Consider the following 72,089-nt stretch of genomic DNA (forward strand, 5'->3'; position numbering starts at 1 on the left):
GCAGCTGCTACATGCAGCAACACACACACACTGAGGAGATGGCAGAGAGAACGCGCTCCGAGGTGTGGTTAAACTTTACCCGTCTCGATGCTCGTTACCAAAAGTGCAATAAGAGTTTAGCATGTAAGGGCGGTAACACAAGCAGTTTGTCTAAACATTTAGCAAAAGTGCTCCACATCCAGACCGAGGAATGCACCGGGTTCGACTGTCTTTCTGGTAGCGCTGTAGCCCCGTCCACGAGTAACTTTTCCACGTCAGGTGTTATGAATGCTAGCAGCAACACACGGAGTTAACTACATTATACAAACATGGGTTAATGATTAGAGGTAACTGAGTTATTTATTTTGTTAAAGTTTCAGCTATTCTTTTTAAAGTTCAATCCGATGATTTAATACAATGTATATGATTGTTGTTTCTTTTGATGTGAAATATTATGTATTTAATTTAAATAAAAAGCAATGTTAGTTTTGTTCACAATTTGTTTAGTTAGTTTACCTTCTTTTTTTCTCCAAAAAACCCGACAAAAGTACCGTTAAAGCACCGGATCGATAAGCGGTATCGATAAAAGTAGTAGTAGGCCTACCGTTAAAACCTTAACGATACCCATCCCTAGTCATGTGGATGTCAGTATAACACACATTCTGAGACCGCCATGCCTATGTTTTTGTTTTCACTGCTAGTTTATGCTTATGTTCAATTAGTGCATTAAAAAAATCATTAAAATCATTAATGAAGTTTCAGCTCAGACCCCACGCTTAATAAATCTCCCCCTGGCCCACCTACATTTCTCCAGGCCCATCCACACAATAATTCCTGGCTACGCCACTGCCCCCCACCCCCCCTTGACGTTCGCGATACAGAGGGCTTCCTCAAATAACTTTGAGTGGAAACCAAACCAAACACGGACTCCAAGTTATGTGCACCCCTGTCTATATCTACGCCTGGATCCTGAGTCGAGGCTGATCCTGTTGCTGCGGTCCTGCCTGACTCATCATACTACTTCCCTGATGGCTCCCACAGGATTGCTGACATCCCCGTGGATTCATCTTCTTATTATAGACACATGCATTTCCAAACATTTGGTCTACCTACGCTGTAAAATGTATTATCTCTTCGATTTAGACACGGCATCTATTGCACGTCTGTCCGTCCTGGGAGAGGGATCTCTCGTCTGTTGCTCTCCCTGAGGTTTCTCCCATGTTCCCCTTTAAACTGTGGGTTTCTCTGGAAGTTTTTCCTTGTGCGATGTGAGGGTCTAAGGATAGAGGGCGTCGTTTTCTCATACTGATATTCTGCACAAACTGTGCTGTTGTATTTGTTGTAAAGTGTCTTTATTGGAGGGTATTTTTATTATATGTACAGCACTTTGGCTCGACCAAAAATCGTTGCCATATGTGCTATATAAATAAAACTTGATTTGATAAATGCATTTGTTTTTAAATACATTATTTAAATTGGCCGCGTCATCTTTATAGATTAAGAATGTAAAATTGTAATTAAGAAATAAACGTATGACACATATTGTATCGAGTGGTAAATAAATTAGACATAAATCACAGAAACGCTGAAATGAAGGTGAGTAGATCAGGTGGGTCCACTAAAGGTATGTGAACTACCGGAAACAAAGTAGCATTCCATTGAAAAATAGGAGTTATTTTACAATTAACTGACTTATTAAAGACACACAAAAACATAGACTGAAAGTATGAGTTTTGGGGACGCTTATAAACCTGAACATGGACTCTTTAACTAGGGGCAAAGCTAGTTAGCTTCACTCGACCTGAAACTCAGGCGACGCAGTTATTAATTATTTATAGTTGACAACATCCAATAAAATGCATCTGAACTAATGTAAGAACATATTCATGTATAAGAGAGATGTCAAACAATTCGCTGTATCCATTGTGTATTAAACAAAAAACTTTAGCTAGGGCCTAAGCTAGGGCCTAAGCTAGTTAGCTAACGTTAGCTTCACTTGATTTAAATCAAAGCGTTGTGTTGGAGTTAGCATTAGTGTTAGCATAACAGCAGTTGTGAGCATTAATTTCTTACCTATGGTTATTCCAAAGCATGTAGGCAGGAAATAGAAGATGAAAAATAGAAATTGAAGACCCTCAGCGAGCATGTTTACAGGCAGAATCAAAGCTAGTTTGCAGAGAGTAAAGTCGAGCTCTCCTGCTCGTTTGCTAGCCGGTCGCGTTAACACTAAACGTATTTAGTCCGGTTGACAGGAACCCTGGAGCTTTTACCCCTCGGTGCAGTTCGTTTGGGTTGATGTGAACACAGTCTGAGACCTCTGATGTGAACTAAACAGCACGCGGTTTGATTGGCTGAGCTTGCACTGCCGGGATTTGCATAAGCGGAATTTGATGCCAAGCATATTCAACTTTTGATGCCGATAGATGCTCGTGAAGCCGAAGACCACGCACCAAAACACGTACGCGTCATTTCCTGTTTTGGCAGTTCACTTGAGGACATTAACACGGATTCCGTCCGTGTGTAAATGTTTAATTTGCAAATTTAAAACACCTTCTACAAATGCATTACGAAGATTTGCAAACTCACAAAAAATGTGCCAGTGTAAAAAATGATCTGCAAATCTATGAATACTATAATACAATTTACAAATAAACAAAAAGCATTTGTGGATATGTTTCCAATGTTTGAGAATTGAGACCCACAAATAAACACTGGTTTAACAAATGGCTGATGGAAAGTTGTAAATTACTATACTAGGAATATGTTAAGGATACTTTACGACAAACTATGATGTGACATGTTTCACGTGTATTGATATATTAAGTAACTTTTTTATGAAATATAATATGTAGACGACTTTTCCTCTTCATTCATATAATTTAAAATGCAATAAACTCATATTTAAAAAAAAAGACCAACTTGTTATATCTATTGACAAACAATATTATGACTATTGTATATTTAATGATATGCTAAATTACTATTTTATGAGATATAATAGTTAGCCATGCTATACTGACTTTTTTTTATTGATGCCGTCTCTCAATTAGTCATTTAACAAATCTTTGTCTTACATTTCCAAAAGCTTAAATCTTTACACACTGATGGCGCAAGGATGAATTTCGGGTTATTTATTTTAACTATATAACTTATAAACACTAAATTACTTCAATGGCAATGTTTTTAGTGATGTAACGTATTTTACCAAACTAAATAAAATTCAATATAAATTAGATTCATTATATTTTTCCGTAGAGTCGTTAGTGAGACAGGTGTTGCATCAGAACAAAGCAGTACAATAAAAAACATTAACATCACATCCAGTTGTATAATACAGGCACAAGGTTTATTTACATATCCTTCATTTGTAATACAGTTGTAACAAAAAGAGCAGAAGTGGTTTTCTTAAATGTGCATCAGGCATTACAAACAGCATTTTTTGGCAGATAATACGGTCAGCATGTTGACCTCATAACATGTTCAGTAGCATTAGTTTGCACAAAGTGTGAGAGCAAAGACAACTCAAGACAAACTGAGAATATTAAAAAGGCACATATTGCATCTGAACACTTTAAATATTCACCTCAGTAATTCCCACAATGAGGAATGGAGAGAAACATCAATGGAATATAACCGTCTTCTTTCACAATAAAACTCCAGGGCACTGCGGTGTAAAGACATGATGTACAGTTAAATAACCCGTAGAAATGTAAACGTATATTTGCTTCATTCATAAGGACATCAGTCAAACAACTAATTCAGAATGACAAAACAATTATGAATTGAAAAAGAGTTCAAGTTAAAAAAACAGATAAACTTTAAACATTTGCTCTCTTTCTCTTCGCTTGTGATTGATATTCCCTGAGTAGCACACACATAAAGATGATTCAAGAAAAATAAAAACTGAATCTGTTTAGACACGACCCGTGTACCAGGCTGGTCATTCAACTTCACTTCAACATTTCTGACAGATTCAATCTCTGTTTTATCATAGAAAGTGATGCATGTCTTTTTAAAAACACGTCACCAAACAGTACCTGAGTTTCATGAAAATATATTAGACAAAAAGGCGGAAACCTTCACGTCTCTCTAAAATAATCAAACTCTAACAAGACAAAATAATACTCATTATTTACAAGACACATCTTTGACAAGGAAAATGTAAGAGGTAATTACGAGGAGATGTTAAACTGGAACAATAAGAGAGTTTAAATTAAATCTACTTTCCCCTAAATGTCAGTGCTTGGGGAAACTCGATACTAACCCACAGAGAAGACCCTTAACTTCATTCATGTTTACAACAAACTCAGATCTGATCAAGTGCTTCTTCTCATCTGAAGTCACTCAAGGCTCAGATTGATGTCAAACCATCGACACGAGTATTCATTCAAACTGATTGAGTTCCAGTCAGCTCATTCAGACCGGTAATTCAAACATTTCATTTGTTATTTGAACAGCTGCAGCCTGATGGATATAACAAATATTTTTGTTTTTAAAAAACAGCACCTGTTCAATCTTTGCTGGTTGGCCAGATGACAAGCTGGTCCTTCAGATGTGAACTCATTCTGTAAAATCTATTAAGTTTGATCGATTAAAAACCCTTCCTCTTTACCTTCATGTTATTTTTTCATTGAAATCTTTCTTGTTTTTAACCATTTTTCAAAACACATATTACATTTTTTTAAAAATAGATTCCCTTTAAGATTATCCCTTAAATTCCGGTGCTGTCAAAATACCTTTAACTCATTTTAACTTAATTATCTTCTTTTTAATATCTTGTTTCAGGATATTTTTCAGCTTTGTGTTTGAATGTGATCAAACTGAAGTGTATTCGTTCCTCTGGGAACATCCGTCTAGAACGAGCTTCAAGTATTTAGTCGTTTCTTAACTTCAGCAGCATGTTTCAGACCCATGAGGGAACTGAACGCATCAGGAAGGCAGCACCATATGCTAAATTAGTGAATAAGCTAACATGCTATTTCATTCCATTCATTTGCTCGACTATGTTGAAAATAAAACTGTGTCATTTAATAAGTACCCTGCACTTAAGTGTAAAAGCTGCAGGCTTCATAATAGTGTGATTACTTCTTGTGTCGGTAATGCTCTCAAACACTTGATGGCTAAACTACATTACATTACATTACATTACATTGCATTTAGCTGACGCTTTTATCCAAAGCCACTTACAATAAGTGCATTCGACCAGGAAGATACAACCTTTAAGAAAACAGAATCATATAAGTACATCAGGTTTCATAGAGGCAAACATTTCAAGTGCTACTCAACTGGCATTTAGATAAGCCAGTCCTTTATTAGTATATAAGTGCTTTGTTAGTAATTCTATCGCTCGAAGTGGAGTCTAAAGAGATGAGTTTTCAGTCTGCGCCGGAAGATGTGTAAGCTTTCTGCTGTCCTGATTTCAATGGGGAGCTCATTCCACCATTTTGGAGCCAGGATAGCAAACCCACGTGTTTCTGCTGATGGGAACTTGGGTCCCCCTCGCAGTGCGGGGGCAGCGAGCTGTTTGGCCGATGCAGAGCTGAGTGCACGTTCTGGGGTGTACGGTTTAACCATGTCCTGGATGTAGGAAGGGCCAGATCCATTCACAGCATGGTACGCAAGTACCAGTGTCTTGAAGTGGATTCTAGCAGTTACTGGAAGCCAGTGAAGGGAGCGGAGGAGCGGTGTGGTGTGGGAGAATTTGGGAAGGTTGAAGACCAGACGAGCCGCTGCATTCTGGATGAGCTGCAGAGGTCGGATGGCACATGCAGGTAGACCAGCCAGGAGGGAGTTGCAGTAGTCTAGGCGTGAGATGACGAGAGCCTGGACCAGAACCTGCGTCTCTTTCTGGGTCAGCTGGGGACGTATCCTCCTGATGTTGTAAAGCGTGTATCTGCAGCAGCGGGTTGTAGCAGAGATGTTTGCAGTGAAGGACAGTTTGTTATCTAGGGTCACACCCAGATTCCTTGCAGTCTGAGTCGGGGAAACAACAGAGGTGCCGATGTTGATTGTTAGGTCAAGAGTGGGACAATCTTTTCCCTGAAGGAAGAGCAGTTCAGTCTTGTCAAGGTTGAGCTTGAGGTGATGAGCAGACATCCACCGAGAGATGTCTGCTAGGCAAGCAGAGATGCGTGCGACGACCTGGGTCTCTGAGCGGGGAAAGGACAGAATTAGTTGGGTGTCGTCAGCGTAGCAGTGGTATGAAAAACCATGCGGGCTAATGACTAACTACATTTCATAGCTTTGATCACTCGGGATACAAAACCAAGCTGTGTGGAGAAGAGGTTTCGGTTTTTCATCTTTGGGGCAGTTTTACAGCAGGAGCCACAGATGTGGAGTACCTCTTGTTTAACAGAAACCTCATTCTAGCTGGCCCCTCAGAAAGGCTGAAGGTCTGCACCAGGTGAGGACCTGAATGTCCTCTCACTCAGGAAACTCAGGTTGTTCACACACCTTTTCATCAGATGTAACGCTATCACTCGACTGGCCTCAGTGGCTCCTCTAAAGGAACTCCAACATGGCCGTTTCCCAGGTTGATCTCCTCTCTTCCCTGCGGAGCAGAACCTGCAGCAGAGAGAATAAAAACATATATTACATAAAGTCAACACAGAAATATTATTTATAACCCGAACCAAACATGTCCATGTTGGCAGTGTGTGTTAGTTACTGACTGAATGTGTGATTGACAGATGAACCCTGAGGACCATCAGACTCTCATCAGCAGTCTGACTGATACTTTTATTTATACTAGATTCACTTCTCATTCAGCTAGTTCTCTATTTTCACTGCTGTAGATTAATCACATTCAGTCGTATGGTATTTAGTAAAAGAAACTTGTTGAGTATTTTAGCACATGGTGAATAATTGCACTTTGCTAAAGTATCTGTTAGCAGCCTGCACCTCATAAAGCAGTGGTCACCAACCTTTTTAAGCCCAAGATCACCGACCTCGGCCTAGGTGAAAGGCGAGATCTACCTATTGCAGAATTGAGTGAAAAAGACGGCCCAGACAGTGCTTCCAATTTGAGGCCTTTTATATCTGGCTAATTGCATCTGAATTACTGTTACAATGAAGGCTCCATAATCAGCTCACGGCATATAGGCAGGGGTAAAGTGCTATTTGTTTATGAGTGGGGGGCGGACCTCACCTCCTCTAGGGGGGTCCTCACCTCCTCTAGGTCCTCACCTCCTCTAGGGGGGTCTGGGGGGATGCTCCCCCGGGAATTTTTTTTAAAATATTGAAGTTGAAAGCATCAATCTGGTGCACTTTGAGAGCAACATGAAGAGATCTATGGATTCATCTCTCAGCACCCAGATGAAACAGAACTGTAAACAGATTTTTGTTTTTCTTTATGGATATTTTACAAATCACTCCCCTTTCAAACTGTATTCTTGTTTTACTGCCATAGTATTTCATACCTGTTATTCTCTTATTGTTTGTATAACTATAATGATCATATGAAGGTGTGCCGCGGAAATAATCTTTTAAATAATTTGTGACAAAACCGTTCTAAACACTTTGAGAGTCCTTTAGCTCACCTGAGCCCCTCAGTCTGACAGGGGAGGACTCTCCTCCAGCTTGTTGTGGAAACAGCTCCTTATATCCGATAGTGCAGCTAGCTAACCAGATGCTAACATCACGGTCCCCGCTAGCACCGGTCCCTCTCTCTCGCTCTCTCGCTCTCTCCCTCTCTCTATCACACTAAATGCGCTATCGACACACGCACACAGAGCCGAGCTTGAATGACACAAGCACAAATGTATTTCCATTCAACTCTCTGATTGTGTCTTGCCTCTGTTGCATTCACTGAACACGGGAAATTACAGGCCTGCCGTCCTCTCTAGTGTCTTGATGAGGTTCACGTAAAGCACGGTTAATGTATTATATTATTGAGGTGTCTCAAATATACGTCAATCAAGTGGCACCTGCTAACGGGGTGGTGGATGATAGGTTTACATCTAAAAACGTATTTTTCAAACATTATTATTTTAAATTTGATTTCTTTCTTTTGTTACTTTTTTTTTTAACGGTCCGCGATCTACCCGCACCACACTCGCGATCGACTGGTTGGCGACCACTGTCATAAAGCAACGTTTAATAACAGCAAGCTTTCATGTACATGTAATGATTCTATTGTTCTGATCTTCTGGTCCTGTGTTTGTCTCTGCAACGCTTCAGGTTCCTTGCCTTGAACACTACGGGCTCTCTCTGTATACTTTACAGAATTACAATCACAGAACAAAGCTGTGTGGAAACAAAGGGTTAACGTTGGGTTTATAAAGAGAGTTTAATATTAAATATCTGATCCAATGCACCGGAGAGCAACCAAACCTAATTCTAACCTGACTCCTCAGAAAGGTTTCTGAAGGTCTGCACCCAGGTGAGGAGCAGCCTCAATGTCCTCTCACTCAGGAAACTCAGACACACACCTTTACTTCAGAAGTTAAGCTAACAAACCTTCGACTGACTGCGGTCGCTGCTTTGAAACATCTATAATCAAACCGTCGTCCATGTTGATCATATATTCTCCCTGCAGAGCAGAACCTGCAGCAGAGAAAATAAAAACATAGATTACATAAAGTCAACGCAGAAATATTATTTAAGGCCAAACCAAACATGTCCATGTTGGCAGTGTGTGTTAGTTACTGACTGAACGTTCTTCAGCAGGAATGAATGTGTGATTGACAGATGAACCCTGAGGACCATCAGACTCTCATCAGCAGTCTGACTGATACTTTTATTTATACTAGATTCACTTCTCATTCAGCTAGTTCTCTATTTTCACTGCTGTAGATTAATCACAGTCAGTCGTATGGTATCATCGTTTATATATTGATGTTTGTGGGGTCAATAAATCAACCTGATGTAAACACTAACTCAATGAAGCACACCTGAGAAGAGACAGAGACAACACTCTGTTGTCTGCAAATTAGAAATAAATACAATAGAATGATATAAACGTACCTTTATTGTGGAGTATTTTGAAGCACTTCCTACGTTCAAGCAAAGCAACCACTGCCACAATAATGACAGCCGATGAAACCACTAAAGTGATGGCAACAATAGCCACGGTGTTGGTGCTCTCTTTCTCTGAAAAACATCACAAAGAAAATGAAAGCACACTGACAGCGTGGAAAAAGGCCCCAAAGGAATAAGTTAGTGTTGTATGTTTCTGTTATATAGGTGTAGGAGCCATATGTTCAAATGTATAGTTTGATATAGGTGAATATTATAATCCTTTGTTGTTAGTGTTATCATATCATTCATTTGAACCAGCCGTGTGAAATTGACGGCATAGGCGACGGCAGCTGCTGGTGATTGTGTGTGTGAGAAGGAGAGAGACGCACAGAGCAACATCGGTTTTGACCTGCGAAAATATGTGTTTGTATTTGATACCTTTTTGCTGAAGTAACGAGTCAAACAAACTATCCTGAGACGTATCTTGTCCGAGTCAAGCTTATCTGCTATCTGTCAATCGAACTTTGGATTACTGGAACTACAATAGGGTTCAAATCTGTTTATCAAGTGATGGTTATCACAGTGGGGAGGGGCTAACACACGTCTCATAGTTCACATCACAATTAGGACCATGGCGGGAAGGAGGACCATTTTGCTTTCAAGGAATCACTTTCCATTAGAATTTGGTTCATATTTTAATATTTCTCCATACAATATACATTTCAAATATTATTTGCCATAATGGTAATGGCTGTGCTCTCAAAATACCTTTTAATTGTCCTCTTATTAATATCTTGTTTCAGGTTATTTTACTCCTATCAACAACTACGAGTATTTCCTAAATAAAGCACCGAGAAACTCATCTCACCGTTGATGAACACATAGATCTGAGCAGAGGCCCGATGCTTGATGTCCTCCTGAGAGACCACACAGAGGTAGTGGTCTGTCCTGGTCACATTAACGCTGAGAGAGATGAAGACGTGGTCTTCCTCTGGGACTCGTTCCTCCTCAGCTTCCAGTCTGTTTCCATCTCTGCTCTGCCACTCTGCTTTAGTGTTTAGAGAAGCACCAGGAACCTCACACTGCAGAAGAGACCAGTCTGCTGTGGCAGTGAGAATAGTGACGGACGGCTTTGGAGTGGCAGCTGTGAACAGGTAGAACATGTCAAATCGTGTAACATGATTTTGAGTTGAACCATAATTTTAATTGGGTTTAAAAATGAGTCTTTGTTGGTGCAAGTCATTCTTTAATTAAAGGCAAGTGTATTTATATCACACCTTTCAACACAAGGCAATTCAAAAATGTGCTATTCTTGGACCCCATCTGTAGTCACTACGGTCAACAACAAAGGCCTTTCAGTATTTCTACCTTCACGTTAAACTATAGTGACTTTTAACTACTTCGTCAAGACATGAGCGTCCTCCTGCCTTCGGTTAGTTTAGTTCACCGGCACACCCTCTGAAAAAGACTGATTCACGAAGGGGACTCTACCCTGAAAGACAGATCAGGAGAAATCACCCTGGATGGATGATGTCACTGATTACAGCTGCAATGTGTGCTACAACTCTGTCTCCAATATTATTATAATTCATAGATTTAGAAACAATACCTTCACTTCAAAACACTGTCCTTAGAACATACCTGCTGCAATGTGAGGATAATAATCAACATGAAGGTCGTGCATCTAAATATTTGAATGACTGAGGTCTTAAGAGCTGCAGCACACACATCATGGTTCACCTGAGATGTATCCTGATCTAAAAGACAAATAAGATATATTCATCTTTGGTCAAATATTCATGTGACGAAGCAGCGATTACAATGTTGGCCATAATGGTGCAGTTCTATAAACCAGTAACCAAATGGAAGTCAGCATTGGGGTTGATTAGGCAGCAATTCAAACATTTCAAAGTTACTGTAATGTTGGAAATATCCTTTATTATGTTGTTTTTGTTTGTGCTTGTCTAATATGCATGTGGATCCAATAGCAACAAAGTTAGAATAAAGAAATATACAGCAGGTGACCATATGTTCAGCTCAATGTCCTGGATATGTACTTTTCAAGGTGTTGACGAAGGTACTCACCAACAGCAAGATTAAAGTAGAATGTTGGAGATGGTTTAAGCTTTGGAAAATAACAGGTGTAGTTTCCAGCGTCTGCAGCCGTCGTCTTCCTGATGACGATGGAGGCGTTGCCGTGCATCAGTTCAGATGGAAAATGTGAGACTCGTCCTTTGAACTGCTCACTCTGACCTGGTTGACCGTTGTTGTAGTGGTCGCCGGCATCATACTTGAAAACCTCCTGCAGAGTTCCTCCTCCAGGACCGACTCTCCTCCATTCAAAGTAATCTCTTTCAGCGTCCCTGCCGATGGATACAGGGAATACAGCATCTCCACCTTCTGGAACAACCACTCTGACAGCACCTGGAAGATAAAGAACATTTTCATCATTATGTATAAATACATAAATCAGATCAAGGCAGAAAAGTGTATAAAATATTACCATGCCACCTCAGTTTAAAATGCAAAACATTTCCCTTTGATTGAGGTAGAGAAAATATTCACTTGTTTCTTGGGTTCAACCCCTCAGGATTACAAACGTGCATTAATCATGCAACTGAGAGGCGTTTTTGCTTTTTGACTTACTAAATGGTCTAATGGTCCTTGGAGCGAGGGGCGGGGCGAGACTCTCGGAAGTGATTTCAAAACAAAAGCACTCGTTTGCTAAAATCACATTTGAATCACGGCAGTATCCTGCTGAAGGAACGGTGATTATTATAAACAAGGGGAATTTAGCGATCACAACGGAAACGGCTAAGACACATATTGAGCCCAGAGAATGGATGTTACTAAGGGCTGTAAATATAATAAGCCTGTGTCTAAAATGGACAACATTGTTAGGAGATTTAAACTATCCAGCGATTCTGCACTGCGGTCACTCAGCCGTCTCTCCACTTTGTTTTTTCAAATCAGCGGCTCTTCATTTTTTGTCCTGCTTTATACAGTTGCAAGAAAAAGTGAACCCTTTGGAACTTCCTGGATTTCTGCATCAATTGGTCATAAAATGTGTTCTGATCTTCATCTAAGTCACAACAATAGACAAACACAGTCTGCTTAAGCTAAAACCACACAAACAATGATATGTTTTTATGTTTTTATTGAACACACCATGTAAACATTCACAGTGCAGGGTGGAACAAGTATGTGAACCCCCAGGCTAAAGACTTCTTCAAGAGCTAATTGGAGTCAGGAGTCAGCCAACCCGGAGTCCAATCACTGAGACCAGATTGGAGGTGTTGGTTAAAGCTGCCCCGCCCTATAAAACATACACACCAGTATTGAATTTTCTATTCTTAAGATTCATTGCCAGATGTGAACCATGCCTCGCACAAAACAGCTCTCAGAAGACCTACGATTAAGAATTGTTGACTTGCATAAAGCTGGAAAGGGTTACAAAAGTATCTCTAAAAGCCTTGATGTTCATCAGTCAGACAAATTGTCTATAAATGGAGAAAGTTCAGCACTGTTGCTACTCCCCCTCGGAGTGGCTGTCCTGTAAAGATGACTGCAAGAGCACAGCGCAGAATGCTCAATGAGGTGAAGAAGAATCCTAGAGTGTCAGCTAGAGACTTAAAGAAATCTCTGGCACATGCTACCATCTCTGTTGACGAACTACGATACGTAAAACACTGAACCAGAATGGAGTTCCTGGGAGGACACCACGGAGGAAGCCACTGCTGTCCAGAAAAAACATTGCTGCACGTTTGAAGTTTGCAAAAGAGCACCTGGAGGTTCCACAGCACTACTGGCAAAATATTGTGTGGACAGATGAAACCAAAGTTGAGTTGTTTGTTAGGAACACACAACGCTATGTGTGGAGAACAAAAGGCACAGCACACCAACATCAAAACCTCATCCCAACTGTGAAGTATGGTGGAGGGAGCCTCATGGTTTGGGGCTGCTTTGCTGCCTCAGGGCCTGGACAGATTGCCATCATCCACGGAAAAATGAATTCTCAAGTTGATCAAGACATTTAGCTGGAGAACTTAAGACCATCTGTCCACCAAGTGAAGCTCAACAGAAGATGGGTGATGCAACAGGACAACGCCCCAAAGCACAGAAGTAGATCAACAACAGAATGGCTTCAACAGAAGAAAATAGGCCTTCTGGAGTGGCCCAGTCAGAGTCCTGACCTCAACCCAATTGAGATGCTGTGGCATGACCTCAAGAGAGCGATTCACACCAGACATCCCAAGAATATTGCTGAACTGAAACAGGTTTGTAAAGAGGAATGGTCCAAAGTTCCTCCTGACCGTTGAGCAGGTCTGATATGCAACTATAGGAAACGTTTGGTTGAGGTTATTGCTGCCAAAGGAGGGTCAACCAGTTATTCAATCCAAGGGTTCACATACTTGTTCCACCCTGCACTGTGAATGTTTACATCAGGGTATATGCAGGAATCCTGAAGTCAAATTTAATCCCTTTTAAGACCTTTTTTAAGACCCTTTCCAAACATTTTAAGACCTCATCGCAACTTTGAGTTCTAACCGGTTACACACTTTACCTCACATTTACTGTATTGATTGTAAGACAGCACAACTAAACAGAGTGCAGACAGACTACTGAAGCCTTCTCTCCACATGAACTTCAACCTCTCTGTGAAGGTCAGGTTTAATGCAGTATGCTGCTTTGTTGCTTCTGTACTCTGTGCTCTTTCATTCCAGTAAAACTCCTCAGAAAACATTAGAAACCAGTATTTGACCAATAAACAAAACACTTGACAAAACTTTGAACTATGAAATATATTAAACGTTGGTGAGCTTCAGCGGGGTAATGCCATATAGGAGCTCCCTCTCAAATACCCAGGGGTTAAATTGGGCTGGGGCTGTCCGGGGCTAAGCCCTGGCACATAAGACGATGCTCTGACGTCATCACCCTCACACATTTGTCATATGTTTACAAAAAACGATATATATGTTAAGACTTTTCTCGTTCTTAATATAGACTATATTTAGGGTCTATATGTGTTGACTTTACTTTAAAATAGCAGATCTCTGTGACCGGATATAGTTTGGCTTAGACCCCGGCCCCACGAGGACGCATACGGTAAAACGCATGCGCAAACGCAAAAAAGTCTTCCGTTCACACGCATTCGATTCATTAACGTGTCCGTTCACACTAGACCGCTGGAATTGTGGAAACGATGTAGTACATATGTCAGGCCTGTAAGTGGCGCTGCTGCCCCCCGAAATACACCAAAAGCAGCGAAGAAGACCCCGGAGCATGGTTGCCATGGTTGCCCTTCTGTTTATTCTCCGCGGTGGACGGCGTGTTCTCCTGCTGTATCTCTCAGGTAGTCCACCAGCAGATGAAAAACACCCACCTCTCCGCCTCTTCCAAGGAACGAGGGGACCGTGCGGCAGTTTCCGTAAAAAAAATGTTCCGCCGGTCAACATGTCCGTTAAAGTTTAAATCTTCCGTACAAAATTAGGAAAGTGCCGGTCAGAGGTCTTCTTTGTTATTTATTGAGCTTTAAAACAAATTGATAACGACTCTGTTCTCTGTATAATAATATAATAATATTTAATAAACGGTGACTGACTCTCTTTTCCTCCCCCTCTTCTGACAGCCCAGCAGCAGCAGGAGACGTGGGGAGATGGAGGCGGGCTCTTTCATCGTTATCAGAAAATGATCATATCGGGCACACACGGAGCCGTTGGACCCCCAGAGCGTTGCGTATGCCGGTCTACCCACCTTGGGACCCGTTACCGTAGTCGTTTATTCTCCCCCCCCCCCCCCCCCCACACACAGAGCGCGCGCTATGCATGAGGCCGCCTTGTGGGGTTTCCCGACATGTCGTTTCAGTAAATTAAAGGGTGTTTCATGTTGTCGTTGCTGTGAACCTTCTTAATACCTTGGAAAATGCCGTTTAATACTTTTTAATACTTTTTAATAGCCTTAATTTTTTCGCTAAATTGATTTATCAACTTTTAATACTTTTTAAGACCCCGCGGACACCCTCTACATGGTGTGTTCAATAAAAACATAAAAACAGATCATTGTTTGTGTGGTTTTAGCTTAAGCAGACTGTGTTTGTCTATTGTTGTGACTTAGATGAAGATCAGAACACATTTTATGACCAACTTATGCAGAAATCCAGGAAGTTCCAAAGGGTTCACATACTTTTTCTTGCAACTGTATATTTGATGATCGATACAAATATGTGTTACCATAAGTTCTTAATAAAACTGACACTGTTGGACTCGGTTCAAGTTTGACTTCTACCAGAAATAAAATGATCACTTTTGCTGTGTACTTTGTGAGTAATGCTCTGCCAGAGTCTCCTCCGTAATGCATGTTTTCTGCTATCTTTGAGGAATGATACAAATAAAATGTTACCATTAGTTCTTAATGATATTCTTGCTGTTTATTAGTTAGCCTGCTATTAACAATACAAATAGGGATCGACCGATATTCTTTTTTCAAGGCCGATACTGATACCGATTATTAGTAATCAAGGAGACCGAAAACCGATATGTGGAACTGATATACATTTGCAGTAAAATCAGAAAATCCTGGTGTCAGAATGTAGAATAACAAACTCCAACACAACTTCTTTGAAATGCATTTAAGCATATATTATGTTCAATGAACTTTTAAACATCTTACAACTGGTTTCCTCTCTGTGCCCTTTTTTTTTAGTGCAGCCATCTGCAATGAGTTAGAGAGAGATAAGAAGTGGGGCTGCAGGCTGACATGCTTAACTAACAATAATGCTTCATTTATTATATCAAAACAATGCCTGTCTATCTAGCATCAAATCCCAATAAGCTGCTAGCAAGCCAGCCAGAGAAACGGCCGCATCAGAGCCAAAGTTTTATCGGCAATTTGATAAAAAAAAGGCCGATACCGATAATCGGTCAAATGCGGAATATCGGCCTGAATAAATTGAAGTACTTTTACTTTGTGCTATCTTTGATAGCACACATGAAGTACATTGAAGTACTTCTAGTGTGTTGTTTAAAAAATCCTCTGTCAATGTCGCCTCCTGAGAACAAGAATGTATGTTTCTCTGCTATTTTTTAATAAGCGTTAAAAAAAACTTTCTTCATGAGACTGATATTGTTGGACTGAGTATTTTAAGAGGATGGTAGACTTGATATCAGCTCTACTTCCAGTCAGTACTCCGGCAGCAGCATTTTTACACCTTGGCAAGTCTTTAGAGTCTGGCCTGTAGCTGGTCTATCTTTCAGCACACTGACGCACTCTGTCACTCTTGTTGGCCTCTTATGATGATGCTGCTGTCTTTTAAAATGTGATTATTTCTCTGCTCCAAGTTCATTCCTCGCAGATTCTTCCATCAGTCCCAGTCATCGCATGTCAGTCAATAGAGCTTCGAAAAATGTGTCCAATTCAACAAAAGGTTTTTTTGTGAGTGAAAGCCAGAGCTAAATTATAGATTGTTTGATTGCGTAATTACAAGGTGAGAGAAAATAAATCCAAATCCTCCTATGAAACGTATTTTATTTCCTTTTCCATGTTATACTTATACTTACTTGTATTACATGTTGAACCACATACTGGATATGTTCCGCAGCCTCAAGGAAATACAATAAATGGATTCATAATTTTAAAAAATGATAAAAATGTATAAATTAATAATGTTGTGGGCAAATATTTCAAATTTAAATATAAAATGAAAGATAAGTTTACTTTTGAAATAATTTCTCACAAAAATCTTTCTAAATGATAGTAAATTATTAAAAAGGTTTAGTCAATATGCACTTTTCTGCCTAAAATAGTTGAAATTGAACATAAACTATATGAAACACCACATGCATGGCAATTAACCCACTTTTGCCCGCTATTTAAAATTGACTTTGGTTAGTTAATACAAATATTGAAATTATATATATAGCATATCATTGATGCAGTCTTTCTGAACACTTTTTTTTTTTTTTTTTAATACTGCAAATGAAGAATATTTTTACTTTTGTGGAGGGATAAATTCTTCATGGTCTTCAATGGCTCTCTAGTAAAGGGTGTTTTATGGTTGCTTGTATCCTCAGATAGTGGTTTGTTTAAATAACTACTGACATTTTAATAAATATTGCAAAAAAGGGCTCCAAAAAAGGCATATATAACCTGGCCGGCTTAACAAGTGAGTATTTCTTCAAGCACCACAAGATTCAGAGTTTATAAAGTACATTTCTGGGCCATTGATTGTGTCATTTCTCCAAACATATTCAAAATGCCTGTTTTGAAGCCTTAAAATGGTGCAGGAAAAGGGCTTTACATTGGGTTATAATTAAAGACAAGACTATTCAGTTAAGAGAAGAGAAAAAAGGAAAGCAAACTGTTATAATGGGTGATGTGACATTAATGGATGGTAGATAAACGGATTGTTTCCTCTACATCTGACTCATGCTGATGGAGTAAAAACTCTCTATATTCTCACACAGTGAGCTAACACAACATAAACACACTCCTCTACAAAACATGTGAGAATATAGTCAAAAGAAAAGTTGGTGGAAACTGTTAACCTTCTGCAAACTCCTGTTTGTGATGTTTCCTTGTTGTGTTAAAGTAAATAGAAATGTTTCGCAAAATAACTACCAATATTGTCTAAAATATTATATTAAAATACATTTATCGATAACCATTCATACATACTGATTGTATCATGCCGTATTACGTCCCTCCACTAACCACAGGAGTGTTCAACAGCAGAGTGTCGCCATCTTTACCATGCAGGGAGAGAGAGAAACTAATAACTTGCAGTACCCTCTTTAAACATGAAGCTGTATATAAAGTCACCACAACATCAACACAGCTCCTCTATACAATAAAACCAAGCCTGACATTTTTCATTAAATCACTTTAACAGCACTTTTCTACTTCAGTGATGACAACAAGAAGTTACGGGACACTTTGATAGCTCTTTAAAAGTAGCTCTAGTAACGATAACACACATTATAATGAATATGCACACATGTATAAGATCATATTAATGTACAAGAGAGACGTCAACACTTCGCTGTAACTATTGTGCTTTAAACAATGAAGCTTTTCAAGTCTGCATCTTGAATCTTTAGTTAGGGGCTATGCTAGTTAGCTCCACCTGAAACCAATGCATTCCGTTGCTAACGTTAGCATTAGCTTCAGCATAACAAAGCCGTTGAGAGCAGCTTCTTACCGTGCTCCTGTCCCATTGTAACTCCACATGTCAGAAGGAAGAGAAACTGAAGACTGACAACAAACATGTTTTCCCTCTAGAACAAAACCAGTTTAAAGAGAGTACACATAGCTCTCTGTGAATAACTATATTTTAAGTTAAATGTGCAGGAATATGCAGGCGTGAACTCTGTGTCGTCGTTAGGTTATTTCCTGTTTCTTCTGACTGAGACTGAACGGGAGTCGTTTCCTGTACTCGCTGGACCCGCCCAGCGCCGTATAGACCAGTGGTTCTCAAACTTTTTCTGTCAGGCCCCCCCTTTGGAGAAAAAAAAAAGTCGGGCCCCCCCAAAACGAATAATCAAGCTCAGTGGCGGCGCCAGAGATTTATTTTGGGGGTGCTGTGTGGTAGCTTGACGTTTCATAGAGGGTGCTCAAACATTTAGGGTTTCCCGGTCGCTACAGTGGAATTTTCTACTGCAACAATCCCCACGCAAATACACAACGTACCCGCGACTGCTACAATGAAGGCTCGATATTCAGCTCACGGCATATAGGTGTAAGCAGGGATAAAGTGCTATTTTTATAGGTGATGTGTGGACGTCACATAGGGGGGTCCGGGGGCAAGCTTCCCCGGGAAGATTTATTTTTAAATATTGAAGTTAAAAGCATCAATCTGGTGCACTTTGAGAGCGAAAGGAAGAGATCTATGGACACATCTCTCAACACCCATATGAAACAGAAATGTAAACAGATTTACTTTTTCTTGATGGATATTTTACAAATCACCCTTTTAAACTTTATTCTTGTTTTACTGTCATATAGTATTTCATACCTGTTTTTCATTTATTCTCTTATTTTTTTATAACTATAATGATCATATAAACGTGTGCCTCGGAAATAATTATTTACATTAATGGTGACCAAAACATTTGAGACCCACTGAGATAACACTGAGAGAGTCCTTTAGCTCTCAGTCTGACAGGAGAGGACTCTCCTCCACTTTGTTGTTGAAAAAACTCCTTATATCCGTTAGCGTAGCTCGCTAGCACCAGAAGCTAACAACAACGATCTCCAGTACCGGTGCGCTCTCTCTCTCTCACGCGCACACAAAATGGCTCGTTCCACACACACACACAGAGCCGAGCTTTAATGAAACAGAGACCCAGACGTAATAGTACTGTACTGCATCATATTATTTTCGAATCAATAATTTTTCAAATTATGATTTTTATTTTATTTTTTATTTTTATCTTTTTTTATTTTTTTTTATAACCATTTTTCCTCCTGGTCTCTCGCGCCCCCCCTGGCATGCCTCTGCGCCCACCAGGGGGGGCGCGCCCCCCGCTTTGAGAACCACTGGTATAGACTGATATCTATAAATATTCTATCTATACGGCGCTGGGCGGGTCTTTTTCACGGGCTTCGCAGCCATTGGCTTGTCTCAAACAAGCCAAAAGCGAGACCTGGGCAGACCTGCGCAATTTCGATCAACGTCTTGCTCGTGCGTTGCATGATGGTTAGTCATTGTTCCACAATGTTTACCATCATGAAATTAATATCTATATATTTTATACTATACTTGCACTGCTTACCGTTTTTATACTTTATATATCTTAGCATATTCATACACACTGTTCATACTGCTCACAGGCTGCTGTGTATATCTAATGTATTCATACCCCTCACTGTTTATTCATCATTCAATTCATTCTATCTTTTATTCTGTAGATTGTGTACATTACTTTTCACTTTACTGCTTGTTGCACTCCTGGTTAGAAGCTAAACTGCATTTCGTTGTCTCAGTATCTGTAATCTGTGCAATAACAATAGAGTTGAATCTAATCTTGAGCAGGAACAAATGTATTTACTTAGTACATATCTGACATTAACAATTAAACACATGTGTGCATTCTTTATAAATGCAAACCGAGTCAAGCCGACTCCGGAGGTGGCGGTATGCACCTTAAAGTTGTTTGCAATCCGTCCAAAAACCGAGAGAAGAAGAAGAAGAAGAAGAAGAAGAAGAAGAAGAAGAAGAAGAAGAAGAAGAAGAAGAAGAAGAAGAAGAAGAAGAAGAAGAAGAAGAAGAAGAAGAAGAAGAAGAAGAAGCCGACTCGGAGCTGTCCGACTTCAGGCGAGCTTTTTGAGACCTCCCCCGGCTGCGATCGGCTATTCTCGTCTACTTTCGAGGCGAGCCGCAACGCGTCTCAAACACGCCTATTATATGAGGGTGGGACAAGTCTCCCCCACTTTTTGAAATGATTAGTTTAGACCGTTTATCCCCCCCAACTTTACCATGTGGAAAGTCAGTTTCTCAATCGCGAGGATGCTGGCTTGGTAGTCGCATACTTCCAAGTCACTTCCTTCAGAAACGAAGCAAGTATACTTCCAAGCAACGGCTTCGGAAAACAAAAAAGAATGGAACAGGCTAACAAGTGTGCCACTCTCTCGAATGGTTTCAACATAAACTGTACCGAAAATAAATACCTCACGATGTCTATCTAATTATGAACTTGCTTTACTTTCACGGAACACATTTTTGGTGATAACAAATGCAACAAATTAACATATTTACCAACACATGTTCTACGCCACTACATACTTACATTTAAATGTGTGCTGCGTTGGTTCAGCCATTCTCCGCAAGGGTTTTTGAAATTGGTCCGTGCGCAAAGCATTGTGGGGATTTGAAGGAAGCGAAGTCTACCCATGTGCAGCCTCGAAATTACCCCCAAACCAAGGACGTGGCCTCGGTGGAATTCCAAGTATGCTGGAGATTGGAACAGTCCTTCTGCGGCACTCGATGACGTAGCATCCTTGAAATATTGGCTTGGAAGCCAGTTTCCTCACGATTGAGAAACGGCCATTGGTCTATCCACTCGCAGCACTTTGTAGAGCGCTGCGTCAGTGCTTCCGTATCAAATCCATTCCACTTGCTTATTGAGAGAATGCCCAAATCAATGAAACTCCGTAGCCTACCATGTTTTCACTGGTACTTTGTACCAAGGCAGATTCTCCCATTGCGCGCGCATGTTCAAGGAGCGTTGTCATAGTTGGACAGCTCAGATCTGGGTTGCGTTCCGATAATCCAAAAATCAGCTCCTAAATTCTAACCCTATCTCCTATTCCTTGACCTCTGAGTGAAACGTCACGGGGTTAAGGGATAGTGGATAGGAGAATTCAAAAGGACTTAGGAGAAGAGACTGCGGTACTTTTGAGAATCCCAATGCACTTTCACTATCCGACGTGTTTATGATGCGCCAGCGGACGTCATTGTGTGCGTCTGCTGCTGTGGGGAAACGATGGAAACTACAGTTTTCTATACAGAGGACTAAAACATGGATGTTTAATAAGAACGAGGGACTCATCCAGAGATTCTGCACCGTGCTCTGATGCTGTTGCTTTGCTTTATGAACAACAGAGAAACATATTCTTCATGACCAAAGTTGGAATTGAAATAAAAAAGGAAAGTGAAACTTCTGCTCGTCACCCTCTCCCTCCGGTCCACATTAATACAAATGATCCCAATACGTATGATTATATGAAAATATCTTAAAATCAATACAAATGTATGTATTATAAACGTTAGTCCTTAACACCTATCACTGTGTATATCACCATTCAAACATCTTTTAAAAGTTGAACAACCCCCACACAGCTCAGTGAAATGTTGACTTTATTTGATCATTTCAGGAAAAACTAACGTTCATATTTCTCTTTTTGATTATAATACTGATGAACATTCAAAACAAAGCACTTTGGCAACTTACCACATACGTTTTAAAATGCTTAATAAGCACTGTAAGTAACTGATATGATATAATTTCTCCGTCATAATCGTTTGTTTCCGTGAACGGCCGACTGTTGTGTGACGCAAATGCTGCGGCTGCAAGGCATTGTGGGGCAGCATTTTCTCCTCTCCTTTCGGTTAGGGAGGTCCAGTGGTTCCTAAGCTAAAGGAGGTTATAAAGGAAGTTTGAAACCTCCTTTCCTTTCATTTGGAGAATTGGAACGGCACTTAACATGGCTGCCACTGAGGGACTTCCGGGTCATTTCACTCGGTTAGGAAGGTTCCTAAGCTAAATGGACTATTGGAACGCAACCCTGTTGTATGAAGCGATGCCGGTAGCAGAGGTAAGGCACACACACCAAATGTTCAGGACATTGTTAATACAGCGAAAATCAAAGCTGACGATCTCTTGGTTTGATATGTTTTCTCCCCCAGACAACATGGACATAAGAACATTTTTTTCAATGAAGAGGAAAGTAAGTCATCAGCTGTAGCAGTTAATCAGTTAACAGTGATGGCGGCGGCAAAAGCGTCTCACTTCTTGAGAGGAGTTTCGTCTTTATGTCATGATAGAGAGATACAAATACTCAATAGTTTAGATGAGAAAAGGCATCGAAATGCCAGGTTACTAGTATTTATCATGTAAAAAGGGAACATGAATAACCCGATCTATCTATTGGAAATGGGGGACCCTGATGTAAACAAGACGAAAGTCTTTCTCTGGTCTGCATCCCCTTAACAATTGTATGTTTTGAGCTGTACTGTACTGTACCCAATATACAAGCTGTTAATAAACTTTTCAATCAATCAATCAATCTGTGCTCATGTAAACACCATGATGTCCATAGAGACGCATTCAGTGTGTTTTACTGGAGCCTCAGTTCGAGAAGAGATTATTTTCTGAGTTCTTTAACTCGTACTCTCTCTCAAAATGGTAGTGTGCATTATGTTTTAATTATACTTCTTATCATTCAGAAGCTTTTTGTGTGTATTTATGTTTTACTGAGTGCTTATAGGCAATTTCCATCTGAGTAATCAGTTAACTTTTCTGTGCACATTACATAGACTAGCTAATATTCTATCTACTGCTTGGGACTTTGAGTCTTCAAAATGTCCAATGTCACAGACTGGGACTTACTTTAGAGTCAGTTGTATTTACATTCAGTATGACTTGTTATGATTCAATGTGAAAGAGTATACTGCTCAATAAATAATGATCACTTCACCACCTCTCTTGACATCTAGGCGCTTGAGAGTGAGTCAAAGGCAGAACACAGGGACAGTGGAAAGAGGTTCACTGCTGAGGTGAGTGATGAAAGGGAAATGACAGTTTAGAGTAAATTGTGATGTGGACTCTCATCCCAGAATGTTAAGGAAATCAGTGGGGATATTGAACAGGAAACATTTCAGTCAAGGGGCATCATATGACCAATATAGACAGAAGAGCAACATTTATTTGAACATTTAAGTCAATGAAACTATTCCTAGGTGAATTTATGGAGTCAGATCAGTCTCAATATTAATAAATGCTCACAGAAGGATTCACAAATGTATTTTGCGATTTATATATAAATGACTCTCCATAACAATATCTCTCAATGCACTCACAAATATTTATTGTTGTATATAAATGTACAAAAAATGGGCATTTAAACTGCTTTTTATTAATTCAAAGACGGCTCTGAATTAATAATCAGATATGTTTCCTTTCTTTACTACTGGATGAAATTACAAAATGTACCCATCATTTTCCTTATGCTAGTATAGCCACATAAAAGTATCAAACTACCTGTTAAAATGCACCAGAATACAGGACATCTATTTATTTATTTTTAAAATGTCCCCCCCACATTCAGGATGCTTCCTACGCCCATGTTTTTTTTAATGTATTTATTTAACCTACAATTGTAACGGAAAAACATCAATAACAGCAGCTTTATAGAAGCCAGCAGAGGTGGAGGAAGTACTCAGATAATGTATTGAAGTAAAACCATCAATACTACAGTCTAAGAAGAATACTGAGTTACAAGTCCTGCATTCAAAATAACACGAGAATTAAAAAAGTAATAGCATTTATGTAAAATAGCCAGTTCCCATTACTTAAATAAAGTAATTGTATATATAGAATATATTAATGTATACTTATTATTATACATTTGAATATAATATATATATTTTTAAATTACCACTAGAGCTTGGTAGTGTTGTAAAAGTCACTAAACATTTATTATGATCATTTATCTATTTATTCTATCCATGTTTCACTTATCAAGATAAAGTGATTTCAATGCAAGCTTTCCTCAACACACATTTTTGCATTTAGGAAGAATCCATAATGTCAATAGCAATAACTTAATTTCCACCGAAACATCAGAAAGATTCTGAAAAGGTTTTTTAATCTTGCAATCTGTAATTGATTTGTTATCATGAAGTGCCATGTCATTAAATAATCCAATACACGTGGAAGACATGAGAAATAAACCTTTGAGAATGTAATATTTTGCCAATATAATCAAATGATTATTTCCAAATATCCTCACAGCTGCTCCACGTGCAACACGAACACAGACAGACACCAAGACAAGAGACAAGGAGACATTTAACAGAACAGACGATCGCTGAAGACAACATGGAGAAGACCCTCTGATCTGATATTTCACTCTGAGTTCATTGGATTCACTGATTCTGTAGGAGAGGTGCCAGTTCCCCTCCTGGTCACTGCCGAGGTGCCCTTGAGCAAGGCTGCACGCTGCTCCCAGTACTAGGATGGGTTAAGTGCAGAGGTTCAACTCCCTGTGTGTGCTGGGTTTCATCCTCTAATGCTTCTACTACTCGTGTCTCACACTGCTCTGTAACCTTTACTCGTGTCTCACACTGCTCTGTAACCTTTACTCCTGTCTCACACTGCTCTGTAACCTTTACTCGTGTCTCACACTGCTCTGTAACCTTTACTCGTGTCTCACACTGCTCTGTAACCTTTACTCGTGTCTCACACTGCTCTGTAACCTTTACTCGTGTCTCACACTGCTCTGTAACCTTTACTCCTGTCTCACACTGCTCTGTAACCTTTACTCGTGTCTCACACTGCTCTGTAACCTTTACTCGTGTCTCACACTGCTCTGTAACCTTTACTCGTGTCTCACACTGCTCTGTAACCTTTACTCGTGTCTCACACTGCTCTGTAACCTTTACTCGTGTCTCACACTGCTCTGTAACCTTTACTCGTGTCTCACACTGCTCTGTAACCTTTACTCGTGTCTCACACTGCTCTGTAACCTTTACTCGTGTCTCACACTGCTCTGTAACCTTTACTCGTGTCTCACACTGCTCTGTAACCTTTACTCCTGTCTCACACTGCTCTGTAACCTTTACTCGTGTCTCACACTGCTCTGTAACCTTTACTCGTGTCTCACACTGCTCTGTAACCTTTACTCGTGTCTCACACTGCTCTGTAACCTTTACTCGTGTCTCACACTGCTCTGTAACCTTTACTCCTGTCTCACACTGCTCTGTAACCTTTACTCCTGTCTCACACTGCTCTGTAACCTTTACTCGTGTCTCACACTGCTCTGTAACCTTTACTCGTGTCTCACACTGCTCTGTAACCTTTACTCGTGTCTCACACTGCTCTGTAACCTTTACTCGTGTCTCACACTGCTCTGTAACCTTTACTCGTCTCTTTTAAACCTGTGTTATTCATGTGTTGTGTTTATTTGATTCTCTTTGCTTTGTAATGACTGGTTTTAAATGACATGTTATAATGTGTTTCTTAATGTCTTTGTTTAAAGCCCTTTGAGTTGCCTTGTGTTGAAATGTGCCGTATGAATAAACAAAGTAGACGTTCAGTGTAACCTTATTATTCCTAACGTTATATTCAGAGATCTGGGGAGGCTGCTTTCTGTTTCTGTGGAGCAGCTTCCCATTGGAGCTTTTAAAGTAGATTAAAGACCCATGTTTTTATGTTGGGGTCATTGTATTGGTCTCACTGATCATGTTTGATGGCTCTGTGATATCAAACTGTATTTTTCAGTTAAAGGAATTGTATAAATTAAGAAAAATGGGACTATCTGAAGCAGAATGTGAAGAATGTACTCTGGTCCTGCTTCGGTAAATATGTTAGATGTCTTTGATGTGATGTCTGTCCTTTATGTACAGGTCCCATTGTTATTATTATTGTTATTATGATGCTCCGCTCTCCACCTTCTCCTCCAGCAGGACTCAGATGACGGTGTTGCACTTTTCCTTTCCCTTATACATGTGAGGTTTCGTGTTGGTGTGTTTTGTTTCTTTCCGTTAACCGTCAAGTGGGAAATCAGTATTTCTTGTGTTTCTCTTATTCTCCTAAGATACTGTTATGTTTGGCTGTGAAAAAGAAATCCGAAGGACAGACCATCTATTTCTATTTATTTAGAAAGGGGCGGGTCGTATGAGATTATCTTCTTCTCCCTGCTCCTTTTCGGTTCACGGTGTGTTTACAGAGACATGTTATGTTCATTATTATACATGAAGTTTAGCATTCCATGAACGGAACAAATGAAATGAGATATAACTCTTTGTTTGTTTCTAACTTGTTGTTAATAATGTCCCTCACTCTTTGTGTGGTCTCTGTAAAGCTCTTTGGGCTGCATGTTGCATGAAAGGTAGAAAGTGTATTATTATTAATGTGAGGGTTGCCATGTGTCTCAAAACGCTTAAATCTTTACACAGATCGTGCGAGTATGTCTTCAGAGTTTTGTTTTTACTACATTACTGAAAAACAGTGAATTACTTTAATGACAATGTTTTTATTGATGTACCGTGTTTTACCAAAATCAATTACATTCAATATAAATTACATTTTTCTGTAGTCGTTAGTGAGACAGGTGTTGCATCGGAACAAACACAGTACAATAAAAACATGAAAACAGGTGCAGTCATATAAACAGGGTTTATTTAAAAATATATTTATAAAAAATCTGCATTTCTTAAATGGCATTATAAACAACAAGTTCATTTTTGGCAGATAATATGCTCAGCATGTTGACATTATAACATGTTCAGGGGCCGTATTCACAAAGCATTTTATCTTACCGCTAGGAGTGCTCCTAACTCGCGCTAAAACATTTTACGTAGGAGTTTTTTCTTAAGTTATTCACAAAGCCGCTGAGACCTAGTCATACTAAGGATAAATCACTAAGAGTGACGCGCCGTTGCTATGGATTACGTTGATTCTCGTGCATGAGTTTAGAAGCGGTCAGTACGGTGATTGGTTGTTCAGAGCAGGCGGTCTCGGTGAAACTCATCCGCAACATCCCACAAACGAGCCCACTAAAACAAGGAAATAGCCTCGCCTAGAAATGTATTCCTATCAAATAGTTATGGACAGTGCAGTTAGCAGAATACACGCATGATGAAAAGTTTGTGCAGACCACGATAATGACGTTGTATATGCACGTTAAAGAGAGAGAGCAAACAATAAAAAATACGTAAATTGCATTAAATCAAGGGGGCAATTAAAAGCACCCTGCAAACTATTATCCAATGAGCATATTTCCAGCACTTAAACACTTTCAATAACAGCCCATACCTCCGTTCAAGTCCCCCTATCATGATGAATGAAAACAATCTGCGTGTTGATGGAATGTACTTTCTTTCTATTGACGAACACGTCCTCATCTTTTGATGGCGCAATTATTTTTATGTGCATCCCGTCAATAGCACCAACCACATCGGGCATACCTGCAATTGCCATGAAGTTGGCTTTGATCCTGTGTAGTTGTTGATTGTCCAAAGGAAACCGGATAAACTGTTGGATGATATGTGGTCTAGAGAGCGCGTTGATGGTTTGGTTTATGGCACAGCTGACTGATGGTTGCGATATCCCTAAATCGTCGGCATTGTAAAGTTGCATTTTCCCTGTTGCTAAATATCGTAGTGTTGCCAAACATTTTATTTCCGGACTAATCCGGTTATACCTGTTAGTCGGGGATGTTATTGCACCCCGCACTAATTCCACAACAAGTTTGATACCCTCACGATTTAGCCTATATCTCTTGATCAATTCACAGTCTTCCATTGTCTCCAAAACATTTCGTCTCGCAGCCATTTTCAGATTCTTTGTGAATAGGTCTTACTGAGTTAGGAGTCCTCTCGAGGATTTTTAAGCTCTCCTAAACTTAGGTGCTACTTTTAGGCCTAAAATACTTTGTGAATTGCTCTTAGTGAATACAATTAGGAGTCCTAAATGTAAGACTGACACGCCCATTATGTTTAGGAGTTTCTCCTAAATTCGCCAGTTAGGAGCTACTTTTAGCCCTAAGATCCTTTGTGAATACGGCCCCAGGAGCATTAGCTTAGAGTGTGAGAGTAAAGAAAAGAGAAACTGAGAATATTAAAAGACACATTTTTCATCTGAAACTTAAAGAAATCCTCAATAATTCTCACTGAGACTGTAACCACATGATGTACAGTTAAATAATCCCCAGACATGTAAACATATATTAAATACATTCATAAGAATATCAGTCAAATAACATCCAGAATGACAAAACAATTATAAATTGAAAAAGAGTTCAAAAAAGTGATAGAAATTCCCTGAATTGCACACAAATAAAGAAAACAAAAAAACTAATCTGTTTAGAAACGAACCCTGTAACAGACAGTTCATTAAACTTCATGAGGATAATTTCTGACAGATTCAGTCTTTGGTTTATCATAGAAAGTGATGCATGTCTTTTTGAAACACATCACCAAACAGTACCTGAGCATCACACAAATATATTCCATAAAAAGGCACGTCTTTAGTTTAGCAAGAGTTTTTCCAGCACACTCCTTCGTGACAAAATAATACTCAAATATTTACAAGACACATTATTTTTTAACAGGGAAAATGTAAGAGGTAATTACGAGGAGACGTTAAACTGGAACAATAAGAGAGTTTAAAGTGAATCTACTTTCCCCTAAATGTAAGTGCTTGGGGAAACTCGATACTAACCCACAGAGAAGACCCTTAACTTTATTCATGTTTACAACAAACTCAGATTTGATAAAGTGCTTCTTCTCATCTACGATATTAAAGTCCTCTTCACACAAGGCTCAGATTTATGTCCAACAATTTGCATGAGGTTTAATTCAAACTGTTTTGTCCCAGTGTTAGGCTCATGTAGATGTAGTTGAGACCTTTCCTGTGTTCTCTGACGGTAACTCTCTCTCTCAGAGTTTCTCTGCTGCGTTCACACCTAGCTCAGATCTGAGAGGGATTTAAATTCATCGTCATCAGCTCATTAAGTCTGGTTATCCAATAACCTTTAAAACATTTTATTAGAAGAGAAATATGCTATTATTATTATTATTATTAGAACAGCTGCAACCTGAAGGGTATAACACTTTTTTTTTTTTTTTTTAAGTACCGTAATTTTCGGACTATAAGGCGCACCTGAATATAAGCCACTTTTACTTTTGCGCTCTACCTGTCTCACTCTTTTCCGGCCTCCAGCTTTTCCTGCTGGAGCCCGCCGCTTAAAGGTGGGGGGCGCGGACCGGCCATAGAGCCCATAGAGTTAAAGGTGGTGGCCGTTAGCTGTAAGAATCCATAGATTAGCCGCACCGTTGAAAAATGGGGAAAAAGGCGTGGCTTATAGTCCGAAAATTACGGTAGTACCTTTTCAATCTTTGCTGATTTGCCAAATGACAAGCTGGTCCTTCAGATGTGAACTCATTCTGTAAAATCTATTAAGTTTGATCGATTAAAAACCCTTCCTCTTTACCTTCATGTTATTTTTAAGGAAACGCTTCTCATTAAAAATTTCTTGTTTTTAACCATTTTTCAAAACACATATTACATTTTTTAAAAATAGATTCCCTTTAAGATTATCCCTTAAATTCCGGTGCTGTCAAAATACCTTTAACTCATTTTAACTTAATTATCTTCTTTTTAATATCTTGTTTCAGGATATTTTACAGTTTTGTGTTTGAATGTGATCAAACTGAAGTGTATTCCTTCCTCTGGGAACATCCGTCTAGAACGAGCTTCAAGTATTTAGTCGTTTCTTAACTTCAGCAGCATGTTTCAGACCCATGAGTGAACTGAACGCATCAGGAAGGCAGCACCATATGCTAAATTAGTGAATAAGCTAACATGCTATTTCCTTCCATTCATTTGCTCGACTATGTTGAAAGTGAAACTGTGTCATTTAATAAGTACCCTGCACTTAAGTGTAATAGCTGCAGGCTTCATAATAGTGTGATTACTTCTTGTGTCGGTAATGCTCTCAAACACTTGATGGCTAAACTACATTTCATAGCTTTGATCACTCGGGGCTCACTCAGGATACAAAACCAAGCTGTGTGGAGAAGAGGTTTCGGTTTTTCATCTTTGGGGCAGTTTTACAGCAGGAGCCACAGATGTGGAGTACCTCTTGTTTAACAGAAACCTCATTCTAGCTGGCCCCTCAGAGAGGCTGAAGGTCTGCACCAGGTGAGGACCTGAATGTCCTCTCACTCAGGAAACTCAGGTTGTTCACACACCTTTTCATCAGATGTAACGCTAACACTCGACTGGCCTCAGTAGCTCCTCTGAAGGAACTCCAACAAGGCCGTTTCCCAGGTTGATCTCCTCTTCTCCCTGCAGAGCAGAACCTGCAGCAGAGAGAATAAAAACATGTATTACATAAAGTCAATGCAGAAATATTATTTATAGCGAAACCAAACATGTCCATGTTGGCAGTGTGTGTTAGTTACTGACTGAATGTGTGATTGACAGATGAACCCTGAGGACCATCAGACTCTCATCAGCAGTCTGACTGATACTTTTATTTATACTATATTCACTTCTCATTCAGCTAGTTCTCTATTTTCACTGCTGTAGATTAATCACAGTCAGTCGTATGGTATCATCGTTTATATATTGATGTTTGTGGGGTCAATAAATCAACCTGATGTAAACACTAACTCAATGAAGCACACCTGAGAAGAGACAGAGACAACACTCTGGACACATCTGCTTTGTTGGTGTCTGCAAATTAAAAATAAATACAAATAATGTTTTGGACTCACCGTTATCGTGGAGTTTGATGCACTTCCCAAATACAAGCAAAGCCTGAACTGCAGCAAGAATGACAGCTCCCAAAACCACTAAAGCGAGGCCAACCATAAGCATGGCCGCCGTGCTGTAGCATTCCTTAGACTCCATCTTCTTTTGTTTCTCTGAAAGACACCACAAAAAAGTCAAATATATAAATGTACCTATCCATCACAATTAAAGACTTTTAAAATATTTTTAGATCCAAACTCATCTCACCGTTGATGAACACAAAGGTCTCAGCAGAGACCCGATGCTTGATGTCCTCCTGAGAGACCACACAGAGGTAGAGGTCTGTCCTGGTCACATTAACGCTGAGAGAGATGAAGACGTGGTCTTTCTCTGGGACTCGTTCCTCCTCAGCTTCCAGTCTGTTTCCATCTCTGCTCTGCCACTCTGCTTTAGTGTTTAGAGAAGCACCAGGAACCTTACACTGCAGATAAGACCAGTCTGCTGTGGCTGTGAGAGTAGTGACAGACGGCTTTGGAGCAGCAGCTGCAGGTTGAACATAAACACATATTAGGGAAAGAGAAACTATAAGAATAGAAACTTCAAAAGACGGTCCCTAATAGTCCAGTTGACAGACTAGTGAAGGTTGATGATAGAAATGTACAGTAGGGTCTCCAGCACATAGAAACTGCAGGATGCTAACCTGCATGTGTTGGGCAATTTGAGCTAATAGCATAAGTTGTGTAAATTAGCATTAAAACCATTACTGAGTGGTTTTGGGAGTTATTAAAGAAGGCATGGATAATTGCTGTTTAACCCAGAAAGTGGTCATATCTGTACTCTGTGGGTACTGTAGACTACCATGAGGATTGTTGCAAACATCGGATAGAGAGAGCAGTTGATTGCCTCAACTGTGGACAATCTGTTTTACAAACAAATAAGTAATCTCTCCAATCCAAAGGAGCAAGAGTCCACTAAATCATCCCAAAAGTAATCAAACTCAGTCCACAGAGAGTTCAAGTATGGACATGTTCTGTTTTATCCTGAACATTTACTCAGCATCCTCCATCACCTCCGAAACCACCCCAAAATTGTCTAACTCGACCAAGCCATTTCTTAAACTATAGTCCACATAAGCTATAATGGTAACTTATGCTAATTAACGCAACTTGTTCTAATTGTGCAGCAAAGTGCCCAACATACTATACACCTCTAACATAAACACAGGCACAGAGACTCACTTGGGTGCAAAGAAACTAAATAAAAAACAGTAACGGGGAACATCAAGTACCAACGGGAAATCTGATTATTTTCATGCTGTAACATCAAGAAAAAGTTACAAAGGAAAGATTAAGGATGTTCTTTTTTTTAACCTTTTGAGTGTCCTACCTTAAAGACAGATCAGGAGAAATCAGCGGCCGGCCTTAATTGATGATGTCACTGATTTCTACAGTGTGTGCTACAACTCTCACACATGTGATTAACATTAACTATTTGGGAGCAGACCTAATTAACATTCAAAGATTTAGACACAAATACACTGTCCTTTAGACTTTGTAGAGATCAGTGACACAATCCAAATCAGGACTCACCTCACCTGTCTTTAAGGATGGATCACTGAAGCTACATGCTGTGCCCTCTCTCTACTAGCTCTGCAGTGAGGACAATGACTACGGTCCACATGAAGGTACTGCGTCTACATATCTGAATGATACTGAGGTCTGAAGAGCTGCAGCACACACTGCTCAGTGACATCATGGCTCACCTGGGTTTACTCCTGATCGGTCGTTAAAGACGAGTTCTGAAAGACAAATTCATTTTTAAGTTTGAGTTTAATAAAGTATGTCTTCTTTAAATAGCATTAATCATCTTAGCCTTGGACTGGAAGATGCCTGGACATGCAGCCAAACAATGCTGGAGTGCAAACGTGATTTGATGGATGACACTGATATAAAAACTAAATTCACAAAACACCTTCTAGCACTGAGAACAAGCACAACACAGCTAGTGACACCTAAACAGTATTACCTGAGTCCTTTTAGAGAAAGTAGAAAGAATCAGAGACTGATGTCTTACTGACTATAGACAGTGTTTCCCCTACCATTGTCTTGGAGGGGCGCTGCGCCCCCCCTGAAATTCAAGGTGTTTAAAAAAGATTTTTTTTTAATATAATTTTATTTATATATATATATAGCACCAAATTGCAACTAATCTATATCTACTGTCACTTTTCACATTGACCATGTGCTCTTTTATTAAATAAACTAAACGCTTTCTTTTTAAGTTGCACCGAACATCTTAAGTCGAAAAGACTCTGAATATTGGATTTTATTTACCGATCCTGGAAAATCTCACTACACAGGACCAAATGCATCGCTGAATCCCTCGTTGGTTAGAGTCTTTTAGTGGGATATGGGGAAGTAAAAAAAACATATCGAACAGCTTGTGTCTTCGCAAAACTTGGCATAGAAAAGAAACCGAATTCAAATGAATGGTGAATTACAATCACAACAAATGTCAACGATGCTGTGTTACCATCACAAGAGCATACGTTCAAACAGGAGAATCGAATGCTAAATGATAACTGCAGCTGCTCGTATGATGACAGGTGTAGTGCCGACCATGCACAATAGAGTGTTCAAAGGCCACTTGGTCTACGAGGCGAATTCTAGTATTGACTCGCGTACATTTAATTATTCTACGGAGCCCCCCTGATGACATTGGTGAGAAAAATATTAATACATGGCCACGTATTAATAATGTGTTCCCACGCATTAGTAATTCGTAGGAACACAATAACTAAATCCAGATAGTCTATAGAAACTGATGACTGAGTGACAACACTACAGATGTAGCACCTCATTTCAGACAGTTTGAAACGCGAGGGCCGTGGCCGGCAAGGGGTCTGCCCTCGCTCAAAGGAAAACCTCCAGCGTGACTTGAGACCGCCCCCTTGATCAATCAATCAATCAACGTTTATTTATATAGCCCAATATCACAAATGTTACATTTGTCTCAGTGGACTTCACAGTTTGTACAGAATATCAGTATGACAATACGACCCCCTCTGTCCTCAGACCCTCTGTCCTTAGACCCTCACATCGTACAAGGAAAAACTTCCAGAGAAAACCCAGTTTAAAGGGAAAAATGGGAGAAACCTCAGGGAGAGCAACAGAGGAGGGATCCCTCTCCCAGGACGGACAGACGTGCAATAGATGCCGTGTATAAATTGAAAAGATAATACATTTGCAACATAGGTAGTCCAAATGTTTGGAAATGCATGTGTGTATAATAGGAAGATGAATCCATGAGTATATCCATCCAGGACTTATGATCCAGGACCGCAGCCACGACTCAAGATCCAGGACTCGCAATCCATGACACAGGACCGCAGGATCATCCATGACTCCGGATCCCGGCGTATATAGACACCAAAAAGAAAGAAATTTGGGGAAGCTGGGTTAATCGGAACATGAGAGTACACGTATATACAGAGAGAAGGAAGAAGTAAGATGTCCCCCGACAAACTAAGCCTATATCAGCAAAACTAGGGGCTGAATCTAATCAGCCCTAACTATAAGCTTTATCAAAAAGGAAGGTCTTAAGCGCACTCTTAAAAACGGATAGGGTGTCTGCCGTCCGAACACAAACTGGAAGCTGATTCCACAAAAGTGGAGCTTGATAAGAAAAGGCTCTGGCTCCCATTGTACTTTTAGAGACTCTAGGAACAACCAACAACCCTGCATTCTTGGAACGCAATGCCCTAGTAGGACAGTAGGGTATAATGAGTTCTTTAAGGTAAGATGGCGCCTGCCCATTAAGGGCTTTGTAGGCCAGAAGAAGAATTTTAAATTCTATCCTGTGTTCTATAGGGAGCCAGTGTAAGGCAGCCAGAACAGGAGTAATGTGGTCCCTTTTCCTAACTCTGGTGAGTACACGAGCTGCAGCATTTTGAATCAGCTGAAGAGACTTGACTGACTTCTTGGTACACCCTGATAATAAGGAGTTACAATAATCCAGCCTTGAAGTAACAAATGCATGGACTAGTTTCTCTGCATCGTTTTGAGGCAAGATATGCCTGATTTTTGCAATGTTACGTAGATGGAAGTAGGCGGTCCTTGAAATTGATTTTATGTGGGCGTTAAAGGATAAATCCTGATCAAATATAACACCAAGATTCCTTACAGTCTCACTGGAGGCCAAATTAATGCCATCCATAGTTAATATATCTTTAGATAATTTGTTTCGTAGAGTCTTCGGGCCAAGTACAATAACTTCAGTTTTGGTCGTGTTTAACATCAAAAAATGTAAGGTCATCCACGTTTTTAAGTCCTTGAGGCAGTCTTGAATTTTATTTAGATGATTAATTTCATCAGGCTTGATTGATAAATATAGTTGAGTATCATCCGCATAACAATGAAAGTTTACAGAATGATTCCTTGTAATATTGCCTAACGGAAGCATATATAGGGTGAACAAAATAGGTCCAAGCACTGAGCCCTGTGGCACTCCATGGCTAACTTTGGTTTGCATGGAAGATTCATCGTTGACACGTACAAACTGAGAGCGTTCAGATAAATAGGACCTAAACCAGCCTAAAGCAGTTCCCTGTATGCCAACTTGATAAATACATTTAATTAAAATGAAGCCAGCTGCAATGGATCATGAACTCTGAAATAGTACGGTAGATTTTTGTCTGGTAGGCTACTACTGTATGGCGGATCTGTGTTAAGATCCATATGTCAAGGCTAGGATCATACTCTGTGCTAAATAAGAGACATGTAATCATTTAGGCTACAAAACATCACCATTTTTTATTTCACAAAATAATGTTTGTCAGTCCACAACTACTGTACAATAAACATCAGGAAGCCCGCCAGCTCCAAAAAACGAACGGGAGGAAATGCTCTTGATTTTTTATTCTAATTTAATCATCATCTTCACCACGATCATTTATGTTTATGTTCGCCGAATTGACATGAAATCACTGACACATATGAATATACTGTATTCAACTTCATTAAAACGTTATTAACGTGCCTAAACTCAGTAATTCACTAAAAATATTTATATTTTAATGGAGCCTCGTCGGCAGATCAGGGTCCCGAAGCGTAGCGGAGGGATCTTGAGTTTCCTCATTACAGAGCTCAATAATTATTGTGTGGCAACGCATTACTAATTCGTGGGAACATAATAACTCATTCGTGGTCACGCATTATAAATACGTGGCCACAATATTTTTCTCACCAATGTCACGGGGGGCTCCGCACTATTCTGCTTTCTATAAATAATAACAAAACATAAAACTAGAGCAGTCCATAAGCAAAACAAAACATTACAAAAACGGTATAATTATAATTCATAGTTATTCAGTTCATTTCAGTTAACTTAAAAGAATATCCAATTGGCAGACCAAACCATAAATAATTACCATAAGATAATGTGCCTAAATGGTAGGGTAGGGGATTCTATCTCTGCGGATTCAGAATCTAATCAGAAATTCTAATAATCGATTCACTTTTTTTTTTTTTAAACCACATTCTTCAGTCTTGCCGCAACGCTGTTTTCCATTTGTTCTACGGCATGGGCTCCGTAATGTCCCCCTAACATGGCAATTAGATTTTATGCAGCATCCAGGGAATCACACCAGGAAATCCTCTTCCCTCTGTCCGCTCTTCATGCCTCACAGGGTGGACTCCTGAGCTATTTTGAATCGCGAATCGAAACCCCATCCATCCATCTTCTCCCGCTTATCCGTGGTCGGGTCGCGGAGGTAGCAGTTCCAGCAGAGAGCCCCAAACTTTCTTTCCCCAGCTGGACGTGCCTGGAACACCTCAGGTGGCATCCTAACTAGGTGCCCGAACCACCTCAACTGGCTCCTTTCGACGCCAAGGATGAGCGGTTCAACTCCGAGTCCCTCCCGGATGACTGAACTTCTCACCTCATCCCTAAGGGAGACACCAGCCACCCTGCGGAGAAAACCCATCTCGGCCGCTTGAATCGAAACCCCCAGAAATCTAATCTAATCTTGAGATTTCCTGAATCGTGCACCCCTACTAAATGGCTCTTACAACAAGTTTTCTTCGATATTCATTTGGACAGGTAGTACTCAAGGTGTTGCTGAAAGTACTCACCAACAACGAGCTCAATGAAGAATTCTTGACGAGGCTGTAGCTTTGGAAAAACGCAGATGTAACTTCCACTGTCGATCACCTTCGTCTTCTTGATGACGATGGAGGCGTTTCCGTGCTTGAGTTCATTTTGGAAATGTGAGACTCGACCTTTGAACTGCTCACTCTGACCTGAATGACGATCATAATGAACAGCAGAATCGTACATGAAGACTTCGTGCTGAGTTCCTCCTCCCTGACCGACCTTCTTCCAGTCAAACAGTTTATCTTGGAGGTTTTCTCTGGTGCTGGGGGAGCAGGGTAAAATAACATCTGTCCCTTCTGTGGCGATCACTTCGATGACAGCTGGAAGATAGAAACATGTGTTACTCAGTGTTCACCTGCAGAGGACACACACACACACACACACACACACACACACACACACACACACACACACACACACACACACACACACACACACACACACACACACACACACACACACACACACACACACACACACACACACACTATTAAAACATCTCCTAGGGCCTGGGTTCAAATACAAAACATGCAAAATAACTTCTAAATAATATATGAGTATCGACAGAGGTGGGAAGTTAATAACAGCATTTACACAGGTACTTTTGAGGTACTTGTACTTCACTTGAGTATTTCCAGTTTATGCTACTGTGTACTTCTACTCCACTACATGTATTTAATACCTTTAGTTACTTCTCAGATGTGGATGAATGATGTGAAATCTAATCAAGTGTTAAATCAGACTTTAGTTCCACCTGGAGTAAATCCACCAGCTACCCTGCAGTATACAAAGTCATTCAAACTAGCTGCACCTTTACCAGCTTTGAGAACACTTTCATGATCAATCATTATAAAACATATCATATCTATTATTCTGAAATGGACCAATCAAACAATGACTACTTTGACTGTCTTTCACTATATTTTGATGAGAATACTTTTCTACTTTCACTTGAGGAACATTTTGAATGCAGGACTTTTAGTGTAACAGAGTATTCCTACACTCTGGTACTTCTACTTTTACTGTCGCTACTTTCACTAGATTTTGAAGCTCAAGACACCCCCCCCTGTCGGATGTGAGAGGATGCTGGCGCTGCCTGTTCACCGCTTCTCTGTTAACTGTTAACCTGGACAACCTCAAACCTCTTCAGCCTGCGACCAGACAATCAGCTTCCTCTTGACTGCCTTTTCTGTTTATTTTATTTTTTGTTGTTTGTGTTTTTTTTTGCTTGTCCTTGTTTGTCTACCCTCCCTCATACTGTAAAGTGTCTTTGAGTTCCAGAAAAGCACTATATAAATATAATTTATTATTATTAATACTTTTCTACTTTTACTTAAGGAACATTTTGAATGAAGGACTTTTACTATAACAGAGTATTCATACACTAGTATTCATAGTACTTCTACTTTTACTCAATCAAGAGATCTGAGTACTTCTGCTTTTACTCAAGTACAAGATCTGAGTACTTCTACTTTTACTCAAGAACAAGATCTGAGTACTTCTACTTTTACTCAAGTACAAGATCTGAGTACTTCTACTTTTACTCAAGTACAAGACCTGAGTACTTCTACTTTTACTCAAGTACAAGATCTGAGTACTTCTACTTTACTCAAGTACAAGATCTGAGTACTTCTACTTTTACTCAAGTACAAGACCTGAGTACTTCTACTTTTACTCAAGTACAAGACCTGAGTACTTCTACTTTTACTCTAGTACAAGATCTGAGTACTTCTACTTTACTCAAGTACAAGACCTGAGTACTTCTACTTTTACTCAAGTACAAGATCTGAGTACTTCTACTTTTACTCAAGTACAAGATCTGAGTACTTCTACTTTACTCAAGTACAAGATCTGAGTACTTCTCCAAAAATAGGTGATTCAAAAGGCTCTTAGAAACTGGACTTGAATTAAAGAAATGCCACAAAAAAAAGCTACAACTACAACGAGTAATTATTCATAAATATGTATCGATAATCATTAATAAATACTGATTTTATAATGCAGCATTACGTCCCTCCATTAATCACAGTAGTGAAGAAAAGCAGGGTCGCAGCTGCTGCTGTTTTTAACATGAAGAGATCGAAACTAAAAACCTGCAGTAACTTCTTTCAAATCCATGTTTATAACACAGACACATGAAGCTGTATATAAAGTCATCACAGCTCCTCTATACAATAAAACCAAGCCTGACATTTAGATTAAATCACTTTAACAGCACTTTTCTACTTCAGTAATGAAAACAAGAAGTTATGCCCTGCTGAAGAAAACAGCATAGACCAGCATGAAAGTCATGAAAAAACTAAAGAGGGGCTTCCAAATCCGGCAGCCACAACACATGCACTGCCGGATATGGAAGTCCATCTTTAGTTTTTCACCTGCTGGGCCCAGAGTAAAATGCTTTGGTGAGCACAATCTAGAGGGGAACAACCGTTTTGGTGATGGTGTGACTCTCCTGGACAAAGTTGCAGGGGGGTGCCATATCTGGCAGGAGAAATACCTGCTCTGCTGAACATGCTATGTAGAGAACAGTGCAGATCTTCCCTATTGACACCAGGATTAACCTAGTCTAAAATGAGGAGCATTAATAGTGTGATATAGGCACAGATATAAGATCAATAATACACTTTATTTTAGGGCACCTTTCAAAACATTCAATGTCACTTTAAAATAAAAAATAAAATATGAGTGGCATTACAATACAAACATGTGTTGAGTAGGAAATCAGAGGAAAATTACATTCAAAGGAGCAATTAAAGTGAGTGAATCCAGTTTGAACACATTCTCTTTTAGGCTTGCTTGAAAATAACAGTGTCCGACATTATCATGTTTTATCATTGCTTACTATTCGTGGTTATCAAGTATCAGACACTTAAACAACAGAGAAGGTTTTAAGAAATAGGACTATACTGACGAATGACATATTATCCTTTCATTGTCTGTTCTGTAGGAAGGAGGAACATAGCAGAGTGTGACTACACTTAAAAACGGAAGTTTGTTCCAATACGAAGATTGTGTCCATAAAACGAGCCACCTTGCAATTGTATGCACATTATTTATTCAGCCGTTTGATGTTTAATCTGATGGGAAATATATAATTCAAAGGGAGAAAAAAGCTTAGAAAACTAGGAGAACGCTGAATACACGCGATGACGTCCCCTTTGTGAGTCGTCCCCACGAACAGGGCTTCAATCTACGGCATACCTTCAACCTACGGCACAACACCGGTGTTACCGAATAAAATGTGGGACGAACAACTGGTGATATTCTATAACGGTAGAGGCAGATGTATCTTTGTCAAATAACCAGGAAATACACATTTCGATCGCTTCTTCTCTCGTTTACATTCATGTTTTGGTATATTTGGTTCCATAGGAACACTTTCATGCACATTCAGTACCAGTGTGTGAGGTTGTGGTTGCGATGCCGATATGCGGACGCGTGCAGCGAGGACTACAAAAAGACACATGAGGTGACTGGGGATGCGCGTTCAAAACATTGCAAGCTTGAATAAATCATTTAACCATTTTTGCCAGACTTATTACTGAATACCGTTCTTAATGTTCTTAATTCTTAAAGGTGTTCCCCAAGGTTCAGTACTCGGCCCCCTCCTCTTCATCATCTACATCCTCCCCCTTGGTCAGATTCTCCGCCATCACAACCTGGACTTTCACTGCTATGCTGACGACACACAGATCTACCTCAGCACCAAATCCCCCCACAACCCCCCTCTCACACACATCGAATCCTGTCTGACTGCAATAAAATCCTGGATGCAACACAACTTCCTCAAACTCAACAGCAATAAAACTGAACTCCTCCTCATCGGCTCCAAATCCACCCTCAGCAAAACCCCCAACCTGACACTCACCATCGATGGCACCCCTGTTTCCCCCTCCACCCAGGCACGAAACCTTGGCGTTATATTCGACCCCACCCTCTCCCTCGAACCCCACATCCGCCAAGTTGTAAAAACCTCATTTTTCCACCTCCGCAATATCGCCAAACTCCGTCCCTCTCTCACCCGCCCCGCAGCTGAGCGACTCATCCACGCCTTCATCTCCTCCCGCCTTGACTATTGCAACTCACTCCTCTTCGGCATCAGCACTACATCCCTCAACAGACTCCAGCGTGTCCAGAACGCAGCCGCCAGACTCCTCACCCACACCAAATCATGTCATCACATCACCCCGGTCCTCAAAGAACTCCACTGGCTCCCCGTCTCACACCGCATTCACTACAAACTCCTGGTCCTCACCTATAAAGCCCTCCACCATCTGGCCCCCCCCTACCTCACTGACCTCCTCATCCTCTACCAACCACCCCAGTCCCTCAGATCCACCTCAGCCGGTTTGCTCTCAATCCCCAAGGCCAAACTCCGGAGCTTCGGGGACAGAGCCTTCTCTGTGGCAGCCCCGAAGCTCTGGAGCTCCCTCCCCCAAGACCTCCGTGAGTCTGAGTCCCTCACCCTGTTCCAGTCCCGTCTCAAAACCCACCTCTTCAACTCTGCTTATCCTTAAACCCGCCCCTCCCCCCTCTGAACCAACATCCTCCTGACTGCTTTTGTTTTGTTTTTGTTCTTGTTTTGTTTGTCGACCTTACTCGTAATGTAAAGTGTCTTTGGGTCTACAAAAGCGCAATATAAATCCCATTTATTATTATTATTAATGTGATACCAAGTCCATCTGAGACCCGTGTACACCTTCAGACAGCCTCCAAGTGAAGCACACGTTGTTTACTCACAGTTTGAAAGCAGCGTGGAGAAGTCTTCAGCTGTGGAGCTGTGATTCGCCCAGGATCAACTGTGATACGACTTCGGTGGCTTGTTCTTCTTGTCAGTCTTATATTTGTATCATATATCGTTAATATGATGTCGAGTTGATTTGAGACCCGTTTATACTGTCATACCGTCTGTTAGTGAAACATACAGTCTGTCTGAGTTTTTTACACCCATCTCCAACGCAACGTGGAGCTGTGGTAAACAGTGATCCGCTCAGATTAAACTGTGATACAAGTTCTGTGGCTATCAACCAGCGATCATGTTTAATATTAAAGACTACACACATGTATCCCTTATAAAAAGGTATTCTGCACTCTGCCACACTTATCCAGATACAATGTGACTGTTTACTCGTTTTGCAAAGATAGAAGCAGAAATGTCATTGCTACATTTGCAGTGATATTTAGAATTGAAAATGCTGCTTGGTCGTTAATTTTGTTCTCGGCAAACAATAATATGAATCCTCTATTCAAAAATATTATTCAGTGTCCATCGACATGAAAATAACAACAAAGTTCATGCTGGACTCAAACCCGAGTCCCAATAGCAAAAATCCCTCGTGCCATGCGCGTTATGAGTGAGCCACGGATCAATACAATATATCTTATCACCACAGGTTATTTTCTCACATTTACATTGTTAAAAGAGTCAGAATTCAACCCGACCATTTTTTATAATGTGAGCGAATGTATGTACACTTTAAGATATATTTATAATATAAATATTACAGTAGGCATTTGATTTGAAATAGTATATACTGACTGAGCATCATTAAGACCCACCGAGATCAGATATCCTAGTTTATCAGCCTGCGAGCCTACATTATGTTGTGATTAGTGGTCATATTACGTATTATGTATTCTAGTGCACACATTAAGTTCACATATGCAAATCAGGCCATGTGATTCGTTCGCCATAGAAGTCGTATCACAAGTTATCCTGGGCGAATCACAGCTCCACAGCTGAAGACTTATCCCCACGCTGCTTTCAAACTGTGAGTAAACAACGTGTGCTTCACTTGGAGGCTGTCTGGAGGTGTACACGGGACTCAGATGGACTTCGTATCACATTAAGAATGATATTCAGTAATAAGTCTGGCAAAAATAAATGGTTTAAATTATTTATTCAAGCTTGCAATGTTTTGAACGCGCATCCCCCGTCACCTCATGTGTCTTTCTGAAGTCCTCGCTGTACGCGTCCGCATATCGGTATCTTAACCACAACCTCACACACTGGTACTGAATGTGCATCAAAGTGTTCCTATCCAGCCAAATATAGCAAAAGATTAACGTAAACGACAGAAGAATCGATCGAAATGTGTATTTCCTGGTTATTCGACAAAGGCAACGCCCCTGATACATCTGCCTCTACCGTTAAAGAATATCACCAGTTGTTCGGCCCACATCTTATTCGGTAACACCGTCGCCCCGGTTAAGAAACGCTGCTATAGACTACGGATTGCATCCATGAAATATTGTATAGGTTTACTCTGCATATTGAGAAATCTATCTTCGACCGGTAGCTATATTGCGCAATAAACGGGAGATTGGGCAATCTCCCCCCCCACCTAAACTATGTTAGAACTGGTTTATAAATGATTCTTAATGATTAATAAAGTGTTTACAACCTAATTCATAACCTAATTATAAACCCTTTATGAATCCTTTATAAGGTAGTCTTATTGTAAAGTGGTACCCATTAGCTTTAGCATAGCAAAGCAGTTGAGAGCAGATTCTTACCGTGCTCCTGTCCCAGTGTAACTCCAGATGTCAGCAGGAAGAGAAACTGAAGACTGACCTCAAACATGTTTTCCCTCTGGAACAACAAGTTAAATGTCAGAAATATGCAGTACTCTGTGTCTGTGTCCTCTTGTTTTCTCCTGTGACTCGCTACTGCGGTCAAGCCAGCCGTCTTTCACTTTTGCGTGGTCAAACCAGCCGCCCCTGTATTTTGAGTGCGCGATTAGTTACAGGTTTACGGTAATGCATTAAAACAACCCCGGGAAGCTGTTGTAATTGACTGAAGTGACTTTCGAATACATTTTCGAATACATAAGTACATACATACATAAGTAGTTTATGAAACTGCCAGTTTTGTACTTAGTACTTCTTAGACTACTTGCAAACATAATATGAAGTACTTTTACTGTGTACTTTTCAGTAATTTGAGTTTCAAAGTCCCCCCCAGAGAACAAGAATGAGCATTTTTGTCTAACTTTGGTGTGGGATAAAAAGCATTTCTTCCATAAGTAGTTTATAAAACTGCCAGTTTTGTACTTAGTACTTCTTAGACTACTTGCAAACATAATATGAAGTACTTTTACTGTGTACTTTTTCAGTAATTTGAGTTTCAAAGCCCCCCCCAGAGAACAAGAATGAGCATTTTTGTCTAACTTTGGTGTGGGATAAAAAGCATTTCTTCCATAAGTAGTTTATGAAACTGCCAGTTTTGTACTTAGTACTTCTTAGACTACTTGCAAACATAATATGAAGTACTTTTATTGTGTACTTTTCAGTAATTTGAGTTTCAAAGCCCCCCCCAGAGAACAAGAATGAGCATTTTTGTCTAACTTTGGTGTGGGATAAAAAGCATTTCTTCCATAAGTAGTTTATAAAACTGCCAGTTTTGTACTTAGTACTTCTTAGACTACTTGCAAACATAATATGAAGTACTTTTACTGTGTACTTTTCAGTAATTTGAGTTTCAAAGTCCCCCCCAGAGAACAAGAATGAGCATTTTTGTCTAACTTTGGTGTGGGATAAAAAGCATTTCTTCCATAAGTAGTTTATGAAACTGCCAGTTTTGTACTTAGTACTTCTTAGAGTACTTGCAAACATAATATGAAGTACTTTTACTGTGTACTTTTCAGTAATTTGAGTTTCAAAGTCCCCCCCAGAGAACAAGAATGAGCATTTTTGTCTAACTTTGGTGTGGGATAAAAAGCATTTCTTCCATAAGTAGTTTATGAAACTGCCAGTTTTGTACTTAGTACTTCTTAGACTACTTGCAAACATAATATGAAGTACTTTTACTGTGTACTTTTCAGTAATTTGAGTTTCAAAGTCCCCCCCAGAGAACAAGAATGAGCATTTTTGTCTAACTTTGGTGTGGGATAAAAAGCATTTCTTCCTTAAGTAGTTTATGAAACTGCCAGTTTTGTACTTAGTACTTCTTAGACTACTTGCAAACATAATATGAAGTACTTTTACTGTGTACTTTTTCAGTAATCCAATGGCAAAGTCACTCCTAGAGAATGTAATATTTCCACCACCATGTTTGACTGCTGGTTTGATTCACTTTTATCGTTCTTTCCTTAAGATAAGATAAAATAATACTTTATTCATCCAGAAGGAAATTGTTGTGCCAGAGTAGCAAAATACAATAAACTCAGCAGCACAACAGCAACACTGTCACCGGTCTGTAGTCACTGTGTGTGCGTGGATGTATCTTCTTCGGCACAGGAACCAGGCATGTTGTCTTTTCATCTCCTTACACATACCAATCTGTTAATGCCACATATTAAGAGGTGGAATGTAACTAAGAAAGTTAACTGAAGTTCTGTAATTAAGTAAAGTTTTGAAGTACTTGTACTTCACTGTAATTTCCATTTTATGCTACTTTATTAATAAATAAATTCTACTCCACTATATTTTCCAGGCAAATATGGTAGTTTTTACTCCACTAAATGTATTTGTTAACTTTAACTTCTATGTAGTTTGACGATTAATATTATTAATATAAAATAAAAATAAACGAATAATATGATGTATGGTTATAGATTAAGCGACCCAACAGTATATACTACTGTAATTATAATGATTCCCACCTTTTCCCGCTGCAACATTAAAGATGAACACATTAAGGCATCAATAATTATAATCCAGTAATATATATTATTCTTAAATGGGCCATTCTGCACTACTGTTTCTCTAAGTACATTTTGATGCCAAGTCTTGTACTTTTATTTAAGGAAGGTTTTGAATGCATAACTTTTACTGGTTGAGTTCAAATTGAAGTTTGTGTTTGAAGATGGGACCGGCCATCAAGAGCAAGGGCGTTATGGCTGTTGTGATCCCATGTTATACCCATTTTACATGTTTTAAATAAACTTATGAATACATTAACAATTAACATATGCATCTTTATAAATATACCATGTTATGCAATCATTACTTATGTTTTATTTATGGTTATTTCATTCCATGTTAGATGTTTATAATCATTTACTGGTCCATGCCGCTTTTGTGCTTTTTTTTTTAACCTACATAAATCCTCTCCCTCTTCACGTGAGTAGTGTTTGTTATTGTGATAGACTCCTATCTTTCCCACCAATCAGCAAGTGCATTGTCACAGAACCCGCCTATTCACCTCACAGCCACGCATTATGACCATGTAATGAGCCATTTTGGCAGTGACGACTTCGAAGTTGCGTTCATTTCTTTCCAGCATATATTTCTTCACCGTGCAATTTGAAATTCATGATGACCCATCGTCAAGGGTAAGTATATTTTTCCCTACCAAAGTTAACGGACTAGCATATATCATTTGTATAGGCTTTCTTTACTTTGGAAATAGCAACTTCTATAAATTGAAAAGAAGTTACTTAAGCTATTTCATAGTGAATCCAATTGTTTGGCTATGTTATTTCAGGTGTGTTATGTTTTGTCTTGTGTTATATATAGACATAGATTTGGCCCATATGTTTTTATAAGACGTGAAAAGGCTAGTTAGTTTTGGCTAGTTTCTAGGTTACCTTAACGTGGTGCGGATGCCTACATCGGCCATGAACAGCGACAAGTATCAACCGATATGGTTTGCTAAACTATTATGTCTTGCTTGGGATAAATAAAATAAAAAGTCGAACTATCATAATTTTTTGTTTCTGCAGTGCGAGGATAGCTGTATTAGCACACGGACCGCAGACGCGCGCACGCAGTTCAGTTACTGCAGTCCCGAGTACCGAAAACGGTTGCAGCCATTAATCAATATCATGTACAAAGATATCATGGTTGTATAATAAGACCCTATGGATGTATAATAAAAAAGTATTGTTAATATACATCCATGATAGCATCCATGATATATATATAATCATAGATACCGCGTTAGCGATTTGACGTTAATCTTCGTGTCCGCCATTGGAGAGCTCAACTTCTGTTATTGAAGAAATCCAGAGATGCAGACTTCTCTACAAAGTCGACTGTAACTCGCTTAATTATAAACCTATTTTCATGACATTCGGTTATAAACGTGAAAAACTGAACATGTTACTGGTTACTTATAGGAATTAAAATTCAGTTACTGAATTATATAAATATATATTTTTTTTTAATTCATATATTGTGTTTTAGTATTGTATTATATGATTGCATTGTATACTGTGTTGTTATTCAAAATATATAACATGTATACATGACTACATAGGCCTACAATGTAGTGAGTCAAGTGTTTGAGGCCAATGTTCAGTGTAGTCATATGTAAACAGAAAATAATTGCGCTCGAGATCTTTATATCTTTTCTACAGTATTCTTGATCTTTATACATCATGATATGTATCATTTTTGTAACTTTGAGTATTTTATTTCTTTACAGATCGTTTACTTTTTCAACTTTTGGGAGGGTAAGTATTACTTCTTTTTGCACATGTATTGATAGCTTAGACAAATCTTTAAATAAAACAAACAATTTAACGTTTTCCTCCTTGTTTGAATAGTCCAGAAAATTGGTAAAGCGTGCAACGGACATTCTGTCATGCATCCAGAGGCTGCAAGACAAGACAAAAGGGCCCCTGGCAGAAAAAAGCGCGTATCCAGAAGAGAGTTTCTGGGGAATTGTCTGCAAGGACTTAGGAATCACGAACATCCCAAGTAATAGGATTAGAATTAAAAATGCCTACCTTCAACATCAACAGGTAATCATAAAATATATATTTTTTTATGTTTATTCCATTATTTTGAATTTTGTTTGCTTTCGTAATATTTTTTAATCTCCTTAAAAATGTATGAAATGTACTATGATTATAATTGAAGAAAATATTCAATGCTCATACTATGATATCAGCATTATCTATTACTCTTAACCTGTTTTGCTTATGGGGTGTGGGAATACAGGGCAGTGTGCAAGCGGAAGTCGACAAACCAGACACGTCGATTGTGGTGCCACAAGATGGAACTGAGTTGGACTCAGCCAGCTGTGGACCCAATCCTGAAGACATGCCAGATGTGAGCCCTGAAAAATCCAAAAATGACACAAACTCAGACTCAGCAAGCTGTGAGCCCCTGCTGGAAGTCCGCCAAGACACAGATAACAGTCTTTCATCACCAAATGACATTGAATCATCATCTGTGGATGACAGCCAAGAGGTAAACTTAGATTATTTAAAAAAAAGCTTTGGAAGTACGTCAGTTTAAGTGGGTTAGAATGAATTCTTAAAAAGTTAAATAGCTATTCATTTTTACATCTAAATAGTTAGATTCCCAGCTTTCAAATGTGTTAAACATTTATATTTTTTAACAACAACTATTTTGGGAGTATTGTGAATGACATTTGCTATTTCTAAGGGATGTCCTTTTACAGAAAAAAAACATCTTCTTATCCTTACATTGTATGATGAAATTTGCAATATGCAGTTCAAGTTTGGATTTGGCAATTGGATATACTTGAATGCATATTCATGCATACCAGCTTCTAATCTACCTTTCTTACAACTTGTGTTTGCAGAAAACCAGCAGTGCCTGCAGTAGTAGCAGTACCACATCATCTACAAAGGACGAAGACAAGCAGAAATACTTCACCCACAAATTGCCTGAGCAACCCTGTTTTTTTTTCCTTCCACACAAGGAATGGAGAAAACTCAGAAAGACCCAACAAAAACGGCAGTTCAAAAGTTTGCATTGGACAAATGTGATTGCAAAAGGTATCCGAAGTGTCCATCCATACTGTAGTTTTGGTTTCAAGAGGCACAGTGTGAAAATGATAGGCTCTATGACAAAAAAGCCACTGTTTACCTGCACTGGGTACTGCCGTTTTGATGACTGTCAGGTTCAAGTAAATGTGAAAGTGGAAAGTGAGTCGTCCCTCAAGGCTGTTGTCTGCTTCCAGGGGGGCATTGTGCGGCACAGCCTTCAACAGCTGAGAAGGAGGCCAATTAGAGCTGAAGAAAGGCAGCTGATAGCAGACACTCTTAGCTCTAAACTCCCAAGAAGTGTACATTTACAAAGCTTGAACAAGTTGGAGGAGACTGTTCTGCAATCTGGTTGCAGAGATGAGGTGCCGAGAACTGGAGTCTTAAAGAGTATATCTTGGGGTGAAAGGGAAAAGCAGAGGAGGCACGAAAATGAGATGGTGAGTCTGCAACTTATGTCTGAGGATGTTCAAGACAAAGATGACCAGTGGATTCAGAAGGTAATCCTGCAGCCAAAAGGTGTCATGCTTTGGTCTAAGAGAACAATTAGGTTATTCCATGACAGATCGAAGGAGGACATTGTCTACCTAGATGCCACAGGTAGCATTGTTAAAAAGGCAAAAGGGGAGAGCACACCTTTTTATATCTATGAACTTGTGGTCAGAAATCCAGTAAAAGGATGCTCCCCTGTCCCCGTTGCCACATATGTTACCTGTGAACACACCACAGCATCGATAACATACTTTCTTGGCTCTTTCATCACAGACTGTGTCAAACAACATGGGCCAAAAATTCGCAGAAGACCAGTTATGTTCCTTTGTGATGGCTCTGTAGTTTTGATGCAGGCAATGGCTCATAATCTATGTGGCCTTAGTCTCAATGAACTACTATCACAATATTATCACATTGTGACGGGACAAGGAAAGGAGCATGCACTTGCACTTACTATCCTACATAGATGCCTGAGCCATGTCATGAAAAACGCAAAGGACCTCTGCAAAAAACAGTGAGTGATGTCTTCAACTGAATATGATTTAGTTATATTTTAGTTTAGAGTATAGTGGCATTGTAATAATATTAATTCTGTAAATTTTTCCTGACAGTGCCGCGAAACACTATCGTCTGTGCATGCATGTCTTCGGGCTGATGACCCAGGCCACTACTCTAAAAGAACTGGATCAATTAGTAGTTAGTGCCACCGTGCTGCTGGCAAGTCCATGCAGTGGGGAAAATGTTGAGAAACATTTTAAAGACCTTCAGACGCTTTTGACAGCAGTTGCCCAGCCAGTCATTGATGACTCAGGCATTGCTGAGGAAGACTTTGTGGTAGGTAATCCTTTGTAGAATTGTAAAATAGAATTGTATAATGGATTAGTTGTAAACTATTAAATTAATCGCCAACTATTTCAAAAATCAGTTTGAGTAATTTCTTAAGAAAAAGTAAATATTGTCTAAAAGTAAATATTCTCTGATTCCAGCTTCTTAAATGTGAATATTTTATGCTATATTTACTCCTTTATGACAGTAAATTGAATATCTTTGAGTTGTGGACAAAACAAGACATTTGAGTACCGTCATGTTGGACTTTGGGAAACACTGATTTTCTGAGATTTTATAGACCAAACAACTAATCGATTAATCAAGAAAATTATCGACAAATTAATTGACAATGAAAATAATTGTTATTTGCAGACCTAATGTTTATGTGTTTTTCTGGGTGCTTTGAGTATTTCCCTTTTGTGAGTTATGCCTAAATAGGTATAAGCTGCATGGACTTTTTTCCTTTGTAGAAATGTTCAGCAGATATTAATTTATTATAACTGCAGTCCATGAAAATACAAAATACACAATTACATGGACCAAAGAATTATAATATTGTAAGTAACATCTGGTTTAGTACTCAAAAATGCACCAAAATACAAAACAATTACATGAACGTGATTATGTGTCTTACAGAATGATTTGGGCCCAACACCGTTTGACTACCACTTTAAGGATGTCATCCAGCTGGCATCATTGGATAAAGTTGGAGAGCCAAATGAGTACTTTTGCCCAAACTTTATCCCCAAGCTGCTCAAGTACTTTCTGCCTCAGGCTGCTCTGTGGTCAAGACTACTACTGGGTTAGTTAACTTCCTCTTCTTCATGTATGTATAATTTTAAGCTTGTTTTTCCTATTATTAAAGTTAGATGCTTCTATGGCAGGTGACCTTGGACGTCATGGAAGAGGTCCCTTTTATGAAAAGCTGTCAAAGAGGTTCAAGAGAGTTGCCCAGAAATCAACACAGGTAAACTTGAACAAAAAAACATAATTACAGCTAACCACAACTTTATGACATGGCTGATATCCATACAGTTGTAGGCACAATAATTCACCAAAGACCTGTTATCTAACAGAACTACACTAAAGACAACATGACCCAGGGGATTATGGAGAAGAGCCAGTGGGATCTTAAAAAGATTCGCTTTCAGCAGAAGAGGCTCACAAGACTGGATGACTTTGTGCACACATACAAGGTCATGCACAACGCACTGTTGAGAGAATACCAAGACTCTCTGAAGACAAAGAACAAGGTATGATATTTTGGCAAAGTCTTTACTTATTGTAATTGCCTTTCTCTGTCATCGCTGTCCTTGTTTGAGGGATCATAATGTGATCAAACGAATAACTTTGATCAAAGTTTTATATTTTCAGTTATGTCACTTTGAACATGTTTTTGCAGAAATTGACACTACATACGTGTAACATAGTAGCTGATGTGAAAGTATATATTAATTTCTTTGTATGGCAGAATTACTTTAAATTAGTTGTAGCTGATTGACTCCCAGAACTGATCTGTTGTTAAAATGTAACAATGAAAAAGCATCTGTTATGTTTGTTTCGTTTACATACCTTTAATATGTTATCCATTTTTACAATTATATGCATGGACTGAACATATTAAAATAACTTTTTGTTAATGCAAATTACATCCCATTACAGGTCAGAATCACTTGCAGGACTAAGACATAACCTCAGGTTTAAGCACCAAATATATTATTGAAAACATCAACTAACCATAGGTGATGAAATTGCCATCACATAGTTGTCTAGTTTTGCTACATATCCACTAATCTGTGCCAATTTATACAGAATGCAATTGAAAATGTTGTGGAAATATTGTCTTCCATTTATAGTAACTACACCTATTGCTCTCTGTTTATTATAATTAAGACCCACAGGGTAGATGTGGAACGGTGGAAACAGAGGAAACAGAGGAGGAGAGGTGTATATGTTACACCAATCACAAAGCCTTTTGATTTCAAGGAATCTAAAGCAAAGAAGGTAAAGGAAAGGTTACTTCATTGATCACCATTTTTTAAAAGTGATGCTATGTGTTTATATAATACAGATAATATAAAATGTTGACGTCAAGTACATTTGGGATTATCAGGTTATGAAGAAGATTCTCAACCCATCTCTGTCCACGTCCAACCTCAAAGAGGCACAGGAAAAACACAGAGACAGCTTTCCACAGCACACACCATCTCAGGTTAGTGCCTAACATTTTGCTGCATTTATTTTTAAATGTCCTTGATTGTAAAGGATGACAGAATGGCTTTTTTCATTCTACTAGAAAGAACAAAGAATTAGAGTTCTTCTTTAAGAAGATCTCATGATGATCTTATGACATTTTGTTGATGTATCTTGTAACTTTTCCATTTGTAACATTTCTTGTCTCCAACTTTTGTGTTTCCCATGACATGCTATCCCTCCCATCTCATTCTGAGGAACATGGACAAATAGTGAAATAGCTCATGTACATGTTTTATAATGGGGTGATGTTTGTATTTCATGGAATTATCTGTATTACATTGTTCACAGCTCAAGTCCCCCCACCAGTCAACATCAGTCATCACTGATGCACATGAACAGAAGCCCTCTCCAGAACATGTGACATCACAGGTCAATTTTCTTAACAAAGCATTATAAAACCTGTACTGTGGATAAAAAAATAAATATATTTTAGGAATAACGTATTTTGTAGATTATTAACATTAATCCAGGGATGATACTACAATTAGACTGCATCATTTTTAATATACTGACATTGTACTTAGAGTAGATGCCATTCTGCCTTTATGTGTACAGTGTGATACCGAAGGAACTGACTTGTCCAGTGTCAGTGTAGTGGAAGATGCACCACCCCTGCTGTTTTCAAGTGAAAATGTGAATCTGGATTCATCAGCAGGAAGAAGCATGCACCAAGTCAAGACGTTGTCAGTTGAACTGTCTGAAACTGTCAAAGTATGTGTATGGAAGGCAGATCTCACAACATTCGTAGTTGATGGTGTTGTCAATGCAGCCAATAAGAACCTGCAGCATTACACAGTATTACATATAAATGTTTGAATGTATTCTGAATCACTTTGTTTACTGGTCATAACTTAATATGTCTGTTTTAGAATATACGATTTTACAGTTAATATGTTTAAACTTAAAATTTCCCTTTTTTCTGAATATTAATTATGTAGAGTTTTGTATAATTTATCATAAATATAGTAAGACTGATTTTTTTTTACTTAAACAGTTGTTAATTTGTTTCTGCAGCTGACATCAATGTGGAAAAGGAAGGACACTGAAGTTGTAGTTGCTGTGCTCCCCTCCCATATTAGAGGGAACAATTTATTGATCCACCTCAGTGAGCTACGCACTCTGAGACCTCACCAGTGGCTAACAGGCGAGGTATTTTGTGGTTAAAACAATATTACCCACAGTAAAAAAAAAAAAGTTTAGTATGTAATTGTATTATATATTTTATTAGTGTTTAATCCGCTGTATTTTTTTTCTGTCTTCATCTCAATTATCGGATTTAGGTTATTGAGGGCCTATTCCATCTGTATGCCAGCCAGTTCAACACTGGAAACACAATTTACATACTCAATCATTACACAGCAGGTATGATACTTTTTGGACAACGAACCGAGCTCAGTCGGCACGGCTTGCCAAAGGTAATGTGTATTTTCATGCCTTTTACCTATCCACACCTTGTAGAGACAAAATTTGGCTGTGAAATGGCTTACTTGCATGTGTACATTTTGTGTTATAGTACTTTGGGTTTTCTATTTTGTAATTTAATATACAAATTGAAACACCATGATTTATTTTTAATAAAATAAGGCATCATATTCCTAGGAAAACTTAAAAAAAAGTATTTTTATTGCTGTTATAGATCAACTTTAATGATTATCAAGCCGTGATCGCCTTTGTAAATATTGAAAGAACACACTGGAAGTTGCTGGTTAGTGATTGTTTTCATTCAGAAATCCCTTTCATTTAAATATGTATATATGTTTGATGCTGTTTTGAAATAACATCACTTTTTTTTTTAGTACTTATTTCCCGCCATAACATCAGTATTTTTGGTGGATCCAGCGGCAAATTCCAAAGAGAAAGCAGACTCGGAAAATGCTGCGAAAAGAGTACGGTAAGTCAGCAAATTAGATATAAAGTGATCTTAGAATTATATTTAGTGCTTTGTGTTTAAGTAAACATGTACAAGTATGTTAACAGAAGTTCCCAAACCCACACCACTGAAGCATTTATTTTGTGCTTGGTGGTCTCAGCTGTTTTTTAAATGATATTTCCTTATCCCGCCCTTAGTATCTGTGTACACAATTGTAAATGAAGTAGCTCAGTAAGCAAGGTAACCTACAATATTTTCCAGTGTCCATACTGTTCGGATGGAGTGTTTTTATTTTACACAATATTTAAAGATTTTTATTCTACATGTGTCTGTTGGGAGTTACATTAGAGACTATTCCACAATGTGTTTTACAAAGGGAATACTTCAAGATGAGGAGGACCTGCTATGGCAAGGAGGACTGGGGGACTGTCAAATGGAGAGGAGCAACCATGCACCATCCAGTTCAACGTGATGGCAGTAGCTGTGGGGTCATTGTTACCATGGTAACGTAGTTTTTTACTTTAACTACTATATGTAATATTTATGCTTCTGCTACATATTCTTATATTTATTTCAGTGTCTTGATTATTATACAAGTTTAAAGTATAAAATAGTCAATGATGTTAAAAAATAAGTCATTAGTTTCTGAATTATCAATTTTCAGTTTATTTTTTAGGGGAATTGTGTAAAACTGATGAGAGGGCTGGTTGTTGACACAGCCCATGTAGTTTGTCATGTACATTCTTCAAGTTGTGTTAATTACCTCATTACAACTATTAGTTATTAATAGTTTGATCATTTTTATTGAAATATCAATTCAATTTTGGAATTTTACTGGCAAAAACAATGTAGCGCAGATGACAAGTGTGATTCTGTGTGTTGGTGTGTAGATGGCAAGAGCAGTGATGGAGGCCTTTCCTGCATTACCAGTTATGTCCTTTGGGACATCCAAAAAGGAGATGGCTTGTGAGAAGAGAAAGTTTGCACTTTCAATACTCAATGGTTCAGGTTTGTAAGTCATTTGTCCTGCTTTACGTTATGGTTCTTAGTTAGTTGTTATGGAAATGATGAACTTCTATTAATCCAATGCAATCAAACAAATCTACAATAACTACAGCCTGTAAAATTGCCTTTGAGTCCACACACTACTGCATTTATAGCCGACAGCATCATTGATTTTAAGCACAGGGCCCAAACCAAATATTCCATACATATCTCAGTTGAACCCATAACTTATATTTCTCTCACACACACTCCATTGAGACATTAACAGTTGAAGAATAACTTTTTTTCCTGCTGCAATAAGGAATGTAAATACTGACACTTAAACTGTCACGGTTTGTGTCAGGAGAGCAGGGAAGAGGAAACGAATACCGATTTTACCAGGCATCCAGGAACAGTTTATAGGTGGTTTATTGAAAAAAAACAGAAGCTTACAGGCAGAGCGGCAGGAGGCATGGGTGAAATATGGAACACAAAACAGGGCTTAGAGTGAAACAGTGACAAATATAAATTGCTGCATTTTTAAATTTGTTGCATACAGGTCATTGCCTAGTAATGTTTAGAATATTACGGATTGTTTATGTATGTCTGCTTATATGTTGTTCTGTTCACACTGTGTACATAGTCTTCTTTTTAAAACATCCATCCTTAAAAACATATTAAACCTGTGTTGATGATCCCATTCATGATCCATTTAGAGTTCATAAGCTATAATTTACAGCTGAACAGCTGCATAGAATTTGACTGCACTTCTGCTGCCAATAAACTGTTAACTGTATACATATACAGTATGTCTAAATAACATATTTTCTTTCCTGCAGTGTTTAACATGGAGAACAACTGTGCAATGTGCTCTGCCTCAAAGCCCCCAGGATCTGGGCCTCCCACTACAGATTGGGTGAGTGTTTGTCGTAGTGTAGTTATAATAGTGCTTCATCATATTCTAATCAAATTCAATTTATGATATTACATGTATTTACAAAACTGTTGAGTCACTGGGTCTATCCAGATCAGGCGGTCCAGCGAAAACGCCGCAGGGCCATGCTTCGATTTCTACTTTTCAGCGCATGCTGAATAATTTTTTTACGGCAACCTCGTGCATCGCCCCAGCTGCAGCCCACACACATTAACTCTATTCAAAATGACTGGAACCAATATAAATTGATTTACTAAAAAAACAGTCAAGACAACTTCTCTCAGATAAATGGTAATGCATATACATTGTTTACACATATAATGAACAGAGAGAATATAAAATGTGATGAGCAGTGGAATAGGGATACTGACAATTCTAATCATGTCTAATAGCAACATATTCAATTAAAGTGTAACTTCACCCCAGGTTTGAGCCTAAGTCCACCCACATGATGACAATAGCCTCAATGCAGCGTTGACAAATATGACAAAGCTACAATAGCTTGGAAAATAGCAATATGGGGCACTGAATTAACGCACCCCGCGGTTCCTCCACCTCACTCTACGCCGCTGGGAGACTGACGGTACATGTCCACCAGATCAGGCCTGGAAACCAAGTTATACCTTGAGGCAACACTCCTAATGGAAAACGGACCACTTGGAAAGACGTTTGTTGTGTTATCTGCTGTTGTCCTCTTTCACACACCAACATCCTGTAAGTCACTATCAAAATATGGGAAGCAGGGAGAAGCAGGTCGTATGCAATACATAACTGACCAATTAAGAATACCAAAAGGTAACTACATTATAGTGATGCAACATGGGGTTTTCCCAGAACTATAAATCTTCTAGCTATAACTACCTCAAAAACATTTGTATTTGAAAAACTGAAATTGGAGACATAATATAGTTATTTTCAGATATGAAACTGGTGTTTGAGGCGAGTATGCTACAGAATATAGCTACATGTAATAAAGTTGACATGAATCTAATTTTGCCCAAATTATTCTCTATTGCACTTCATTACTTCATCATTTCCGATGACAAGATGTATCAGATTTGATGGTCACTCATTTCATTTTACAGATACAGTGTGACACCTGTGAAAGATGGTTCCATGAGCAGTGCCTGGGGATGAATCAGGACCAACTCCAAGAAGCCAGGGCAAGCAATTGGAATTGCTTTCTCTGCAACTAGGGCAGAAGAATAAAGAAAAAGGGGGAAAAATCTGTTTGCCTGTTTTTTTCATACATACACAATCACTGAATGACAGTGTTTCAGTTGATAAGCTTTCATTTTCATTTTCATTTTCATATTATGTTTGCAAGTAGTCTAAGAAGTACTAAGTACAAAACTGGCAGTTTCATAAACTACTTATGGAAGAAATGCTTTTTATCCCACACCAAAGTTAGACAAAAATGCTCATTCTTGTTCTCTGGGGGGGACTTTGAAACTCAAATTACTGAAAAGTACACAGTAAAAGTACTTCAAATTATTTGTGCAAGTAGTCTAAGAAGTACTAAGTACAAAACTGGCAGTTTTATAAACTACTTATGGAAGAAATGCTTTTTATCCCACACCAAAGTTAGACAAAAATGCTCATTCTTGTTCTCTGGGGGGGACTTTGAAACTCAAATTACTGAAAAGTACACAGTAAAAGTACTTCATATTATGTTTGCAAGTAGTCTAAGAAGTACTAAGTACATAACTGGCAGTTTTATAAACTACTTATGGAAGAAATGCTTTTTATCCCACACCAAAGTTAGACAAAAATGCTCATTCTTGTTCTCTGGGGGGGACTTTGAAACTCAAATTACTGAAAAAGTACACAGTAAAAGTACTTCATATTATGTTTGCAAGTAGTCTAAGAAGTACTAAGTACAAAACTGGCAGTTTTATAAACTACTTATGGAAGAAATGCTTTTTATCCCACACCAAAGTTAGACAAAAATGCTCATTCTTGTTCTCTGGGGGGGACTTTGAAACTCAAATTACTGAAAAAGTACACAGTAAAAGTACTTCATATTATGTTTGCAAGTAGTCTAAGAAGTACTAAGTACAAAACTGGCAGTTTTATAAACTACTTATGGAAGAAATGCTTTTTATCCCACACCAAAGTTAGACAAAAATGCTCATTCTTGTTCTCTGGGGGGGACTTTGAAACTCAAATTACTGAAAAAGTACACAGTAAAAGTACTTCATATTATGTTTGCAAGTACTCTAAGAAGTACTAAGTACAAAACTGGCAGTTTCATAAACTACTTATGTATGTATGTACTTATGTATTCGAAAATGTATTCGAAAGTCACTTCAGTCAATTACAACAGCTTCCCAGGGTTGTTTTAATGCATTACCGTAAACCTGTAACTAATCGCGCACTCAAAATACAGGGGCGGCTGGTTTGACCACGCAAAAGTGAAAGACGGCTGGCTTGACCGCAGTGACTCGCTGTGGGTGTCTCCTTCTTCTCTAGGTTTTTTCTTCTTCTTCTTTAGTGTTTATTGGCGGTTGGCAAACCAACTAGTAGGTGCATTACCAGTTGTCACTGTGACTACCACTACCCGATCTATCCCCCTGCCCGATCGGTACTGGGTATGTGCGAGATGGTCCGCCACATTGGACAACTCCGGACGGCAACCCAAGATGGACACTTGACACAGTGGCTTTTAGCAAAGCTCAAAAAGGAAACTCGAGAGAGATGAGTTATTGTTATTACAACGTGACTTCACTATTATTTAACAACTATTTTTATTGGGTTCTTTACATTTGGGGTTAAGTACATTGTCCAAATAAGTGAGAAATGAATTTAACTTCTGTAAGACAGCTATCATACTGAATAAATATGTAATGTGAATGTATGCAAAAATGTAGGGCATATGGCTGTCTAACAGAAGTTAAATTCACCGCCGAGGAGGCTCTCTGGAGGAGCTTTAACCGAGGATACACTGATGGATCCTCCACGGTCCTCCACGGCTCCTTCGTGGATGCATTTCCAGGAACAGATATGTTTCAAAGAGTCGTGACACACAGCCGGACTTATCTCAGCCAATGACAGCTCTGCATGCATCTCCTGGATATTATTTGATTAACTGCTTTCATCGCGACGCGTGTTTAGAACAGCTGTGAGGTCCATGCAGCAAGCAGAGCAGTGTGTATAATATATATCAATCAGTATAACAGGCCTACTCTCTTTATTTGCTTTAGTTTAATAGATATCTACAAACAAAGAGTCTGGACTATATCCAGTCTCTGATAGTGTTACGTTATTATGAGAGTGCTCTGTTTGATTCTGAAATTGTATATTATATTTATATAAATATAAACATATATGTGTGTGTGTGTGTGTGTGTGTGTGTGTGTGTGTGTGTGTGTGTGTGTGTGTGTGTGTCCGCATCTGTAGCCTGTTATTGTCTCATTATACCGCACTGTGAATGAATTAAAAGTAAATATATAAGTGGTCATGAACACATCTGTCCATCAGACAGAGGGCTGCTGTGCCTCCTGTCATCATTAATGGACGTCTCTTTAAAATGACCGCTCAGAGGAGAGGAGTTCTCATTTCTCTAACCGCCTGCTGCTTCCCCTCCTCTCTCCTCGGTTCGCCTCCTCGACTCCTCCGCTCGCATCTCCTGTGGGCGGGACTAAGTCTCGAGGATAGGAGTCGAGGAGGGGAGTTAGAGAAATGAGAAAGGGCCCATATGTGTTCGGGGTACCATATGTGTTCGGGGTAGAGATGGGCGAGTCCTGATTCATCTGGATCATTAACCCGGATCCTAGAAATGAGCTGGTCGTGACGAGTCTCCCCTCTCCATTTACCCGAGTCCTTTGAGTCCTACACCTGGTGTGACGTACAAATTAAAACTATCAATTGCGTCACTCACTACTCTCTTTATAACATGTAAAATAACATTACAACGTACCCCAGTCCATCTGCCTACCCTTTAGCAAGTAGGATAGCAGCCAGAAGTTATCGTTTGGCTCAGGGGAGGGGACGCGGACCAGTGAAACTTCCTGCAGACTCGTGGGGACTCAGAGCCGCCGGAGCCGGCTATATTATGCACGAGTCAACAGCAGACTCAGAGATTCGCAAATCCTGACTCACTGTGCAAAACATAGCAGACTCGTGCGGACTCAGAGCCGTAACCGTATAGCAGCAGATCCAGAGATCCAGCAGACTCGTTCTCATGCACGAGCAACCCAGTCTCATGGCATTTCGTGTTCACCAACACGATTTTTGATCTATTGATTTTTCCCCTTTTTTTCGTGTTGCACAGCACGATTTTAAAAGCCATGTATTTCTATTGGTAGTCTCACAGCATTACGTGTTATAGGAAGACCGGAAGCTGTGTGGTTCATGAAAACATGTTCTTACTCAATAGCAAGCCACAATTATTGCTTTTATTTGATCTCACCAGAATGTGTGACCCACCACGACTCCTTAACACCGCATTGCGTGGTGGAGTCACAACATTTGCTACATTTACGTGTCGGCACCACGCAAACAACGCCAATGTAAAGTGAATGAGGCTCCTTTGTCGTGGTGCACACACGCATTTCTACAACGTCCTGCAGTGAGCTTTTTATTCTATAAAACGTTTTTAAAATCTACTTTATAGCTTGTAGTAACTCACGGGAGGCTTGTTTTATTTTATTTGTATTCATAATAATTTTAATTTTTCATCAGAATGTATTATGGTGCATTATTTACCAAATTTGTGTTCTGAAAAAACAGTGTGTAATACAACTGTGATTTTTATTAAATTAGTTATTTTTTAAGGAAGGCCAGAGCTTCAGCTGTGTCAAATAGATTGCTCCCTTTAGTTTACGTTATTTAAAAGACAATTATATTCCTATTTGATCAATAAAGGGGTATTGTAGGCCAATATTAGTCATTTAAAAAATATATAATGATGATAATGATGGTGAAAACCACTCCCCCCACATCGGAATGACGATGGCTACTGACTGTATTTTAAATGCTTTTTGTTTAATAGTAATAATAATCATTTTTATTATAACAACAATAAACCAGAAGAAGATTCCGTCGTTACCACGACAACGTTACGTCGCGCTTGATGGCAACGTGACGTAGCCACGTTACGTTACCCACAATCACCTCACTTTCATTAATTTCATCTGACAACGGTAAGTATCTAAAATCAAGGCTTTTATTTATTCCACTGTAGCACAGTCTGGATATTAGGTTGAGTTTTGTAGTGTAGTATTCACCTCACTTTCATTAATTTCATCTGACAACGGACTACAGTAAGTATCGAAAATCAAGGGGAGTTTATTTCTTTAAAACACGAAATAATATTGCTGTTATTTATTCCACTGTAGCACAGTCTCTATAGCGTTTCATTCCTGGATATTAGGTTGAGTTTTGTAGTGTGTTTAGCTTTTACAATAGGCAACGCGCAACCTACTGTATCGGCCACGTCCAGCTACCAGCTACTTGCGGCCTCCGGCCTTCCGGTTTCGGTACCAGATGTGTTCGGGGTACCATATGTGTTCGGGGTCCGTCTCTTACCAGTGACGTCACGACGTAATGACGTCAATGACGTCACGCATTGCGCACGGCGCTGGCTGTACGGGAATTTACCCACGCTGTCGAGAGTATAGAGGGGTTTTTTGATCATTACATTACATTGCATTTAGCTGACGCTTAAGTGCATTCGACAACAAGATACAAACTTGAAGAAATACAATAAAACTTGAAGAAAAACAAAGACGAATGAGGAGAAGAACAAGAGAAATCGAAGGTAAGAAGTATATAACGTAATATGGTAGGTAATATGTAATATGTTCAGTGCCGTTGGTACGTTAGTTCAAACAGTAACAATTTTTCTTAGCGTATGCATGTCAATTTAAATCAATACATACAATTATTTCACATGTACAATATTTTCTTAGCCCTAATACTTAATACTACTTATTTCGTTTTGATTGTTATATTTGATTATATTATATATTATCAATAAATTATATATTATATATCAATATGATATACTTTTCTATATAATAGATTATCAAAAAAAGTATTTATTAAGTAAGGGATAATGTGCAGCAATCACAATCAAGTCCACAATCGAATCCATAAAGACAAAGTAAATCTGTTTACAGTTGTTTCATATGGATGTTGAGAGGTATCCATATATCTCTTCATTTTGCTCTCAAAGTGCACCAGATTGATGCATTTAACTTCAATATTTAAAAAAACTCACTCCAAAGGGAGTTCTTGTTCTTCCTTCTGTCTGAATCTGTGTATTCTCATGTTCCGATTAACCCAGCCAAATGTTCTTCTTTTGTGTCTTGATGTGATCTTGAGTCGAGGCTGATCCTCTTGCTGTGGTCCCGCATCCTGGATCCTCTATCCTCTATCCTGAGTTCTGGATTAAGTCGTGGACTTCGGGTCGTGGCTGAACCTGTCTCTGCGGTCCTGACTGGGTCTCGTCGTGCTGCCTCCCTGAAGGCTCCCACAGGATTGTTGACATCTTCGTGGATTCATCTTCTTATTACAGAAGCATGCATTTCCAAACATTTGGTCTACCTATGTTGCAAATGTATTATCTCTTCGATTTACACACGGCATCTATTGCACGTCTGTCCGTCCTGGGAGAGGGATCCCTCCTCTGTTGCTCTCCCCGAGGTTTCTCCCATTTTTCCCTTTAAACTGTGGGTTTTCTCTTGAAGTGTTTCCTTGTACGATGTGAGGGTCTAAGGACAGAGGGTCTGAGGACAGAGGGTCTGAGGACAGAGGGTCTAAGGACAAAGGGTGTCGTTTTCTTCTCATACTGATATTCTGAACAAACTGCTGTTGTATTTGCTGTAAAATGTCTTTACTGTAGGGTAGTTTTTATTATTTGTACAGCACTTTGGCTCGACCAAAAATCGTTTATAAATGTGCTATATAAATAAAACTTGATTTGATTGATTTGATTTGAAAGGGTGTGCGTCAAGGTTCCATATTAGGACCAATAATTTCACCATATACTGTATGTAAATAATCTCTAATAATCTTTCAAATGCTGCTTTCTATTTTCTATGCAGATGATACTGTTATTTATTGTTCATCCTCTTCTATAGAGCAAAGTCTTGATTTCCTCCAGTCTGCCTTTGATGTTATTCCATCCCATTTATCTCAACTCAAGTTAGTATTAAATGCAGACAAATCCAAACTCATGATATTCTCAAATCGCAAAAAGTTAACTTCTTTTCTCCCCAACATTTGTACTGTTCAAGGGACTGACATTGACATTGAAAGGGTCACTACATACAAATATCTAGGTTTTATTATTGATCAGAACTTATCTTTCAAGTCACACACTGAAAATGTTGTTTTAAAGTTAGTTTTCTCCTTTCAGACAAGGAAACATTTGATCTCTGTAACGTTTTTACCAGTATTGGATTCTGGCGATCTACTTTACATGAATGCCTCTAACCAGTGCCTAAAGACTTTGGATACTGTGTACCATTGCATTGTGCATTACGTTTTATTACTGGAAGGATATATATATTGTGAGTTTGAAATAAATATGCACTTCATGAAAATGATTAGTTGGTTACTGTTAGTAAAAAACAGTAAGGTTAATAGCCTACTGGATGTTTGTTACACTTGGATATGTTTTCTGTAACACTTGTAACATAATTATTCTCCAGTTTATGCATTTGAGTGACTTGCAGTTAATGCTCGACATTCAATTCAAAACCTTTATTTATCCAGGTAAAATCCTATTGAGATCAATGATCTATTTTTCAAGGGAGACCTGCAGCAGTAGGTTCCACATGAAGACATAAAAACATAAACAACAGAACAAATTACAGGGATTACAATGTACATATCTATCCACATGTACAGGTACCAACAGCATCTGACTGGAGCATCCAACCGAGCTTTAAAAACATGTAGTGGTACCAGCTTGGTAATTTTCCATTCTTTTTGCAGACTGTTCCAAGTTAGTGGAGCTGCACATCTAAAAGCTTTCTTCCCTAAGACAGTCCTAGCACTTGGCACATTTAATATTTGGTTTGCTATCCTAGCTCCAAAATGGTGGAATGAGCTCCCCATTGAAATCAGGACAGCAGATAGCTCACACATCTTCCGACGCAAACTGAAAACTCATCTCTTTAGACTCCACTTCGAGCGATAGAATTACTAACAAAGCACTTATATACTAATAAAGGACTGGCTGATCTAAAGCCAGTTGAGTAGCACTTGAAATGTTTGGCTCTATGAAACCTGATGAACTTATATGATTCTGTTTTCTTAAAGGTTGTATCTTCCTGGTCGAATGCACTTATTGTAAGTCGCTTTGGATAAAAGCGTCAGCTAAATGCAATGTAATGTAATGTAATGTAATGTAATGTAATGTAATAAAACCACAGCATGAGATCTCAGGCAATAAGTACTTTCAATTTGCCGAGAGATCAGGGAGCAGATATAAGATGGTACTTTATCCAACATGGCTTTGTAAATGAAAATGTACCAGTGACTGAGCCTCCGTTCAGTAAGTGATGGCAAAACCGCCTTGGTTTACAGTGTACAGTGATGCGTAAGTGCTTTACAGTTTGTCACAAATCTCAGTGCACTGTGATAGTAAAACCTTATTGAATGGTGTAATTATATATCCAAAGCAGTCAGAAGTCAGAAAATCATTAGTGATGTTTAACCACTCAGAAGACAGCCCATCAAAATGAACACATTGGGACCTTTCAGAGAGGTAGTTCATCTTCTACATATAATAACGGACAAAGTAAAGAATGAAGTGTAGGCTATGTTTAAATGTTCGGAATTTGACCGTGTATGATGGTCCTCTTGAGTTGCCGTACAGCCAATGGCGTACAGCCATTGCTCCGTTTTCATGTTTTTTTAACATGTTTTTCACAAACATTTTCACATGCTAGGAGCATAGGAATAATTCAATTCGGTTCGTCATGATCTGTAGATGTGATTTGCCCCCGAGCACCCCTGGGTAAATTACCGTACAGCCAATCACAATGCGTACAATGCGTGACGTCATTGGTAAGAGACGGGCCCCGAACATATATGGTACCCCGAACACATCTGGTACCGACACCTGCTGTGACGTTAAATTGCCTCTTGTAATTATGCCTTTCCAAGCTTAAAAGTTGTATTTATCATCTGAATTTGGCGAAACAAGTTTAATATTCTTAAAACCGAGACTTTGTTTATTTGAATTCAGATGAAAACAAACTGTCACGGACCCTGCCGTGTTATCTATGATTACTAAGCTTTTCATTCATAATTTCAGCGGGAGGGAGGGGGAGCGGCGCTGAGGAACAGCAGAGTGCGGGCTGACAGGTGCCTGTCTGGACACTCCCCTTATTGTGGAATAAGGGGAGTGTCCAGACACTGGCTCCAAGTGTTTTAGGTTCAAGTTGGACAACTAATGTCTGGGTTAGTGTTCATGACTTCATGTGTATGTCATCTTAATGGTTAATCTCAATACACACACATTGTCCGTGCTTTCCAATAGTTTAAAATAGTTTTATTCCACTGTTTAATAACCTGTTCAATACAAACATGCCACTTGTAAAAATGAAATAACATTTCTGTGAACTGATATTTGTTTAGTGAGCTTATTAGAGGATGTTCCCTTTTGTTGGGGATGTTCCCTTTGATTGTAAAATATCAATGAAGATGTCAGACTTAGTATATTTGTTAATAATTACATACAACACATGGCATTTTTGTGTGTGTGTGTTCCAAGTGAATCTGCGGCCCCCTGGTAGCCAGTACATCAATGATGTGGCCCCCACCACCGTCAAAGTTGCCCATCCCTGCTTTAGCATAACAAAGCAGTTGAGAGCAGCTTCTTACCGTGCTCCTGTCCCAGTGTAACTCCACATGATGTCAGCAGGAAGAGAAACTGAAGACTGACAGCAAACATGTTTTCCCTCTGGAACAACAACTAGTTTACAGAGAGTACACTTAGCTCCCTGTGAATAACTCCATTTGACGCTAAATGTCAGAAATATGCAGAACTCTGTGTCTTCTTGTTTTCTCCTGTGACTCGCTGTGGGTGTCTTCTTTTCCTCTCGGGTTTTTCTTCTTCCGTGTTAATTGGCTGTTGGCAAACCAACTTGCATTACCGCCAGCAACTGGACTGGAGTGTGGACAAGAGACTACGCAGAAAACACTAAACAAAACTAAAAACTAAAAACAAAGAACCAATTATTTTTAAATTGATCAATTTCTCTTAGAAACGTAATAATCTCTGTTAGCAGATTTAGACTTATACCTTTTGTCTCCTGCAGCAGAAAGGTGAATAATCTCAGCAGTTCAAGTTTAGCCATTCATCACGGCGTTATTTATTATAAGAACACATCTTAAGAGACTTGATGACAGAGAGAGAAGAGGCGTGACTTCCAATGGTCTTATACCCCTGGTAGTGACATCACAATCATGTGGTACAGCAGCTAACCAATGAACACAGTAGTCGCAGCTACTTACATAAATAATATATGGTACACAGTAATACATGGAGTCATACACTATACACGTTATATCTCAACACCCCCACTTATGAATTATGTGCTTACTGTTTACCTGTTCATATCTAATCAACAAAACAAAAAATGGTACAAATTATTTTAAATGTGGTCTTCTTCAACACATTTTACACACCAAACATGTTCACTTCAAATTTCCTCAGCTTCAGTTTGGAAAAAGGCTTGGTCATTACATCTGCAACCATTTTGTCTGTAGGACAATAAACCAGTGTCATCTTTTCCTGCCTTATGGTGGACCTTATGAAGTGGTACTTAATATCCACGTGTTTTCACCTTTGTCTACACACAGGATTTTTAGCAAGGGCTATTGTCCCCTGATTGTCCTCGTTTACAACTGTTTTCTTATACACGTATGCATCTATCCCTTCCAGTAGCTGCTCCAAGTAAATACACTCCTGTATTGTTAGAGCTAGAGCCAAATACTCTGCTTCACATGTGGAAAGCGCTACTGTAGGCTGTTTCTTGGATTTCCAAGAGACTATACTGAGCTGTCCTTACCCATGCTCACACAATACCCTGTGGTACTGCGTCTATCTGTTTTATCTGCCGCCCAATCAGCGTCACCATAAGCCTGTAGGCCTAGTTCCTCGCTGCTCTTTTTGAAACAAAGCTGTTTGTCTGCAGAACCCCTGAGATAACGCAAAACGTGTTTTACTGTAACCCAATGTTGTGATAACTTGCTTACCACGAAAACATAGGTCTGGACGTGTACAGGTAGTCAAATAGATTAGGCTGCCAAGAGCCTCTCTGTATTTCTTCACATCCCCCATATTAGGTGCATCTTCAGTGTAATCTAACTTTTGGTCAGAAGGTGTCTCCCTTACCCTACACTCCTGCATGTCAACACGTTCCAGTATCTTTTCCACATATCTCTTTTGTGATACTTTCACACAGCCGTCAGACTGACTGAAGTCCATGCCCAGAAAATGATTTAATCTCCCTTAATCCTTCATTTTAAATTTTGTGTAAAGCATGTTCTTCACTTTCTCTAAAATCTTGGTGTTGCTGGCTGCGATGATAAGATCATCGACCCAGATAGCAATTATTACTTTCCCCTCTTTAGATTCCTTGGAGTACACGCAGTGGTCTGCCGGGTTCTGTGTAAAACTGTCATCTGTTAAGCATTCATGCAACATCGTATTCCAATTTCGCCCTGACTGCTTCAGGCCGTAAATGTACTTCTCTAGCTTACCCACTAGCTTTCCTCCCTCCTTTACATAACCCTCAGGCTGTTCCATGTAAATGTCGTGATCGATGGGAGCATGCAGGTAGGCCGTCTTTACATCCATCTGGTGCAAAATCAAATCCTCTTGTGCGGCCTTCTGCATTAATACACGTACACTTGTCAGGTTGGCTGTAGGTGAGAACGTCTCCCCGTAATCTATCTCCGCCCTCTGACTGTATCCTTTCGCTACGAACCTAGCTTTGTATTTGTCGTGTCCGTCAACGTCTCCCTTAACTGAATAGACCCATTTACCTCCCACTGTTTTCCTGCCCTCAGGCAATTTTGTTAGGGTAAAAGTCTGATTGTCTTCTAGAGACTTAATTTCCTCATCCATCGCTTTTCCCCAGTTTCCTGACTCAGTGGATGTCAAGGCCTCTTTAAAGGTCAGAGGTACACCGCAAACTGCTCTGTAACAATAATCTACACTAGTGAGTGTTTTATCCTCTTCATCACTATCTTCCTGAGTATATCCCTAATGGGATATCTCCCACTGTCTGAGGCATGTGACGCCACCCTAGGGTGCTGTTCGCCATCATCCTCTGGTGCTGACTGTGCGTTAGTTTGTACATCTGTGCTCAGTACACTAGGCTGTGGGGCCTTTACTCCCTCTTCACAGTCTTCTTCCGAATCCTGTTCTAACCTCTGTGTCTGAGTCTCGCTATCACAAGTTGTGCTGGTGATAAACTTTACTAGTCTGTGCTTCTGCACCTTCTCTTTGTCGGGTAGTAAACTAGATAGGCGGGGCTTCCCTTGTCATGCCCTACCAAACGTCCTTTCTCACACCTAGTGTCTAATTTCCCCCGGTCCTGCTGGTACGTATAGCACACTGCTCCAAACGTATGCATCCTAGCTAAGTTACACTTTTCCCCTGTCAGTGCTGAATATGGCGTAGTGCCAGTGTGCTTATTAAAACACCGGTTTCTGGTATGAGCTGCTTCCTGATTGGCTTAGTGCCACAGGTTTTTAGGCAGATCACTTTCAATAAGCATTCATCTGGCCATTTCAAAAAGAGTGCGTCCTTCTCTTACAGCTGTCCCGTTTTGATGTGGGGAATAAGGACAAGACATCTCATGTCTGATCTTGTTCTTTCTCAATAGTGTCTGAAACTCCTTACCAGTGAACTCAGTCCCGTTATCTGATCTAATGCATTTCACAGTCCCATAGGGAGCTACATCTGCCAGATACTTCTCAGTGGCTTGAACTGTGTCACTCTTCGCTTTCTGGAAATAAACAAACACTGCCCCTGTACACACATCTGTAAATGAGTGCATATACTTGAAGCCATTTATGGACTCGTTATTAACTGGACCAGCTAGATCAGTGTTCACCAACTCAAGTGGTGTGTTTGCTTTATCGGTCGGATCTCTGTTTCTCGTTTGGGTAAACTTTCCCTCTATGCATACTGTACAATCTTTATATCAGGCTTACGCTTTGTACCCTTAATAAGCATGCCTACAGTTACATCCTGCAGCTTTAAAACATCCTCGTAATTACAGTGACCCATAATCTCATGCCACGTTTGGATATCATGGCTGACATGAAACTTATCTTCAACATCACACTCTGTTTGTAAATAGTACATTTTCTTACATACATAAATGTCAAACCTGGTACCATCCGGTAACATCAGAGCGTCTTTACCTTCGTGGAAGAACACCATGTTGGCTGTAGCAGACTTCACGGAAAAGAGTTCTTGGGGGTACGATGGGATGTATAGTGCGTTCTTCAGAGTCACTTTACACCGTCGTCCCTCACTGTCTATCAGACACATCTCTGCTTCTCCTCTGCCATGCACCACCCCGAAGGTACACCTCCCGTCTGCCAGTTCCATGCTGTGTCTCTCCGGCTCGAAGGTGCTGTCAAAAATCTTGAATTTTCTTCTTATCGTTGATGATGTGAGACGACGCTCCCGTGTCCACGATCAATCCTTTTCTGTGGGTCTGCTGTCTCTGTAGGCTGGTCCCTTCAGCTCGCACTTTGAGGGTGTAGTCATCTCCTCCCGCAGCTTCTCCGGTACCACCTTGCATGCTCGCGCACCGAGCGGCATCACCGCGGTCCTTCTTTGTGCACGCTTTGTCTGTGTGCCCTTTGCTTTTACAAAAGCTACACCAGACTTTCTTTCTGCAGTCATCTTTTCGATGGCCTTTCTCTCCGCATCGCCAACACGCGCCGACGTGTTCTCCGTCGCCATCGGGGATGAATGGTTTGGCGGGCTTTCTTTTTGTCGCTGCTTGGACCCTCAGCACCCTCTCGCTCGTCTCGTCTGAGGCTGGGGCTGAATCTTCTGAGGCCTCGAAGTTCCTCAACTTCGCCTTGAACTGTCCCACCGTTACTTCACTGTCACCGTGTGTCACCATTAGTGTGAACGGCTTGTATTTTTACGGGTAATCCCCGCATAACCATCGCCATCATTAGTCCCTCACTCGGTGCTTCTCCCGCGCTTCTGAGTGCCGTAATGATCTGCTCAGCTCGGATAATGTACTGTGTCACCGTCTCATTATCAGCTTTCTTCTGCGCAGTCATCGTTATATACAAGGTGACGATCCTGGGCCTGACTTTTCCAATATGGTGCTCCCGTAATACTCTGAAACTTTCTCGGCCCTTGTCCTTCGTGTCTCTAAATTTCAGGCCTAAACTGGTATTGTCGAGTACCGGCGCTAACTCACAAAAGGCGTCAGCGTTGAGCTTGTCGTCTTGAGCCCTCAGTGCCGCGGTCAGCTCTCCAGCGGGTGCTCGAAGGATGGTCTCCTTCAATCCCACTCCGTGCATTCAACACAGCATCCTCTCTTCCCAGAGCTCATACTCTTCTGCTTTCCCGTCAAACGTGGGCCACTTGCTCTTCCTCGTGGTTCCACTCGCCATGGCTTTTGCGTTTGTAGCTTGAAGGATTATTTGAATTATTTGAAGTATTAAAGTAACGTGGTATGGCAGGAAAGTTCAATCTGGTATATTCCTTTTAATGTCACCTTATATATATTCATGTGTGTTAAATTAGAAAGGACAAAGTATCTTTTCCCTCCCCCAATATATTGAGGTGAAGTCCTTGTGTGTAGAGAGAGATGGGAGCAGGGGACACCCTTATTTGGGAAGAGGGCCAAGACGCTGGAATGTTTCCCTCGTAAAAGAAGGGTGTGGGGTACACATGCTTGGAGCAGATGTGTGTGTGTTTTCATTGCAGTAAATATATGTGCTACATGATTACTGGTCAACTATACCTCTGTTCTTATTCTTTCATGTGTGGGTACTAAATGGCTACAAACATTGTGAAGAAATTAGCTTAAACATCTTTTATTACTCTATATGAAATGGAAGCAGTTTTTTATGACAGGGACGAGAGAGCTGGGGGAGGGGACACATTCCGAAGAGGTTCAGCAGGTCAATTATCAGGGGAATCGACTTGTTTTCAATAGATATGTGTGGTTGGTTACTTTGTATTAATAATAACAGTATGTGTAAAGGAAGCTGGAAATATACAATGTGAAACCTTTTATTTGAAGTAAAGATGTGAACAATAGCTCAAACAAATGGAAGGGCTGTAGGACAAATGAGTGTGTTCTCTTTATTAGGCCTGTGTGAAGTTTGACTATTTGAAAAGCATCTCTAATACTGCTTAAGAGCATAGGTAATGTGTTCCTCGTTATTATTCATATGAAAGTAATTAACATGTATTACGTATATTTAGCCAACTATAACAACTATATCTTGAAACATACTTTTAACTTGTGTGTGGTAGCCTGAAGGGGGGAAGATGGACTCAGGGACAAAGGGCCATAAACGGGATGTGTGTGTGCTGGGTTTCTTCTGCTGTGTCGCACTGATTGGGTACGACAGGCCATGTGTTGGTCTCTGCCAATAAGATGACCTCTGGGGGAAAGCACGTACACCTCCTCCTGTGTTTTAGTATGAAAGCCTGTGTTTTCCTTTGGTTCGGGCTCTTGTTTTTCACCGGCCGTTCCTGAGACCTGTCTCACACGGTGGTAGAACCTGAGCCCGGAGTACTCTGCAGAGTGCTTCGTGATTCCTTTGTGTTTGTATTGTTGCTGTTTATCATTAAAGCAGGATTATTGTTTAACTTGTATTCTGGTGTTTCTTAATCCCTTCCTTTTCACGAATTTACCCAGCTTAGCAAACGACACGCGGAGACGAGGTTGGTTTTAAACATCCTCCAAATCTCCAACAAGCTTCAGTAGCTTAGCTTAGGTCTTTGTTAGCTTAGCTTT

The 72,089-nt window shown here is 39.5% G+C and overlaps 2 protein-coding genes across 6 annotated transcripts; one reads left to right on the plus strand and one right to left on the minus strand.

The window, feature by feature from the left end:
• Nucleotides 1–3,303: 3,303 nt before the first annotated feature.
• On the minus strand, nt 3,304–43,716 carry LOC307026936 (CD276 antigen homolog). Of its 3 annotated transcripts, none has more exons than XM_079695092.1 (7): nt 43,584–43,665; nt 11,023–11,361; nt 9,806–10,081; nt 8,944–9,069; nt 8,437–8,523; nt 6,433–6,543; nt 3,304–6,128 (listed from the first exon to the last, which is right to left on the minus strand). In XM_079695092.1, the coding sequence occupies exons 1-6, from the start codon at nt 43,648–43,650 to the stop codon at nt 6,455–6,457; spliced, it is 984 nt and encodes a 327-aa protein (XP_079551218.1). In that variant the 5' UTR covers nt 43,651–43,665; the 3' UTR covers nt 3,304–6,128; nt 6,433–6,454. The 3 variants fall into 3 exon arrangements, with proteins under 3 accessions (XP_079551218.1, XP_079551219.1, XP_079551220.1); XM_079695093.1 differs by lacking the exon at nt 43,584–43,665 and adding an exon at nt 18,134–18,320; XM_079695094.1 differs by lacking the exons at nt 3,304–6,128; nt 6,433–6,543; nt 8,437–8,523; ... (1 more) ...; nt 9,806–10,081; nt 11,023–11,361 and adding exons at nt 25,533–30,520; nt 30,938–31,087; nt 31,182–31,457; nt 32,677–32,712; nt 37,046–37,387 and having other exon boundaries at nt 43,584–43,716.
• A 3,833-nt stretch (nt 43,717–47,549) lies between these two features.
• On the plus strand, nt 47,550–57,340 carry LOC307026937 (uncharacterized protein). Of its 3 annotated transcripts, XM_079695096.1 has the most exons (19): nt 47,550–47,755; nt 47,955–48,206; nt 48,565–49,754; nt 49,852–50,074; nt 50,705–50,870; nt 50,953–51,035; nt 51,145–51,321; nt 51,962–52,072; nt 52,182–52,280; nt 52,613–52,693; nt 52,880–53,035; nt 53,339–53,473; nt 53,605–53,739; nt 53,961–54,029; nt 54,121–54,215; nt 54,571–54,697; nt 55,085–55,202; nt 56,018–56,094; nt 57,198–57,340. In XM_079695096.1, exons 2-19 carry the CDS (start codon nt 48,057–48,059, stop codon nt 57,306–57,308), a joined length of 3,303 nt encoding a protein of 1,100 aa, XP_079551222.1. In that variant the 5' UTR covers nt 47,550–47,755; nt 47,955–48,056; the 3' UTR covers nt 57,309–57,340. The 3 variants fall into 3 exon arrangements, with proteins under 3 accessions (XP_079551222.1, XP_079551221.1, XP_079551223.1); XM_079695095.1 differs by having other exon boundaries at nt 47,550–48,206; XM_079695097.1 differs by lacking the exons at nt 51,962–52,072; nt 52,182–52,280; nt 52,613–52,693; nt 52,880–53,035 and having other exon boundaries at nt 47,550–48,206.
• The last annotated feature ends 14,749 nt before the right edge of the window (nt 57,341–72,089 follow it).

Source organism: Notothenia rossii, assembly GCF_949606895.1.
Source record: "Notothenia rossii genome assembly, contig: scaffold_154, whole genome shotgun sequence".
Classification (NCBI taxonomy): domain Eukaryota; kingdom Metazoa; phylum Chordata; class Actinopteri; order Perciformes; family Nototheniidae; genus Notothenia; species Notothenia rossii.

What these genes read in the sequence shown, in the direction of transcription:
- LOC307026937 (XM_079695095.1), top strand. Translation starts at nt 47,895, where the DNA reads ATGATATCAGCATTATCTATTACTCTTAACCTGTTTTGCTTATGGGGT. An exon ending in GTGGTCAAGACTACTACTGG is followed by an intron (nt 50,871 to 50,952) that starts GTTAGTTAACTT and finishes CTTCTATGGCAG; the next exon opens with GTGACCTTGGACGTCATGGA. An exon ending in CAGAACATGTGACATCACAG is followed by an intron (nt 52,694 to 52,879) that starts GTCAATTTTCTT and finishes TTATGTGTACAG; the next exon opens with TGTGATACCGAAGGAACTGA.
- LOC307026936 (XM_079695092.1), bottom strand. Translation starts at nt 43,650, where the DNA reads ATGTTTGAGGTCAGTCTTCAGTTTCTCTTCCTGCTGACATCTGGAGTT. An exon ending in TACACTGGGACAGGAGCACG is followed by an intron (nt 11,362 to 43,583) that starts GTAAGAATCTGC and finishes TTTATCTTCCAG; the next exon opens with GTGCTGTCAGAGTGGTTGTT. An exon ending in CTACTTTAATCTTGCTGTTG is followed by an intron (nt 10,082 to 11,022) that starts GTGAGTACCTTC and finishes ACCTGTTCACAG; the next exon opens with CTGCCACTCCAAAGCCGTCC.